A 70,719-nucleotide genomic window follows, 5' to 3' on the forward strand; every position below is an offset into this window, starting at 1 on the left:
TGGGCCCCAGGAGCAGCCCACAGCTTCTTCCTACCCTCCAGGGCAAGGCGGTCACTCCTCCCCCGGCCTGGCTTGGTCACATGCATCCCCTGCCATGTGTCACTTCCTGAAGGGACTGGCCACCATCTCAGCCCCCACTCTGCTCCAGCGTGGCCACCCGCCTCACCCGGACTGAGAGAGACCATGCCAAACACAGGCCACCACCAACCAGACACAGCTTTGTCTGTGGACAGTGATTCCTAGGGATCTGCATAGCACAGGGATACATGGAAACAGCTTAGCACAAACATACCCAAATCTCACAGCTGCCCCTCACAGAGAGGCGCAGACACACATGGAGACAGGCACATGTATGTGCCACGCAAAGGCACACCTCCCCGCCCCAACACCCAGGGTAGGTCACAAGCACGGCCAAAACACATTAATCTTCGCATGGATGGTAGGCACTCAGCGCATTGGTACAACCACGGACACCCACCAATACCCCTGCCAGGGGCCAGATCCTGGCCTCGCCCTCGCCTCGCGGCCCAGGTTGACGTGGTTGATGGCGTCCTGGTCCTGGTCAGGTCTTCCTCCCCCGTCACTCGTCTCTCCTGCCTGACACCTCCTCCCCAGGACCCCTCAAGGCTAGAGCTTCCAGGGTTTTCTCTTCTCACCCCCTCCACGGTGTTCAGTCCATCTTGGGTGTCAAGCTCGCAAGCACATTTCCAGCCCAGACATAGGGCTTCACCTCCCTGCCTCCCCCGGCATCTACTGGGCACGTCAAATCTATCTGAAAAGAAACTCAGATGGCCCCAAAGCTGCTCCCGCCTAGACTCCCCTCAGGTGTGTGGGCCCAGTACCAAGCAGCTGTCCCGTGTTCCTCTCGCCTTGGCGTCCACCTCCCAGGCAGGACGTCCTGTGGACACTCCCTTCAAAACGCCACCTGAATGGATCCTGTCTCCCTCCTCCCCAGCCCGGTCCGGTCCAAGCCCGCACCCACGCTGAGCCCCCACAGGGATCTCCCCAAACCCTGACACTCTCCTGACTCCAGGGGCTCCGTGACACGCACACCTACTCCTCCACAGGGTGCAGGGACCCTAAGAGAGTCTACTTTAGGGCCCTCGCCCTCCTTCCTGCCCCACACCCCGCCCAGATCCTGCATGGCTGCCCCCGCAGGATCTAGCTCTCACCTCAGATGCCGCCTGGAGAGCCGCCCGCCTGGAGAGCTGCCCAGGAGTTCCCCATCACATGGCCCTGTGCCAGCCTCCTCCGAGCACTCGGCCGCACCGGCCGCTCTCCTTCACGTTCGTCTGTCTGTCCGCCTCAGGGTCAGCTCCATCAGACAAAGATTGGTGTGTGTCTGTGCACCGCTGACCCCCCATTGCTAGGAGATGCTAACAGGGCGCTCAGTTGGCCTCTGTTGACTAGAGGCTGTACGGGTTTCTACACAGACATGCCCACCCCCACAAAAACGCTCACGCAGACACAACATTGAAAATAGACGCCCCAATATACACATACGGGCAGAAATAGTGCCGCATGCTCACAAAACAGACTACACCGTCGCAGAGACACCCAGGGGTCCCTCTCCCACCCCCAGGGGAGCCAGTCCTAGTCCTTTCTCCACTTGATCTGCCCTCTGCATGAACCCAGGCTCAGGACTTGGAGTGGGGGGTCTTCAGCCTGGAGGGAGAGGGGGGGTCACTGGCCCACAGGCCTCAGGCAGCGCCTTCAGCTATGTCTGCAATTTCCTCTCCCCCCTTCCTTCCCTCCTCCTCTCTGAGGCTCCCGCCAAGAAGGCCTCCCCCTCACCCCAGCCCCAGCACAGGAAGGGGGGCCCCGGAGGGGGGGCTGGGAGTCTGGGCAGGAAGAAGACCTGGGCCCACACACTGATCACACCACACACTGCATGCACAGGCCCTGAGCCCGTGTGGAAACGCATGTGCACAGGCAGGCGTTGCCAGAAGGAAAAGGCATTTTCGCCACACACTCCGGTGCGGGCCACAGGGCCCTCGGAGGCCCCAGGCTGGGTTCTGCAAGGCTGGCCTTGCAGCCTGGCTCGCAGCCTGAGTCCAGCACTCATTAACCCTGCTGACCGGCGCTCAGCCAGCCGGACACCCTCACCGCTGGGCCCTGGGAAAGGGGAAGGGAGTCCCTGCCCTCGCTGTGGCTTAAGGGTCTGGGGGAGCTGACAAAGCAGGCGGTCCTGCCTGGGTGAGGCAACCTCCTGGGAGGAAGAGCTGGGCAGAGGGACAGGGTCAGGAGCCCAGCCAGGCTCTAGGTCAGAGAACAGCGGGTTCAAATCCTGCCCGTTTGGTAGTTTTTCAATCCGTGACTCAGTTTACTTATCTGCCAAGTGGGGGTGACACGCAATACAGGATTATTAAGAAGGATTAAATAAAATAACTTTGAAAAGGTTTTATTTAGCTCATTGCCTGGCACCTAGTCAGAACTCCATCCTCCTCGATATTATTATTGTTGTTATTAGTAGCCTGGGGGCGGGCTCCTGGACCCCGCCTCCCCTGCGGTTTCCTGCGGGGGTGGGGGGACCAGGCGCCCCGCAGGCCTCGCTCCCCCTCCTCTCCCCTTCCTCTGCCGGCCGTTCCCTCCCCGCCTCCCCCGCCGCCCCGCCCCGTCCCTCCTCTTTCCTCGGAGGAAACTCTCCGCGGCTGGTCCATCGCCGTGTCCGGCCCGCGCTGCGCGGCCTGGGAGCCCGCGGACCGGACCGGACGGGGCGGGAGCGCCGGGCCGGTGTGGGCGCCGCGGGGCGCGGGGCCGGGCGCGGAGGGAGAGACGGCGCTCAGGGCCGGTGAGTGAGCCGGGCGGCGGCCCCGGGCGGGCGGGCGGGATGGGGAGGGAGTCGGCCTCCCCTCCGGGAGCTCGCCCTGGGAGGCGGAAGGCACCGCGCTCCTCCTCCATCTCGCTCTCGGGACAGCGAACTCGGGCCCCTTTTGGGGGGTGGGGGGGGGCACCTCCCGCGGCCCCCTCCCGGACCCCGGGTCGGCGGGGTGTCGGGGCGCGGGGAGAGGGGGGAGGATCCCCGGACCCGGCCCAAGTCTGCGAGGAAGTCGGGACGCCGCGCTCTCCGGGGTGGAACCCAGAGCCGCTCCTCCCGGGAGAGGACAGAGCGGGGTCAGGGGCGGCTGGCGGCTGGGCAGCAGGATCTGATCGAACTCACTCGCAGGCTGGCAGGGGAGCAGCCCCCGGAGCAGCATGGATGCCCCCCGAAGAGACATGGAATTGCTCAGCAATAGCCTGGCGGCCTACGCTCACATCCGCGGTGAGCGCGCACCTCTCCCTGCCCCTGAGGCCCACTGCACCCCTTCCCCCCTTTCCTCATACTCACCCCGCCCCCCCATAGTTAGCCCCTCACTACCAATTGCCCCACCTCGCTGTCCCATTGCCCGATGGCCTAATGTCCTTCCAGCAGGAGGCACTGTCCTCGCCCCCAAACTTTAAACCCGGAGCCTTTTCCAGAGGAGTGACTCCCATCCGCGAGGCCCCTCCGTGACTTCTGCCCTCTGCCCCCAGCCAACCCGGAGAGCTTCGGCCTCTACTTCGTGCTGGGCGTCTGCTTCGGGCTGCTGCTCACGCTGTGCCTGCTGGTCCTCACCATCTCCTGCGCGCCCCGCCCGCGGCCGCGGCCCCCCGCGCGGCGGCGGGACCCGCGGGGCGCCCCGGAGGAGGACGACGACGAGGAGGACGAGGAGGAGGACACGGTGACGCGGCTGGGCCCCGACGACACCCTGCCCGGCCCGGAGCTGTGCGCCGAGCCCGACGGCACCGTGAGCGTGAACGTGTTCACGTCGGCGGAGGAGCTGGAGCGCGCGCAGCGGCTGGAGGAGCGGGAGCGCATCCTGCGGGAGATCTGGCGCACCGGGCAGCCCGACCTGCTGGGCGCCGGCACGCTGGGGCCCGGGCCCGCCGCCACGGGCACGCTGGGCCGCGTGCACTACTACTGAGCCGCCCGGCCCGGCCACGGGCGCTCCGGTGCTGGACGTGTACCCGGGACCTGCCGGCGGCCCTGCCCGCGGCGCTGCCCGCCCGCCCCCCGGCTCCCACGGTGCTACTGGGCGTGAACCCCCACCTCCGGGAGGCGCCCTTCCCGTCCTGCCTGGAGACCCTGGGGGGAGGGCAGGACACGGGGTCCCCACCCTCGCTCTAGGGGACGGTAGAGCGGTGAAGTGACCAATGAAAGCTGCATTCTGTTACTCCAGAGTCTCCCTCTGTTAGTTACTCCAGCGGCCCATCCTGCAGAGGGCCCAGGGCTGAGGGCCGTCCCGCCACTCCGTCCTCAGCACACTTGACTGACGGCAAAAACACTCTCTACCACGGCACCGGGCTCACCCAGAACAAGCATCACTCGACTTCCTTACTCACAAATGCACGCCTTACGCGCATGCTCCCGGGCACACGTCACCCCTGTCCCTCCACAAACCCAGGCTCCACGCATCGCTGCGGCCACACAAACACCAGGCCCGGGCGCCAGGCCGTGACGCGAAGGTGCCCCCGTGCAGCCACGCGTGCCCGCGCTGGGCCGTGGAGTCCGTGTGGGAGCGGAGGGAGGTGCGTGTCTGTGAGTCCTTCGGGACGGCCAGCGGGGCCAGCGGGGAGGAGTCGGGTTGGAGAGCAGGGCTGCTGGCGCACAGCTGGATTCCGGAATCCGGCCGCAGGCAAAGCCTGACCCCGCCTGGGCCCGGGCCTGGGCCCCTCCTGCTCGCTGGCGTCCGAAGGAGACGCCCCCCCAACCCCCGCCTCCGCCTCCCCCCGCCCCCCGCCATCCGGTGGGTAAAAATAGCCGCGCACAAGCCTTGGGAACAGTAATGAGAGCCACATGTTGGCCAGATGTGCCAGGAAGAGACGGCCCGGAATGCGGAGCGCCGGCCCCGCCGCGAGGGCCCGCCCCGCAAGGACCAGGCAGGCGGGGAGCGAACACAGCAAAGTTTACTTTCTCTCTAGGCTTTCCCAAAGTGGTGTGCCAGGACGTGGGTGCCCGGAGGCAGCCTTCCCTCCAGGCTCCACCTTACTGCGACTGCGAGGGGCTGGGGCTCGGGGTCAGGAATTCCGCGGCGGTCCTCTGGTTCACCTGAACCTGGTGGGGAGAACCTGCGTCAGGGGAGGGCCCGCCCCCAGCCCCCTTCCTGCCGGGATCCGGGGTTCGCACAGCACCCACCTCCAGCACCCGGCGCCTCTCCCTCTCGCTCTTCAGTTCCTCCCAGAGGTCCAGGAGCTTACTTCTGCAGAACAGAGAAGGAGGGGAAGGAGTGGGCCCGCCCTGCCCTTCTCCTTCCCACCCTCTCCGAATCCTCCCCCGACTTACTCCAGATGCTCCCCTATCCGCCCCAGGTCCTTCCTCAGGGACTCCACCTCCTCCTGTAGCCTCGTCACCTCCTCCTGTAGCCTCGTCACCTCCTCCTTGTCAGTTTTGCTGAGCCTGGGACTTAGTGAGAGCCGGGAAGGAAGGGTGGGAGTGCCTTGAGGGGCTGGAGCCAGCTTGGTGGGATGTGGATGCTTTTGAGCAGAGGCTACCTTTTTGGGGGAGGCCTCCTCTTTGGGGGTCGTCTCCTCCTTCGAAGGAATCTTCTCCTGGAGGGTGGGGGGCTCTTCCAAGGGTTGGGCCGGATTCTCAAGGGGCCCTGACCTAGCCTCCAACGGGAGCACTGAGCTGTCCTTCTTTTCAAGGAGGGATACCTCTGACTTATGGGCCACAGGCTTGGTCTTGGACTTGGACTTGGACGGGGATGCTTCCGGAGAGGGATGGATCTGAGTGTTGTCCCCAGAAGAGGTCTCTTCAAAGGTCAAAGCCTTTTCCACGGACGAAGCCTCTTCCCCAGAAGAAACCAGCTTTGAGTAAAGGGCTTCGTCCTCAGGTGAGACAACTAGAGCAGGGACCTCGTACGCAGGAAAGTCCCCTTCTGGGCTGGGGGCCTTGCGTGCAGGCAGGGTCTTCTTTGGGGCGAGTGTCTTGCCGGGCTTAGCAGTTTTATTCCCAGGGGGGGCCTTTGCTCGGCTTTTCCGCTCTTCCTCCTGTGGTGATGGGGATCAGGTCTCGGCTGAGGGCTCTCCTGGGCCTGGGATCCTTCTCCCGCACATGCCCGTTGCCCTGGGAAGCAGACCGCTCGGCCTCCCGCTCTGCCATGTTGCGGGCCTCTCACCTGAGTGTGTGCAGGTCGCTGCCGGGGAGCCTGGGTTCTGGATCGCTTTTTGCCAATTTGGGATGGAGCCCCACCCAAGTGGCTGCTACTGGTGGCTATGAGAGCAGAATGTCAGGGGTCCGGGCGTAGTAGGATGCCAAGTCTCTTCCCATCGTCACCCAGTCCTCACCCAACTGAGAGAGGCAGCCAGACTTACCCAAGTCTCGGGTGGGGCGCTTCTGACCATCTCCACCAGGGGGCCTGCAACACATCCCCGTCAGGCCCAGGGGTGCCACAGGCACAGCACTTCCTCTGCACCCTCATCCTTCCCCCAACCCCTCCCTGCTCCTTACTTGGCTTTGCTGGGCCCAGGCAGCTTCTTGACTGCAGGGAGGGCTGTTCTGGGCATCATCTTTCTTGATTCCTTAATAAGAGCTGGGAGGGAAGAGGTGAGTGCAGTATTTGTTCTCACTTATCCACCCACCTCGGCCCTGCCCTGTGATGTGCACAGGGGTCAGGGACAGGTGGTGAGTCATGTGACTCCGCCTCTTGGGAGCTCTGGGGAAGCTGACCACCTTCATGCCACAGGAGCATAGGGAACTGGGGAGCACCCCAAAGGCTTCGTGGGGGAGATGGCTCCAAATACTGGCAGCTTCTCAATCCGTGCTTTTCTAAGACCTGTCCCTGCTTAGTGTCATGACTGGTTCAGACCCATGGCAAGACCTTCTAGTTCACCCTCCCTTCAACTTCTTCGTCTTTCCATCTCATTTACTCCCTAAGAAATCCCACCCAGCCCTAGCTGGTTTGGCTCGGTGGATAGCGTCAGCATGCGGACTTAAGGGTCCCAAGTTCAATTCCGGTCAGGGTCACATGCCCCGGTCGCAGGCTCAGTCCCCAGTGGGGGGGGGTGCAAGAGGCAGCCAATGAATTATTCTCTCTCATCATTGATGTTTCTATCTCTCTCCCTCTTCCTTCCTCTCTGAAATCAATAAGAATATATATTAAAAAAGAAAAAGAAAAAAGAAAGAAATCCCATCCAGTCTCACGGGCTTAATTATCAGCAATAACCCAAGGACTCCAACATTTCCATTTCTAGTTCCTTCCTCTTCCCGGAACTCCACACTCAGATCTGACTGTCCTCCCGTGATTTGCACTTGGGAGAGCTAACTGGCCTCACACACTTAACATGTTCAAACCCTATCTCTTGCTCCCCAAACTCCTGGTTCCCTGAATCTGCCCCTTTCCCAGTGTTCCTCATCTCACCCAATCGCCCACTGCTCATACAACCAAGTGAGGAGTGACCCTTGACCTCTTTTATAGCTTTATGCTGCACACATCCAGCTCTTCAGTAAGTCCTGTCTGCTCTATCTTTAAAGCATGTCCTCCACCCACTTCTTTTCACTCCTAATCAAGTCACCACCATCTTCACCTGGACTAGCCCAACGGCCTCCAACCTGGATTTTGGCTGTACTCACCCTGCCTCTGGCTTATTCTTTCCGCAGTAGCTTGAGTGAGCTCGTGTTCTAGTGGGGAAGCAGGCACAAACAGAGAAGGAAAACACGCAGCGTGTTAGAGAGTAGGACACGTTGTTGAGGAAGGATAAGAATCACTTTAAACGGGGTGGTCAGAAAAGGCCACACGGAGGCGACATCGGCGTGAACACCAGGAGGCCGTCACACACATGGACAGTCACATCCATAGGCACGCACGCAGCCACCTGAAATGTTACCCACGCACGCCTCATCACACAGACACACGCACAAATCCCCGGACAATGGGCAAGAGCATGGGTTCTATAACAGGACACCAGGCTTTGAATTCTTGTTCCATGTCTTGCCAGTTATGAGAAAACCTGGGTAGGTAAGTTAACCTGCGGCCCAATGTCCTCATCCATAAAACACGGATGAGCACAGGACACATCTTGTAGGGTTATTGTGAAGTCTGAGGGACTTAATCCATATGAAGTACTTTGGATTAGTAGAAGAGTGTTTGGCATATAGTCAAAGCTCATAAAAATGTGTTGATTTTTTAGCCCTCGCTGGTTTGGCTCAGTGGATAGAGCGTTGGCCTGCGGACTGAAGGGTTTGATTCCGATCAAAGGCACATGCCTGGGTTGCAGGCTCGATCCCCAGTAGGGGCCATGCAGGAGGCAGCCAATTGATGATTCTCTCTCTTCCTTCATCATGGTTGTTTCTCTCCCCCCCCCCTTCCTCTCTGAAATCAATAAAAATATATTAAAATATATATATTAAATATGTGAGTGTTTTTTTTAAATCAGGGTGACATTGGTTAATAAAATTATATAGGTTTCAGGTGTCCAATGCTATAATACATCATCTGTATATCACCCGGTGTGCTCACCATCCCAAGTCAAGTCTCCTTCCATTAAAATGGTAACTTTGAAAAATAAATAAATAATATAATAAAATAAAGTAAAATGGAAACTTTGACTTCTGCTTCCTGTAGAATGACTAATGAGGTGCCCTGTGGGGCTCTTCCACTAGATATAATTGCTATTATACCCTGCTTAGGATACAATTTGGGGACACTGTTGGACTTAAAAGAGGTAGGAGAGGTGCAGAGAAAGGGAGAAACTGGGGCCAGACGTAGAAGGCAGTCCTCTCTGAAAGAAGTCTTCCCCAGCCACAGCGGGCAAGACGCCCACAGACTGAGAGCAAGTCACATGCCCCACACAACCATCATAACATATAAGACAGGCCAGTGAGAGCAGAGTCGGCAGACACAGCACACAACACGCCTGGAATTGTCAGGTGGAAAATACAGCACAACCCTCTGTAACATATTGAAAGAAATACAGGATGAGCCTGCAACAAAGGAGCCATCAGGAGTAAGCAGGCAGATAGAAGGAAAGGGGAACAAAAGAAAGTAGAAAGCTAAAGTACCAGAGGTGAAAACAGCACTCCTGAAATAAAATACAATGTATAAAATTAAACAGCAGATCAAACATAACCAAAAAGCTAGAGAGAGAATTACTAAACTAGAAGTACAGTGAGACAAGAAGTGAAAAACTTGAAAGCAATGTTTAAAAAAATGGGGATTGACTATGGCTGTTAGTGGACAAATCTGCACCCACACAGCTATAAAACTGGACAAAAATGACAAAGTAACCATTTCAGTGCTCTGGAAACTGACCGAAGGCTGAAATAATCTGAGAAGCATTCATGCTTGGTGGGTTCCTGCCCACTCCTCCCCTCCGCCACACTCCTCCCAGCCCACATTGACTTTTGAGTGCGGGGCAGGTTGAGGATCAGAAAGTTCACTGTCATGGATGAAGGGAACTCAATCAATCTGAGGTATAACATTGGACTTGGCATGGTTTCATAGATATGATACCAAAACCACAAGCAACCAAAGAAAAAAATAGATAAATGGGACTTCATCAAAATTAAAAATTTTTGTGCATTAAAGGATGCTATCGAAAAAGTAAAAAGTTACCCTGGCCGGTGGCTCAGTTGATTGGAACATCAGTCCATGTACCAAAAGGCTGCAGATTTGATTCCTGGTCAGGGCACATACCTAGGTTGCAGGGTCCATCACTGGTCAGAGCGCATACAGGAGGCAATAGATCAATATTAATGTTTCTCTTTCTCTCTCTCTCTCTCTCAAGTCAATTAAAATATAAGTAAATAAAAATGCTAAAGGGACTGCTGTAATGAGAAGAAGAAATAGAGAGAGAAACCTAGGCATACAGAATTAAAATAAGTACCTATCAATAATAACTCTAAAAAAAAATAATAACTCTAAATGAAAATGCATTAAATGTCCCAATCAAAAAGCATAGGGTAGCTAAATGGATACGAAAATATGACCCAACAATATGCTGTCTACAAGAGACCCACTTCAGAAGACACACACGGGATAAGAATGAAGGGATGGAAAAAATGTTTCATGCAAACGGAAAGAAAAAAAAAGCTGGAGTAGCAATACTCATATCTGACAAAATAATTTCAAAATGAAGGCCATTATAAGAGATAACAAAGGTCACTACATAATATTAAAGGGATCGATCCAACAGGAGGATATAACCCTGGTAAACATATATGTACCCAATATAGGAACACCTAAACATATATTTTTTAAAAACTTAAGAGGATTTTAACCGAGAGATCAACAACAATACAGTCACAGTAGGGGATTTGAACACCCCACTGACTTCACTGGACAGATCCTCCAGACCAAACCTTAACAAGGAAACAGTGACTCTAAAGGACACACTGGACCAAATGGGTGTAATTGACCTTTATAGGACATTTCACCCCAAAGCTGCAGAATATACATTCTTCTTAAGTGCACATGGATCATTCACAAAGATAGACCACATGTTAGGACACAAAACAAGTCTTACAAGTTCAAGAAGATTGAAATCATATCAAGCATCTTCTCAGATAACAGTGGAATGAAATTAGATACCAACTATACTTGTCCTAGCTGGTTTGTCTCAGTGGATAGAGCATCAGCATATGAACCTAAGGGACCTGGGTTTGACTGAGGTCAAGGCACATACCTTGGTTGCAGGCTCCTCCCCAGTCCAGGGTCTGGTCAGGGCTTGTGCAGGAGGCAACCAATCGATGTGTTTCTCTCACATCAATATTTCTCTCTATCTTTCCCTCTCTCTTCCACTCTCCCTAAAAAATCAATTGGGCTGAAACCGGTTTGGCTCAATGGATAGAGCGTTGGCTTGGGGACTGAAAGGTCCTGGATTCGATTCTGGTCGAGGGCATGTACCTTGGTTGCGGGCATATCCCCAGTAGGGGGTGTGCAAGAGGCAGCTGATCGATGACTCTCTCTCATCGATGTTTCTAACTCTCTAACTCTCTCCCTTCCTCTCTGTACGAAATCAATAAAATATATATTTTTTAAAAATAAAAAAAAAAAATCAATTGGGAGGTGGGGGTGAATATCCTTGGGCGAGGATTAACAAAACAAAACAAAAAGAAATCAGCTACAATAAAAACATCCAAAAACATACAAACACATGGAGGTTAAATAGCATTAAACACTGACAGCTGCATTCTCAAGACATACAGAGAACATGAACACAGAAACATAGACACATAGAAACATTGGTCTGCATACATTCCTATAGACACATAGAAACATTGGTCTGCATACATTCCTATAGACACATAGAAACATTGGTCTGCATACATTCCTATAGACACATAGAAACATTGGTCTGCATACATTCCTATCAGATCCTTAACTCGGGAGGATGGAGCTCCCAAGTGGGAGTACTAGACCACGGGGGCACTGTGGGCGTGTATGGACTGCTGGCCTCCCAGACAATCCCCCTCCAGTCCCCGGCCTCCAGGGCACCCACCTGAATCTTGCGATACCATTTTTCGTGGGAGCAGCTTCTTGATCTGTGCAAAAAAGAAGTATCAGAATCTGAAGAGAAGCCTCCACATTTCTAGGTCCACCCTCATTTAGGGGTGACCCTACAGCTGTATCCAATGAGCATCATGACCCCCAACTTTGTCCGGAGCAGCTTGCCTGCCCCCTGCCTCCCTCCACACACACACACACACACACACACACACACACACACACACACACCAGAGTGTCCAGCTCTGTACTCACTGGGGGGGGTGGGAGCACAAAGTTGTCTGGGAAAACTCCTCTTTTGCCTTGAGACTCTCCTTCCCACCAGCCCTCATCGTCTGTGACCTGGAGAGAAAAGATGCTGGGGAGAGGTGTGCCAGGTCCTCCAGCTCCTTCCTCCCCAGGCCCCACCCCTTCTCAGCAGGCCCTTCCCTACACCCTCCCCTGCCTGGGCCTCTCATACCTTCCTCAGCACCTTCACCTCGTCCCCCCTCCGCAGTGCCAACTCATCTGGGGCCTCCGGCTGGTAGTCAAACAGGGCCCTGTAGGTCTCAGGGTAGAAGACTGAGGGGGGGTCAGTCCTCTGAAGCCAAATCCCCGCCCCAAATCAAGTCTTCAGATCCCTCCTGCATCAGCCCAGCGGGACCCTCACTTCCGGAAGTGAAAGTGCTTTAGGAAGGGGCTTATCTGGCTGGGTGCTCACCTGACCGAAGGAAGTCTGGAGGGTTGTCACAGGTCAGGCTGTTCATCTAGTGAGAGCAGGGAGAGGGAGGAACAAGCTGAACCTCCAATCCCCCCTGCTAACCCTGGCCAGTGCCCCAAGAGGAACTCCCCACCTCTTTACCCACAATTTACCTTGGGCGGTTGCTGGGGATCAAGGAAGATTGAAGGCATGCCTGGGTTATCAAGGCCTGGTGAAGGAAAGGGAGGTTAGGGGGTGTGTGTGTTCATTCACAGGTTAGGTCACAGAAGAGGTCAAAGGGGTCACAAAGTCAAGATGTGTGGATCAGCCACTGGGAGGGTCCTGGGAGACTGCAGTCTGGTCACAGGGCTTCACGGGGTCATCGGGTCCAGGTCTCACCTGGGGGCCCACTGTCCTCCAGCAACTCCACGAAGTTGGATGGAAAGGCTCCCAGCTGCCCATTCTTCTTTCCCAGCCACCAGCCGTCCTCAATCTGGGGAGGGAGGACGCAGAGGTTTCTGGTTCTGCCCCAGGAATCTTTCTAGACATCGCTCTTGGTTCTGCCCTGATTCTGCCCGATGACCCCCTCCATCCTTGCTCCCTCACCATTCCCATCACTTCACCCACCTCCCCTCACCCGTGGGTGTGCTCCATCCTCTCTCTCCCTCAAGTCCTCTCATCACCTTATCCTCACCTCGTTAATCACTTCCACAATCTCCCCAGCTTGCAACTTCAGCTCGTCTGCCTGCTCCGGGCTGTAGCTGAAGTTCACTTTGCACCATTTTTGGGAGCTCCGAGATTTGGCGGGGCGACCTGGGGTGGGAAGTGAATAAGAACGCGGAGGCAGAGCGGAGCTGGGGGAAGTGCGTGCCTCCAGCCCCGCTCGGGGCGGGGCATTGTGCTTGAGAACCAATCACAGGCCGCAGAGCGGCCAGGCAGCCCCGCCCACAGAGACGCCCGCGGGGCCAGAGTGGGCCGCCGAGCAGCGATGGCTCCGCGCCCGGCCCGGCAGGCTCTTACCTCGGCTGCGCGCACGGCGTGGTCTCGGCGCCTCTCCCGCGCCGCGCAGCGCCTCCGGGATCTCCTGGAAATGAGGGCCCGGGAGAGGGGGCGCTCAGCTCCCCAGGCGGAGGGCTGGGACGCCCCGCCAAGTAGACCCCCCAGGGCTCACCTGCACCAGGCGCTCCGGGAAGAAGCCGCAGTGGCCCCCCAGCTCCCCGCGCAGCCAGCCCCGCGCGGGGCCCTGGCACACCTGCCGGACCACGTCCCCCGGCGCCAGGCTCAGCTCACCCTCCTTCTGCGCGCGGTACCCGGCCAGCACCAGCACCTCTGCGGGCGGAAGCGCGGCTCAGGAGGGCCCAGGCAAGGCCCCCCTGGCCCCGGCGCGAGTCCGGGCCCCGCGCTGGGGAGAGCGGGTGGCGGTGGAGGTTTTTGTTGCCATTTCCACACGGTTGTGTAGGGGACCCACCCCAAGCCTTCCGCACATACCCATCGCTTCCCGGACGCCCTCCGGACCCGGGCAGGGAGGACAGAGCGATCCCGCGGGCGGCAGAGTACTGGGCTGGGTTGGCTGGGACGAGCTGCGAGACTGAAGCAGAAGAGGCGGAGACACAGGCGGATAGGATAGGTCCCGCTCCAGGTGCTGCGAGTGGGTGTGGGAGAGGGGGCGGCCCGGCTCAGCAGGTTTGGCCCCCAACCCAGGGGTGAGGAAGCCAAGGTCTCCGGCCGGCGCTGAGGTTACAGCTCCCAGGTCACAGCTCCCCCATTTGCTCTTGCCTGCCCACGCGCCGAAACTTTCAGTCCAGCTTCCTCCGGTCCTCCTAACCTTAGCCCCGAGGCTCCCACCCACCTCTGGCAGAGCCTTCCTGGCCTGTCCTCTCCCTGCTGGCAAGCCTTTAGCTGCAGGGAAAAAGTGGGGAGAGGCACATACCTGGGCGGGGCCCCCCTGCAGGCAGGAGCCGCTCCTTGGCAGGAGCCGCGTGGAAGAGGTGGTTGTTCTAGTGCCCACAAAGCTACTGCTGGTACGCTCTGCTTTCCCTGGGAGGGAGGGCTCCCGGGTAGTGCAGAGGAGGAAGAGCGACTCTTCCTTTGGTTTCAGAAAACACCTCCAGATTCTTTCAGTGCTTCTGCTGGTTACAGCCAGCCCAGAGCTGGCCAGGGCTGAAAGGTAGGGCCCACCTAGTGCCCATCCCATGTGGGCTAGGTTCACTTTCACGTAATATTTTTTTTAAGTTAATATATCATGATTTTATTGTCATATAATAAAACAAAATACGACTGGATCACTTGACCCTTTCTCTTCTTATCTCCTCCCAGTTCAAAATGCTTGCATCTCTTAATAGCCAGCATTCTCTTAGATCTGCTGTTAGGCTCAACGCATTCAAGCCTCAGCACAATCTTCTTTGTAGTTTTAGCCTTTTTTCAGAAAATAGGCTTAGTCTGCCCACCATAGCCATTTTGCTTCCTGTCATAACGCCGCTTTCCCTGCGCATACAGAGAATCCTTGCCCTTCTTGTACTGTTACTTTGTGGGGTTGATGCTTGCCACACTTCTTACAGAAAGTTCGGCGGGTTTTAGGAACGTTCACCATGTTTGCGAGCGCTATCAGCAGTGAAAGAAAAGCTCACGTAATACTTTTAATGTATTTTTATTCATTTCAGAGAGGGAGAGGGATAAAAACCTCGATGATGGAATCATTGACTGCCTCCTGCATGCCGCCCCCCCCCCCCCCCTTACTGGGGATAGAGCCAGACCAGGCATGTGCTCTGTGCTCTGACCGGGATTCCCACTGTGACCACCTGGTTCATAGGTCGACACTCAACCAGAGCCACGCCAGCCAGGTGCTTTCAGGTAACCTTGCTGCTCAGAGGAAAACACACAAGGCCGCGTCTGTTATCCACACCCCTGGCCTCCGCCCCAGCACCTTGGAAGCCGAAGTCCTTGCTCATGCATGTCACACCACAGTGAAAAAATCTGGTTCTCCTGGGGTGTCCAAGACACAGAATAAAGTAAAACCACTGCGATGAGAATGCAGTCATAAGCTCCTCCCCAGGTTGAGAGTGAGACTGGTGAGGTTCGGGCTGGGCAAGTGTGAGTCCAGCCCCACAGACCTTCTCTCTTCCAGATTCCCTATAGGAGATGTCCGCCCCCACGAACGTGGGACGCACCCCGCCCCCATCTCCAGTAATCAGAGTCCATGTACACCTGCCACTTCATTTATTTATTTTTATTTGCAGGAGGAGTTGAAACAAATCTTTAAGGGGGGTTTCCCCTTAAACATGAATCAAGTAAAACCAACTTAACTATAGAAATGTAGCAAAGTAAGGGTAAAAGTAGCACAACCCAAGAGGCAAAGGTCGGGGGGGCGGGGAGAGGTGGGTGCAGTCCCCATATACCATATGCGAAAGTGCCATATGATTCACCTGCTCAGGACCGCCTCCCCGGAAGGCAAGCACAAGGACCCATTTTAAGAGGATGTTTCCCCCCAAACATCTGAGAATGCTTCAACTTAAAGCTTAAGGTTAAAAAGGAAAAGAAAAAAAAAGAACCCCACAAACCACCCAGCCATACCACCTTCCTTAATCAATCATAGGAGTTTCTTTTCATTTTATAAAAAGATTAATAAAAAATATTGAAAAAATTATTTTCTCATCTTATATTTGTAAAGACAATAGAATCCAGAGTTTCCTAGAAAACAGACCAGAAACCGTCACCCAGTGTCCACCACTGCTGCCGAGGTCAGCGGGGCTGGAACATCGGGACGCCGGAGCTGCTGGTGGAGAAGGGGAAGCCCGCCCAGAAGAAATCAGAAAATATTGGGGAGGGGCGCGTGGGGTGTGGTTAGGAGCAATACCATGTGATACATGGCTCCGCAGAAAAGGGGAACACAAGGTGGTCAGAAAGGCCTTGAACTCCTCCTCTACATACAAAACCAATTTTTACAAAGATCCAAGCAGTTGGTCCCAAACTGAGATGAACATTTCAATGTTTATTCACATGCTTTGTTTTCTCTTTTAAGAATCAGGATCAAAAGTTGTCCAAATTAAATCTTTCTGCTAATGTTACTATATGCCTTAAAAAAAAAAAAGAAAAAAAAAAAAGAGGGCTTTAAAAACCAGGAAAAGAAATTAAAAATTATCAAATTAGTCCTCTTAGCTCCAAATGAAATTAAGAACAAAACTGGTTTCTAATAGGAAACAAACCAAAATCCAAGTATCGCTCTCCCCTCCCTGCCCCAGTCCCCGCCCCACACACCAACAACAAATGAGAAACACAGCGAAAGCCCAATGTGCTGTGTTCTGCTCAAAAACTGGGCCTGACCAGGCTCCATGGCCAGCCGCCTCCGTCCAGTGGGACCTGCGCCAGGGGTGCTTTCAGCTACAGCAGCTTTCTGCATGGCTGGTGGGGGTTTCAGAATCTTCTCGGGGCTTCTGTTTAGTTCACCAGCCATTTCCTAGCGCCTGTCCCCCTGGGCAGGAGCTCTGATCACAGGCCCCTACTCAGTGGTGGGCTGTAAATTGTCCTTCTCTTCTCGGTTCTCTGTCCCACTCTCGTCGTCTTCTATCTCCCCTTCTTCCCCACTGAACTTGTCGTGGGCCCATTTGGGGCTGGTGCTGGATTTCCGGAACATGAACCGGCCCCGACCTCGGGGGAAGGCTCCTCGGCCGCGGCCCCGGCCCCCCCACTTCTCACTGCCTTCGCCTTCACGGTCGTCATGCTAAAAGGAAAGAAAACTGCCATCAATGCCAGAGTTAACAAGAAGCCAGAACCGTCCTCTGTACCTACCCCCAAATGTCTTTCTCAAACGATCCTATGCCCAGACCTCCCTTTGCTCCTTCTCCGTCCTCCTCCTCTCCCCACTCCAAAGACACTCCTGATTCAGATCCAACAAACATTCAGGTGGCACGCTGGGAATGCCAAGGCAGTAGCCTGGGCTTTATAATAATAATGATAATGATAGAATCTTCACCGAGCTTTCAGAAAGACCTGTACATACATTATCTCATTTAACCCTTACATCTACCCTATCATTATCACCCTCCACTATGCAAATGAGTAAACAGGCTTAGGAACTTTAACTCATTATTTACTTAGTACACCACCTCGCAAAGGATGAATTTGAGAATGCCAATCACACCAAAATATGAAACTGTGTCTGATCTAGGTTGTCAGGTAGCTCACAGAAGCAATCCTCAAATACACATAGCTCCGCTAGTTCTTCCCACCCAACCCCAGCCTCAGCCCAGAACAGACAGCAAAACCAAGAGTAAATTCGTTGCCCATGGTCTCAGACTTAGTGGCCAAGTCAGGACCAGAACCCAGTCTCCTGCCTTGTATCGTCCATCATCTTTAGTTTTATGTAAGGAGGAGGTGTGGCAGAGTAGGAAAAACACAACCTACATCTCTAACAACCCCACTCTGACCATTTCACCAGAGAGGAGGCAGCCAATGAAAAAATGAACGAGAATTTTGAAAAGTAGGAGTCATTGCTAAGTCATCAGCCCCATGGTTTCAACCACCCACCCATGCAATAGGGGAAGGCTCTTGGGGATCAGCCAGGAAAAGGGCCAGGAACAAGCTTCCTACCAGGGTTGCTTGTTTACCTGGCTAAATGCATCAGGTGGGTGATGCTCCCTTAGGTGGCAAGCAGGAGCAGGAAAAAGGGCTCCCCCTATAGCAATCCCACTCTAGGACTGATCCTGGACCCAGTCAACATTTCCCTAAATCCAGACTCAAGGGTTCTTGAGGAATCTCAAAGCAGCTCCCAGCAGCCCTAGAAAAGGGAAGGAGGCTGTGCAGAGCCAACAGCCTGTTTCCTAGTTATGCAAATGACACCTCAGACCCATGCCAGCCCTTCTGCTAGAGTCTAGCAGCTAGACGATGAAGACTCAGCTCCAGGTTTACCTTTATCACAACACTCAGAGGTACATCTCTCTGTTTGGATCTAAGCCTGCTATTGACATACCAAGGCCAAGAGACTGGACTCACTAGCAGGTAATTCAGCCTACAAGAGCCCTAACCTGAGGGAGGGGAGCGAGGTCCAGAGGTGCCTGGTACCTGACACTGACCAACAGCTTAGACGAGAGAAGCCCCAGTGGCATTTCATTTTGGAGACAGAGATCCTGAGCTATCTTCCCTGTCAATCTTGCATTGGCAAGTGACTGAGTGGAACTGTGGCTTAAGGTAAGGGTTATAGCTTTATTCCTCAGTAGAGACTGAAGGGAGGCCGAGATTGGGATGGGCGAGCAATAAAACAAGTCACAAACTAAAAAGGGAAAAGCAACCCTTCTTGTTTACCCTAGAATCCATGCATGTCTCAGGTGGTAAACCCTTGAGGCCAGGGCTGCCTCTCATCTTGCCAGCACTCTACTGCCCCCCAAGGACACATCCCGCCCAGTACAAGATGCCTCCACACGTAATGTACCTCAGTTCTGAACAGACCGAACATACCAACCAAAGCCTTGGTATCAGCTATTATGTATGCCAAAGGCCCTGGCCCTTCCTGGTTATCCCGACACATACCAGGTAATACTTCTTGCTCTTGGGCGTGTACTCAGGGTCCCACTCCTCTTCTCGGCTTCTCTTTTGAAAATCATTGTTGCTGTTATTGTTGTTGTTTCCAGAGTAGCTGCCTCTGCCCCAGCCTCTACCTCTGGCTCGAAATTGCTGTGGCATAAAGAGGGAAAGGGAACAAAGGACCATGTCAGGAACGGAGAAAATCAGTGCCCTGCATTCTGTTCAAGCACATTTCTGGCACGGAATACTGTTGTCCTGCAGTCAATATGCTGGTCCACTGGTTTCTAGCCAATTCCTTTCTGTTCACCTAAGGTCTACAGCCTAGAAAGAGGACAATACGGCACCAGGGCCTCTGGGCACAGTAGGAGTCAAGATAAGTTGGGAAGTTCTGAGACTAAAAGCCCTAAGAGGCTTTCTAGTGTCTAGCTCAGCAATTATGACCAGTAAAATACAAGTAGAAAGCCTGGGTAACGGGGAACCACATTCTGATGGTTCTGGAGACTGGATTCCTTATATTAAGGGCAACCAAACTGGTATTCTGATAAACACATAATTCGAATTGGTGGGAGCAGGTAGTGAGAGAGAAGGGGGGACAGCAGGGTCTTACAAAGGTCCCTCGAGCTCTGCCTCCTCTTTCATTTGGACCCACGAAGTCTTTGGTCCCCAGTCTTGATTTGTCAAAGCCAGTGGTGCTCTCCTCTCTCTCCTCAGTTTCTTCAGTGTACTCCTCCGCTTTGTAGGAGTGGGATGAGTGGGAGGAAGAGGATGATGATCTGGACCGGTCTCGTGTTCTCCGGTGCTTCCTATGAAAACAGAAGACCCAGGAAAAAGCAATAAACCTCTTGGCTAGGGCCTCCTGGCTAAGAAGCACAGGGCAATCAGGAATGTGTCTGTGATGAAGGCATTGAAAATGAGTAACCTAAAAACCTCAATTCATCCCACCTCACCCACTCGGGATACCTAGGGAGATCCTAATTCTGTCAGTCGTGTTCACTAACACATCCTCGCCTGAGCCTGTGATGAATACAGGACATATACATAAGAAACAAAACAATCCATGGCCTCTGGCAGTTCAGTTCAATGCATATGCATGAAATAGAAAAGCAGAAGAAAGCTTACCCTGTGCTGAGAGTCCCATGTACATGGTACTGGGACAGAGGCTTCATATATTAGCATCTAGCTGTGCTTTCTAGGACTTTATTTCTCAGAGGAAGAACACTACCTATATCTCTTGGGGTTGCTCTGAAGACCGAACACTTTACACTGACATAGCAAGCACAAAGTAAATGGCAACTCTGATTATTCAGTAGCATTCCATTTTCCAGGTGACAGAGCTGAGCAGAACCTGGATTCAAACCTACTTCTAATTATACTACTGCTCCACATGCCACCTCACTCTGAGCTCAAACAGGGTGTTATTAAGCACAAAATCTGGCAGAACCCTTCCCAGTGATTTCCCTACCTTCCCTTCATCTGGTGGAAATTACAGACTACAGCAAAGGAGACTACTGCGATGAGTCACTGTCTACGTACCAAAGGTCAGGGCCAGCCCTGCGCCTAGGGGAGGTTGCCTCTAAGGTGGCAGAAAGGCCAGGCTCCCAGGGGTGGAAAAGGAGTTACAGGGAGAAGCCACCCAAGTGTCAGTGGCCTATCACTGTCCTCCCTTCCCTCACCCTCCTCCATTAGGAAAAGCACATTGCCTGCTCCCACAATTTTTCTCTCTCTCTCTTACTCTCTGAAATCAATAAAGAAATATATTAAATTAAAAAAAAAATTTTTAAATAACTTCTCTGGTTTGGCTCAGTGGAGTGTCACCTGAGGACTGAAGGGTCCCAGCTTCGATATCCAGTAAGGGCGTGCAGAAGGCAGTGATTCTTTCTCATCATTGATGTTTCTATCTCTTTCTCTCCCTCTCCTTCCTCTCAGAAATCAATAAAAATATATTTTAAATAATAATAATAAAATAAAAGCTTATCATTTTCAAAAAAGAAAGGAAACAAATAATCTCTCTTGGAAACGTCTGCTAACTTAGTTTAAAAAGCACTAAGATCAACAATCTTGTCCTATCTAGTTCCACAGCTTGTTTGACCAGTGTTGTTACCTGATAATGGCTTTAAGCTAGGGGTGTCGAACTCAATCAGAGAAGGGGCCAAAATCTAAAATCCAGCCTAAATCGCGGGCCGAATGGTTTACTGAACAGTCATAAACTGACAATGTCATAAACTGACAGCGGAGTGCAGTGATGACAGCCCGGTGTGGGCCACATTGCAAGGCCTGGCGGGCTGGATTTGGCCCGCGGGCCTTGTGTTTGACACATGTGCTTTAAGCCATTTCTAAAACATAACCTCCCCATGAATATTTGTGATGAGAAAGAATATCTAAAACAGCTACAAAACGAATCCCCAAATGATTTCCCACACTCCCGTAGCCGAACTAGCTGGCCATCTCCCAGCAGCAGGCCTTCTTTGGAGAAGGTTCACACCCACTTTAATAGGTTTGGTGTAGAGCCTAAAGGGGGGCAGATGAGACTCCAGGAATCTGAATGAGGTGACAGGGGCTCACGTACTTCTGCTTCTTTGATCCTTTATGGGTTTTCTCTGTTTTCTCGGCTGATCTTTCCCTTGAGTGGCTTGAGTCTCGGGAATCCACTGATTCTCTTGATTTACCTCGTTTAAGATCTCTCTCCTTATGTTTTTTACGACGTTCAATATCAAGGCGGAGATCAACAGGATCATCTTTGTATTTCCCCTCAGCCTGGCAAAAGAAAATCAAAATGAAGGTTTCTGGGGTTCAGGGCTGCCAACTCAACCACCCCATAAACTGTGGTTACTACTCCGATGGAGTGGTGCAGAGGGAGAAATGGGAGTGTGAGGCACCTCACCCAAGCTTGGGAGGGATGCAGATGTCCCAAGAAGTCCCAAGAAGTCACTTCATAAGGATCCCTCCCTCAGATCCCAAATCAGTTCTCCACAGTAATAATGGTAGCCTTCTAAACATGCTTTATACTTGGGGGGATAAGGACATGTAAGTAATACCTTAATCAATAAAGAATCTTTAAAAAAAATAAATAAATCTAAATATGCTTTATATTGATTTTGCTTCATTTCCTCCACAGCCTCGTAATGACCTGGCTAGCCTACAAGTTGAGAAGGCCAAATCAGTTCTAGAAAGTGGTTGGCTAAGGCTGACTCCTGCTTACTCACCAGCAAAAGTAGAAAGGCATGTGTTACCTTTTCCTACCTACAATGTAGCAGTCACCCCACACTTATCCTAGACTTGGAATCATGTCTGAGTACTGAGTCCAAAGACAGACAATGGGAGCCTTAAACAGCCTGCCTAACTGGTTGATTATACTGAGAATTTCTCTAGAGAAGAAGTATCAATAATGTAGGGAGTACCGTAATTTCATAAAGTGGCAAAATCAGGTCAAAGTTTTTTGTTTTTGTTTTAAAAGGAAAAAGAAGAAAAAATCTTCTAGGAAGTGTAACCACCAGGCCAGGGGAGTTGCAGACAATATGACCAGCACTGCAGGGGTCCCACAGTTCTTGGGGAAACTTAGTGAGAGCAGAGATGCAAGGTGATTTCAAGAACATTATACACTAAGCCTTGTCTCCTGGGACTAACACCTCCCTAAAAGAGCAAGAACTGAGCAGTTCACTCTGTATTATAAATATTTCACTTATACTAAGCTTTTTGTTAAATAAAAGTTTAACAGGAGTGGTAGGTATTAAGTTTATTTTATTTCCATTGTTTTTGAGGGGGGATCTCTGCACCCTCCAAAGACTAAAGAAACACAAGACAAAAGCAGACGCTGCTCCCTCTGGCGGTGCACATATCATCTCTAATGAGCTGGCTTTGTGAGGCAGAGATGAGGTGTCTTCTGGGTTTCAAAACCTTGCTTTTCACATGTTAGTGTCAATCTGGTGGACACTTCAAGAAAAAGAAAAAGGGATGGGAGAGAAGAGAGATTGTGCAAGAGTGCCTCTTATCACATTAGACCAACAAGACAAATTTGTTTAGAAAACTTGAAAAGTAATTAAAATTTTTAGCAAGGTTTCAGCAGCATTGAAAGAGCCAACTTTGAATTTTAAATTTCAACTGCATATGTGAATGAAGGTCAATAAATACTAAGATTTTTTTAAAGCACCAAATCTAGTATTTCACATTAAAAAAGTGCATATAAGCTTTAATCTCTTAAGAGTTTTTACGTGCACATCATTGCAAATGTAGCTGGGCTATCAAAGTAATGTTTAGCTTCAAAGTAACAGTAACCAACAGATGATAGATATGGTACAATGTTAGAAAAAACTGGACTAGCTGTTCAAAACAGTCTAATAAGTTAAGATATGAATATTTCACTCTCCTCTGACATGCATGTCTTTTTTAAATCATGGTTGGAAATAGTGCATGTATATAGTTGATTTGATAATACTTACAAGCAGAAAAATATCACAAAAAGTTTCTTCTCTCATCATGGGCACTTGTTCCAAAACTCCTTTTTTTTTCTCAAGCTCACCTCAATAGACTTTGGGGTCATTTACCATATTCTAACCACTTCACAAAGGTTGTTGATACATTTAATAAAAATTAACCCTTTGTAGTTCATTTTTAGAATTATGCCCATCCTTAAAAGAAAAACACAAACTTAAGTAGAGAGTAATTTAAACAAACACATTTCTGTCAAGTTCATGCCCAACGCACTCATTTTGTGGGAATTACTGATCAAAGCAACAGTTCACCTTGTAGCCAGGTTCCCGGGGACTTTTCATTTCATCATGAGCCAATCCATGTTTCCTGAACGTACTGGGGGAAATGTCTATCCTCCTACAAGTGAAAACACAAAAAATTTTTAATATCCACAGTGTGACTATAATACAGGTAATATTTTAGTTTAGAAGTTGGTAATGGAGTCATAGGCATTCCCTTTTATGTTTCTTAACTTACATATTACTTATATTCTTTGCATTCTTACCCTCTCCCATAGGTGTGCACAAAGCACACAAAATCTAAAACTTCTCAAACTCAAACAGTAATGTTACATCCAGGAAGGCACACTCACAAACTTATGATTTCAAGTTCATGTCAAGATTATCTCTAGATCCTGGCCCGGAAGCTCAATTAGTTAGAGCCGTGGTCTGCAAACTGCGGCTCACGAGCCACATGCGGCTCTTTGGCCCCTCAAGTGTGGCTCTTCCACAAAATACAACGGCCTGGGCAAGTCTATTTTAAACAAGTGGCATTAGAAAAAGTTTAAGTTTAAAAAATTTGACTCTCAAAAGAAATTTCAATTGCTGACTAATGAGTTTGCCCATCACTGAATTAGCGCATCGTCCTGATAAGCCAAGGTTGTGAGTTTGATCCCCGGTCAGGGCATATACAACCAACTTAATGCATAAATAAGTGAAAAAAACAAATCAATGTTTCTCCCTACGCACTCACTGCCTTTCCTCTCTAAAACCAATCAATCAATCAATCAATAAGTTGGGTGGTTTTTTTTTAAGGACTATCTATATGTTCTATTAACGAGTTTCACGTTGGAAATTAGAATGTAATGGCCCATTATTCACCAATGAGATAGGTCTAGAGGAGAAACATTTGCCCAGCATGACCCTAAATCCAAGACTACTGTACAAACGTGGTCCTACCAACTATAGGTAGCTCCATTCACAACTACAAACATCCACTTCTTTCCTAGAATCTACAGGGTGTTACCTTAAATTCTACTGCTAATGTGGCAAAGATAGTTTAATATCTGATGATCAGTCTTTTTTTAAAATATATTTTATTGATTTTTTACAGAGAGGAAGGGAGAGAGAGAGAGAGCTAGAAACATTGATGAGAGAGAAACATCGATCAGCTGCCTCCTGCACACCCCCCACTGGCGATGTGCCCCCCAACCAAGGTACATGCCCTTGACTGAAATCGAACCTGGGACCTTTCAGTCCGCAGGCCGACGCTCTATCCACTGAGCCAAACCGGTTTTGGCTTGATGATCAGTCTTTTACGACCACCTCCAATGTAGGGTTGAGGGCCTCACCTGTGTATCTCTGGGCTTTTCTTGTTCTTAGCTGCCTCTTGCTCAGTTCCTCTCTTTAGGTACTTAGTAAAGCGTTCATGCAATGTCATTCCTGAGGACCCAAAGTGATGTTCTGTGGGGATTCAAAGACAAACACATTATGCCATCAAAGGCAGACATAAGATTCATAATACTCAACTCTTTTATATGAACCTGCAGCTACAGAGATGTGACTAAAATTTTCAAATCTACATAACAAACATACTGAAAAGAGAAAGGAAAAAAGGATGGTTTACACAATCCAATGTTGGACACTAGAATACCACTGTAGCTCCCTTATCTTAAGACATGGATACAAAGAAAACTGGAGCTTACTATCATTTGAATCACACCACCAACTCCTGCTTAAGTTTAAATTTCAGATGGAACCTATAACTGGCACAACCGAGCTTCTATATCATCTCTCTGTCATTCCCCAACCCGCCCACCTCTATTTGCGCCCTTATGGTGGAGGAAAAAATTCACACACAGCATAAAGACAACAAGAGGCTTCTTCTTAGTGGACAAGAGAAGACAGAGGTTTGGGTAAAACCACTTTTCATACTTGCTTTTACAAGCATTTTAAGCCTTCATGTGGAAGATTTTACCTATTCTTATCAAAGAAGACAACTAACAATTCAAAATGTTCAGCTCTGTAATTAAAAAATGGAAGCTCCTTGCTGAAATGGATTTCTTACAGTCAGTCCCTTACTTCAAAGGCCCTTTAATAAGATAAAGGGCCTGATAAAGCTCCCTTATTCACCCACTCATCCTTCTGCTTGCAATAGAGGAAGCTAAGCTGTGGAAAGGGATCCTGAGCAGACTGGGGTTGGGACTTACCTTTAACGTGGTGAACAATGGTCACAATGTGCTGGGCAAACAGTTCTGAGGGGCTCCGCTGAGACTGAGCTGACTGTATGTGCTGGAAAATGGAACGGAATTCTTGTTCCTTTTTGTTGCTATGAACTAGATCCCGAGAAAGCTTGCGCTCCTGAGCCAGTAATCCACTGGGTCTGTGGGGGGGAAAAAACACAAGGGGGTTCCATTTAACAAGATATACAGAAAGTCAATGAATATGTATACAATGCCTTTGTTCAAAGCGTTTTAATTTTATCCACAAAGTTCTTTTTTAAATTCAAAGTAATCTCAATGCACAGCTATGGAAAAAGGCATCCAAAATCCATCACTTCCCTTTTTTTCACTGGTACTTTTTAATAGAAAGGGTTAAACCTCAGTGATTCTGTTTTTGGCATCACTGCTGGCTTTACCATACACAGCAAATGAGAATGTATTTAAAAGATCGACTAGCTTGGCCAGCCAGAGCTATTCAGTGAGTCAACACAATGAAGCAGGAGTGAAATGTGGCTCCTGCTGACTTCCAACAGGCTGCAGAGTTTTTACATTACCCCAAGTTAAAAATAGCCTGGCCTCACCCTAGCTGGTTTTGCTCAGTGGGTAGAGCATCGGCCTGCGAACTGAAAGATCCTAGGTTCAATTCTGGTCAAGGGCACATACCCGGGTTGTGAGCTCAATCCCCAGTGGGGGATTTGCAGGAGGCAGCTGGTCCATGATTCTCTCTCATCATGGAAGTTTCTCTTCTCTCCCACCCTTCCTTCCTCTCTGAAAAGAAAAAAGAAAAAAGAAAAAAAAAGCCTGGCCTCTTCCTCCTCCAGAATGCAGCCAGAGGTAACCTCTGAAAATGGTTGCTATTCACTTGACCCAGAAACCACTACAAAAATCATTCAAATCATGAGGTTCAAATCTTTGTGTTCACTTTAAGAACACTTGTGAAACTGCCAGGTCATCAATAGTACACATGTCCAAAAAACCACCAAGGATCTGAAGGATGTCACTTTCCAGAAGCAATGTGTCTCATCCCGTCGTTACCCTGTGGAGCTGGTAGGTGTGCCCAGGTGAAACAGTGGGGCTGGACACAGGGTCGGTGGCCCAAAGAGTGCTGAATGATTGCTGCACGTGCTAAACAACACAGAAAGCCTCTAATGCTGAGTTTAAGGGTTTAGGATGTAGAGTCACTGAGCACATCCAGGTGCTCAAGATGTGTTGTGGAACATACAGAGCTCATGGGCATATTAACCCATACATGAGCTCCCCTTGCCTCATTGAGAGGATCCTTAGGGAAAACATGCAGATTGTTTCTAAACCACAAAAGGTGGTTGCACAGAAGAAAAAGATATCCCAGAAGAAACCAAAGAAACAAGACTCATGGCCCGGGAGTAAGTTCAACATAAATATTAATAAAAATAAACAACAAAACCAGTCTTGCCATCAACACACTAAAAAAACTAACACAAATTAAAAAAATTTTTTAGAAATTCCTAAAGTACTCCTCTTACTCACAGCCCCAACTCTAAAAACTGTCACATTATTTCTTGGTGAAGGCCTATAATAATAGGCTCTAGGAGCCTATTAAAAATGGAAAAATAGATCCTGGGTGGCTGTACAGGCCCAAAGGCACCTTAAGCAAATTCATGGGGGGGGGGGGGAGGTTTTAAAACAAAACAAACAAAAACAGAATGAAGGCTGGGAAGGCGAGGAGGGGCTAGGGGCTGGATAGAGGGCCGGAAAACAGCAGAGGAGACCCAACACCAAAACCAGTCACTGAAGAAACACCCTTCACCATCCCTGTGACACACACTCCCCACTGAGAGGTGTGGACCCAAGGGTATCTATCAGCTGTGAAACTTGCGACAGTGGGAAAATACAAGAGGGGCCTGTCTTGGTTCCAGAATGTCCTCAGGAACAGAGGATAGGAGGCACCATTTAGGCCACTGATCAAGAACTAAACCTCACCTTGCAAGGTCCTCATCAAAGGAGTCCATCCGGACATTGACCTGGGCCTCTCGAGTAATAGAAAAGGAAGACTTCCCTGTGGAAAAGTCTCCTTTGGCTCCTAGTTTCTCCCGGCTCTCAGAGGTCTTCCTTGGGGGAGGTGATGAGCTTTTCTCCTGGACCGCTTTGTAAGCAGTCACTCGGAAATTCTTTTCAGGCACAAACCCCCTGTGCCCACTTTCGGTTCTCTTGACTCCTCCCCGATCCTCCTTTTTGGATCTCTCTGAGAAAGAATCTTCCTCCAGCTCCTCTGTTTTCCTTTGCTTTTCCTTCCCTGAAGGTGCATACACTTCCCATTTGCCTGACTTCTCATCCTCCTGGTTTTTGTTTGCACCGGCTATGACTTTCGACATAAATTTGGGTTCATCATCAAACTCAGATTCCTTCCTTCCTTTGGCTTTGTCCTTATCTTGGTCATCCATGTCTTCCTTGTGGAAATCAGCCATCTTCTTCTCAAAGTCATCTCGGAGCTTGTATCTTTTAGGGGACTGGCTACCCCGAAAAGGCTTCTCAGAATCAGTTTTGGGAGCAAACATATCAGATTTTATTTTCGAATCACTCAAGCCTGTGTCAGAGAAGCTCCCTTTCTCTTTCATTTTCTCTTTATCAGTATTTGTTTGTTTCTGTTCCTTATCTTTTCCATTCTCTGTCTTCTGCTCATCTAGATACCTGGTTATAAAAACAAAAGGGCGACACACAAGAGGTTTCTTAAGCAACCTGATCTAAAACAGCACCACTGGTCTTGGGTTTTTGAATCTCTAAATAAACATGTCTCGTGGATTCTAAAGGACTTTCTCCTTGGCTACTTTCTAGTAATTTAAGAGAAAAATACATAGTCCATGGAGTTGTGTCTTACAAAAGCAACCAAAAAGAAAATAACAAAGGTAATTTTTAGGATACTAAAAAACAAAAACCTACTTACCTGTATGTAGTCTAGGAAAAAAAAATAAAATAAGGTCTTATCCAACCTTCATTCAGTCACTTATAATCTGCTTTCAGCAAAATTAACATAGAATGTTCAACCTTGGATTGTTTTGCTTTTATATAACTCACATTTGGAAATACAAGTCTCAAAAGAGACTTCAAATTTGCTTCAAGTCACCTAGAAGATCTAAATATGAAATATACTGCAAACACAAATAAAAACAAAATATGTGTTAATTGAGAGCAGGGGGGGGATCATCCTACTCTTTCTTATGGAAAGGCAGAGCTCATACCCAAGTCTTCTAAAGACATTCACAGTTCTGGCAAGGAACCAAACTTACATTTTAAAGTAGACTTACTTAAGGCTGGAAAGTAGATTCTCAACATCTCATTTGTACCATTAATGGATAATATGGTAAAACAGAATCAAAGGACAGCAGGATATCAAAGAATAATGGGAGAAAAGAAAAAGGGAAAAATACCCCTTGCTCGGTAAATCCCTCTTGACAACTGGTTCCAAGCCAACGTCCTTGTTATGTCTCTGCTGTCCCAATCCATACAATCACACAAAGATTCAGGTTCCAACTCACCATGTCCCCCAGGGTATAAAGATGAAAGCATTGTCCCATCCTCTCCTAACATGCAGCCCAGTTGGCTTCTCCTGGGAATACACCCACCTTGTGATTTTAAAACAAGGCCTTCCCGGACTAAGCCTTGGATTTTCCCATTCTGCACAGTCTCCTCAACTGGAGGGTGTGAGGGTGCAGCTCTTCACCACGAGGGGCTGATGCAGATCAATCACAGATGGTGGTTCTTAGCGGGTCTAACAGCTCCAATGGCCATTCATTTTGGCAAAGATCATATTTTTTGATAGCTGACCCACAAATCTCTACTGTTCTCTGGCTTACATTGGTAGAATCCAAGGCAAATTTTTAAATGTGAAAACATCATTTCAGAGTAGTTTAAAGAAACTTTATGCTGCAATACAAATTCAGGAAGGTAGGAAAGCTAGAGTTAAGCTTAAGATGTCCTTAGGTGATGCTTTTCAATTTTGCTAATGAAAAGTTTAGGAATGGGGATTAACTTTTTACCATTAATCACAGCTCTAATTTAGATTACATTACAATCAAACTGCCAGCTGGTGAAATAAAAACATAACTAGGACAGGCAAACAAGATACTTGCCTCTTTGTATAGGCTGCTCCTCCTGAAGCAGCCTCCTCCTTCTGAGACGAGCCATATGTGGAGCCAGTGGCTGGTGGACTCTTACCCACAGGGCTCTTCTTGGATGGACTCAAGGACCCAGAGCCATGGTCAAACTGACCTTGGTGTGTCCCAGCTTGGTACCCAGAACCACTCTGCAGACCTGATCCCATTTGGGATGTGCTGGAAAGTGGAGGGCTAGGCTTTGGCACAGGGCTGGGACGGGGAGACCGCCGCCTCACTACCACAGATTGGAGGGGGCTTTTAAGAGCAGGGCTCCGCTCCCGGGGACTCAGCTCAGAAACCGATGCCCGTGATGCAGAACCAGCACTGTATGTGCTGCCATCTGCCCATGGCTTTGAGCTCTCAGATGCTTTTGTATCTTGAGAGGTGCCTCCAGAGAAACTCTGCTCCTTGGCCTCTTCTCCTTGGTTATCTCCAGCAGACTGAGATGGACGGCTATCCTTGGAAGAGGACTTTTTCTCCTTTGCAGACTTGCGCTTGGAAGATTCAACTCGGCTGTGATTGGAGGAAGAACGAGAGGATGATGAGCGCCTTGACCTGTCAGAGGAAGACTTATCGGAGTTTCTAGAATGGCTCCTGGATCTTGGTGAAGGAGACCTTCTCTTCGGGGACCGGGATCGGGACCGGCCCCGTCGAGGACTGTATGCCTGCCGATAATTCTGCCAATTTGAGCGGTAGTTTCCATAGCCTCCTCGGTTATACTGGCCCCATGGATAAAAGCCTCTGTTGCGCCCACGGAAATAATAGGGCCTTCTATAGCCTCTGTTGTGACCTCGGAAATCCCGATTCTGATAGACTCTTGGGTGATTCCTCTCTCTGTTATGAGCTGGAGAATATGATCTGGAACGAGACCTAGAACTGAAAAGGGGATGAAGGGAGAGGAAATGTTAGAATTTTGACATACACATATTTATTCTTGAAAAACCTGTCAAGAAAAAGTAATGTTTTGAAATTCCTGCTCATAGGGAGCACACTTAAATATTTAATCCCACTGCTTATGAATCATATTAAGTAAAAAATAAATAAATACATAAAAAAGACAAATAAGAATCATTTTAACAAATGAGCTGCCAAGAATGCTTATTATTGAACATTTTATTTTTATGTCTTTATTATTGAATGTATTACATATGTCCCCTTTTTTCTTTCTTTTTTTTTCTTAAAATATATTTTATTGACTTTTTACGGAGAAGAAGAGAGGGATAGAGAGTTAGAAACATCAATGAGAAAGAAGCATCGATCAGCTGCCTCTTGCATACTCCCCACCGGGGATGTGCCCGCAACGAAGGTACATGCCCTTGATGGGATTGGAACCTGGAACCCTTCAGTCCGCAGGCTGACGCTCTATCCACTGAGCCAAACCTGTTTCAGCTGTCCCCTTTTTCCTTCCATTGACCCCTCATAGTCTGCCCCTGTCCCTCACTCCAGGTATAACACATTTAAGTAAGTAAAGCTATATTTCTGCAGTGAAAGAATAGCAAAATGTCCTTAATGCAGTAAACTAAACAAAGGCTATATAGTGTACTAATTGCTTAGGGTTTTACACCACAGGGGATTTTACAAGAGCCTACATCATTGGAAGCAAGGAAGAACTACAAGCTATGACATCCAGTTAACTGTTCAGGTCCTTTGGCCCCAATACTGTTATAACACTCTACTGCCCATCCTATTCATCTCTATCTGTGCAGGGCCAATTTCTTAGATTCCACTAATGCCAGGTCTAAATTAAAGCCACTTAACTAGGGACTTAGAAAAGCTTTGAACACAAAGTTTAAAAGATTTTTACTGAAATCATATCAGCAAGACATAGAAGTATTAGTTTTTTACTGGGGACCTGGAAATGGTCTCACTATTTAGGTCAGTAACTGTGGCTGAACTACAGGAGATTAACTGTGTGCCACAAGAGGGCACTACTGACTGTAAGACACACAAGGGCACCGGAGATTAGCAGAGAAACTATAAAACCACCCTTCCTTACCATGTACATCTTTCAAGTCAACCTAAAGCCTAAGATGTGTTCTTTATTGTTTAAAAATATAGAACTCTAGCCGAGGCCGGTTTGGCTCAGTGGTGGAGCGCTGGTCTGCGAACTGGGGGGGTCCCAGGTTCGATTCCAGTCAAGGGCATGTACCTTGGTTGCAGGCACATCCCAGGTGGAGGGTGTGCAGGAGGCAGCTGGTCAATGTTTCTCTCTCATCGACGTTTCTAGCTCTCTATCTCTCTCCCTCTCTGTAAGAATCAATAAAATATATTTTTTAATATATATATCTATCTCTAACTTGGCAAAGGTACATTTCCAGAATCACAAGTATTCAATATTAACCTAGCTTTGTAAAAAATTTATGTCCATGAATACCAGGCTTATCAATGACAGGGAGCTTCATTGATCAAAAAGCTAAAAACTGTATTTGTTGGCATAAAAATCCACTGGGCTTTTTAGATAACACCTGTCTTGTTAACTAAAATACAGATCATTAACCACTACTCATAAGTAGTTAGTAGAAATATGTAAAATTGCTACAAAATGCTTTCCAAAAATATTTCTTTTTAAAAGAAATATATATTTTATTCATTTTTTACAGAGAGGAAGGGAGAGAGATAGAGAGCTAGAAACGTCGATGAGAGAGAAACATCGACCAGTTGCCTCTTGCACACCCCCTACCGGGGATGTACCCGCAACCAAGGTACATGCCCTTGCCGGAATCGAACCTGGGACCTTTCAGTACGCAGACCGACGCTCTACCACTGAGCCAAACCGGTTTAGGCCCAAAAATATTTCTTAACATAAAGAATAAAAACCCTTCAGCAGGCCTCACAGCAGGTCTGACTGCAAACCGGTTGTTTTATAAATAACTCCATTTAGCAAATGTGACAGGATTTAACAAAATGACATTTAAAAAAAGAAATTTACACTATTTTAATTAATCCAAAGACAAAGTGGGCTTGATTTTCTATTACTTACTACCTGCTGTGCTCAGGTTCTTTATCTATCCCAAGAACAAGAGCAACTGGCAAGATGCATAACACTGGTCGTTAATGGTTGCTATTTAAGTCCAATTAAAAAACAAAACAAAAAACTTACCTTCCACACTTTTCATTCGAAAATAGCACAATATTAAGAAAAGAAGAAGGAAGAGGCAGATGCAGGCTATGCAACTGAATGTGACCGGATTAAGTGGCTACACTTGAGGGAGGTGCTGTACCACCAAACTAAGGAGGGTTTAATTCATGTTGCCATCCTCAGAGGCTACTGTTGCTTCTGTCACCAATTACTAGTGAGGGCCCTGTGGCATAGTGCATCCAAAACCCGCAGTCACTGCACAGATGCAGGGACATGATTCTCTGCAGATTGCAAATGAAATTATTTACAAAAAGTCACTTTAAAGGATACAGTCTGTGAAATATAAGGAAACAAGCAATTTTCTCCATGAAACAGATAAGCCAGAACTGAATATTCATGGCAAATTTATCTGTTTCTAAAAGAGAAGTCACACTAGAATAAAGTCTAAAAATATGTTTTCTAGTGGAGAAATTCCTCCAAAACAGTAATTTTCTAGGTATAAGGTAACAATAAAGGGGCTCTAGACCTACTCCAGCACATACTGCCTGCCTATATTTTTTTCCTCATTTGCCAAGATGATGACCATGCCAATGATTTGTAGAATAAGCAGAAGAGATCTGTCCAGACAGATCCTCCCAGTTATATTTATCACAAATACCTCAGAGGTAGTTAACATTTTTCAATTTGGCTTGTGTCAGTTCTATTTTGTCTTTGAGTTTTGGTTGTATAGCCTCTTATTTTTTAACCAATTACTTAGTTTCCATTTACTAAAGTTCTAAATTAAAATATTACCTTTCAGAACCAAATAGGCTAAAACAGATTTAATCAGCCCAAATAAAGAACTCTGGGTGCTAGGTAGGAGTTACTAAGTCTTTTGCACAGTCCTAAGGCCTTGATGGTAACTTCCCAAGGTAGATAAATTTACTTAGTGGGTTTTCCCTCTTCTTTTTCGGAGGGGTTGAGAAGGTGGGATAGAATTTTATTCATATTAGACTGACATGATTGGGCAACAGACAGACACTATTTAGTCTAGGGCTGGAGGGGGTGGGGTGGAGGGGGGTATGAATGCATGCCCAAAAAACATGAGAGGGAGAAAAGCTAAGAGTTGTTACCTTCAAGGTGTAATGTTATCTTTAAAAAGAAGGGAAAAAATCTAGTATTTATTTTGTTTGAGGGAAAAACTACAGATTTATAACTTCCTGTTCTATATTGTATTGAAGTCATCAATACTTATGCACACTTACTTTTTGTTCATCCTCTGATCTAGAACTAATTTTTAGGTAGGCTTCTCACAGATTCCATTTAAGAAATTAACTTGTTCTTTGGGGGGGAGAGGTATCCCACCAACCATTTATTTAAGACTCTTTTAGAAGTACTATGAAACCATCAAAAAATAAAGCTTTTAATAGCACTTTTTCCTGAGGTTTATTTTAAATTTCATAATCAATTCATTTAAAAGAAAAGGATTATAAAGACTTATCAGAAATGACAGCAAGAGTCCCAAGTGGAAAAACTGATAAATTATCTCCTTGCCTAATGTAATTCTGAAAAAAATGTAATTGTGCAAAAATCCTCCTTTTGGTTTAAATACATCAGTATTTTCCTAATGCACATACAGAAACTTGTATCTACTGAAACTTGTATCTATTCACAAAAGAAAACTAAAACCGTTTTAAAGTCTGAAAAACCCAATTCACAACACATTAAGCGGAAAAGATGCCGGAAGTTTAGCATCCCATTTCAGGATATAACTGAAATAGGGAAATCCCACTCAAAGGTGTGAAAACTGAATGAACTAAAGAATATTGGTAATAAATTTGAAAGAATTACTTGCACATTTAGTAAGATCAGGTGATGTCTACATAGTTATTTTTAGATTAGGTTTAAGATGTATTTACTAAAAAGATACAGTTTATTAGTAATTGGCACATCAGTGTATACAAATGACTCCTGATCCGTTTTTTAAGGTCTATTTAGTGAGTTAAGGCTTCTTTTCCTTGCATGTTGATCATACTATTAATCATCTTAGCTATCTTTTCTTTCACGATGAAAATAAACTTTGTTCCAAGACTCCAAAATCAGTTCAATGAAAAATCATCAGATGTAGAGATTTAAAGTAAGCAGCTCAAATAAATATAAAATGCTCTTTCTTCCAAAGTAGATGAGAAATAGTATGTGTTCTGGCAGAGGAGAAAAGGAATTAGGCAAACAATATGGCAAGAGGAGCTGATTTAGATTTGTAGCATTTAAAGAAACCTGAAATTACTTACAGCTCAACTTCCCTTCACTCAAGCAAACCCTGCCCCCTCCCCACCCCACCACCACCATCTGACATTCACAGAAAGAATCTAACAAAAGATCTTCAAAAACCCATCTGGCCTGATACAATGATTATCTCAAAAGACAATCACACTCGTTTACCTCAGCCTTCGCTTCCTGGAACGAGAGACTGATCGACTTCGGGATCGAGACTTCGAAAATGACCGAGAACGAGATCTTGATGCAGATCTTGAGCGAGAAGAACGAGATCCAGACTTGGATTTGTTTGTTTTTGACATCTTTGAAGAAGGATCAGTCACTTTTCAATGACACCTAATGTAACAAAAGAGATTCAAATAAATGAGTGCCTTTGCAAACCTGAACTTCTCTTAGGAACAGGTTTGTTTGTTTTTTAATGCAGATGAAATAACTGGTGTGTTCGTTCTCCTTCTCTCTCTCTCTCTCTCTCTCTCTCTCTCTCTCTCTCTCTCTCTCTCTCTCTCTCTCCACTTTCCTCAAGAATTTGTGGTTTAAGCAGTAAAATCCAAACAGACCCAAGCCACAACAGCAGATGGAAAACCTGACATATATTATATTTATCTACAAGGAAAAGGTTTTAAAAGTTCAAATATTTTAATACCACAACATGTAAGTACTGTATCTTATAAAAATACAGGATATTAATCCATATACATGGGACTAAAGTAATTTATAAAGCGAAGATCCATTATTTTCTTCTAGCTAGTTAGTAGCACCTTTTTTTATGGTTGTTTTCTCTCATTAAAACACACACACACACACACACCCCAAAATTATCTTTTTCCTTTTCTTTCTCCTCTACAGGAATGAATAGAGAACTTCAAAGTTGCCCTGACTACTGGGTTTGGTCAGTAAAGTGCACTGTCAAGCTAACTCACTTATTCTCTTTATATCCTACTAGAACTTTGGGCATCTTCCAAGTAGCATAACATTGCAGTGCTAAAGCATGTGTCTACCAAAGACCAGGAAGAATAAGGGATCTGTCAAAGATCACAAAGCTAGTAAAGAGCCAAACCAGGCCAAAATGCCAGGGCTTTTTCCATCACACCTTGCCACCTCAATGCTTAGCAAAAGCTTCTAAGTGATGCTACTCCCAGCTTCTAAGGGAAAAATAATAATAAATATTTCACCCTCCCCTACTCACATATTTTGTTATTCAGATCTCAGCTCAAAAGCTATCTGCTCAGAGGTTTTGCCCTGGCCACCCAATCAAAAGTTGCCACCAGTCATTCTATAGGATCTAATCCCATATTCCTTGGTTGTTTTTTTTTCCTTCTGAGAACTCAATTCAGTATTTGAAAAATATCTTGCTTACTTTTTTGTTTTCTATCTTTACCCAACGAGAAGGTAAGCTTTCCACCAGCAGAAATCTCATCTTTCTTATATACTTCATGCCCAGAAGTGTTAAAATAAAAAACAAAGGGGAGACCAGCTTTGAAATTTCTCTAAGCAGACAAAACCAGTTCAGTCAAACAAATAAAGCTTAATATAGCTTATTTTGCAAGTCTATCTTGACAGGTGCATTTCTTGCTTATGCCTCTGGAAAATCACAAACAAAAACCAAACTGTTTCCCAAGGTTAATAGGAAGTATCACTGAACATTCTATTATTATAGTCAAACACTGCGAATCATAGTCACTGCTTTCTCACTATATAATAAGCTGTTTTATAATAACATAGACCTGAGCCTCCCTCCATGTTTCGGTTTGAGTTCTCCCAGCTTACGAACTGTGTTTTTGGTGTGTGTTCAATAAACTTTTACTAATAACTGCTTTGGTAATTCACTGGTTTTATTTCTGCTATTTATGAACTTCTAGAGGCCCAATGCACAAAATTCATGCAAGCATAGGCCCTTACAGCCCTGGCTTTGTCCGGAAGGTCGTTCTGCCATTCGGTCTAATTAGCGTATTAGCTCTTTATTATATTTGTTAACAAATTAGAGGATATTTTCCCCATTGATTTTATTGTTGTTTTTTTTAATTTATTTTATTGATTTTTCACAGAGAGGAAGAGAGGGGGATAGAGAGTTAGAAACATCGATGAGATGTTTGCTGCCTCTTGCACACCCCCTACTGGGGATGTGCCCGCAACCAAAGTACATGCCCTTGCCCGGAATCGAACCCGGGACCTTTCAGTCCGCAGGCCGACGCTCTATCCACTAAGCCAAACCGGTCCCGGCTGATTTTATTACTTATTTATGTATTTATTTATTATATTGTTATTGATTTCAGAGAGGAAGAAAGAGGGAGAGATAGAAACATCAATGATGAAAGTCATGGATAAGCTGTCTCCTGCACGCCCTCACTGGGGATCAAGCCTGTAATCCAGGCATGTGCCCTTCACCAGAATTGAACCCAGGACTCTTCAGTCAACAGGCTGATGCTCTATCCACTAAACCAAACCAGCTAGGGCCCATTGATTTTTAGAGAGTAGAAGGGAAGGAGAGAAGAGGAGGGAGGGAGAGTGAGAGAGAAAAACATCAGTGTGAGAGACACACATTGTCTAGTTGCATCCCTGCAAACCACGTGCCCTTGACAGGGAATTGAACCTGAGAATATTTTGGTTCATGGGCCGGCACTCTAACCATTGAGCAATACCAGCCAAGGCACAAAGAGGGCATTATGATGTCCCATTTTACAGATTTAAATCCAGCCAACCAGGCTTCAAACCAGTACTGGTTTTTTGTTTTTGTTTTAAAGCCAGTGTTTTCATCCACTATTATTCCATCTCTGTAGAGCAATGTCTGGCACACAAAAGTCATTCATAGATCTAAGTCTTTTCTCTGCTCTTACCAAGTTTAGGATCTGGTAAAGGGGCAAGAGTTAGGCAAACTGAAAGATCATATTTGGTTCTAATTACTACATTCATAATTTTAGTAACTTCTGGAAAGGCAAAAGTCCAGGAAGCTACTATAACTCCAGTTCATAGGAAATAATCATAATCTCACAGTCATAATTTAGAGGTCTGACAAAGTGCCAGAAAGCCAGAGACAAAGGGTGATGAGTAAGAGATTGCATAAAGAGGACACCAAAGACCTACAGTCTAGATCCTGCCAAAGGATCAAACTGTTATGTACTCTACCAAGGTCAAAGATACTTCAATTTGGAACTGACTTTTGGCAACAGTATCGTTATACAAAGCCAGGGTAGAGGAATAAGTTACTTGGGGATAGGAAGTAGAGATGCACACGAACAATTTATAGAAACTGAATATTGAAAATACATTTTGTTTTGCTAGTTGGCCTTCAGCATATTTTGGGATTTTCTCTCTGGGTTCACTCTTACTGAATGGCTTTCTTCTGTTACAAGTTTAGGGATAGTCTTGCCTAGCAACATCTCTGCCCAACCTTCAATTTTAGCTTGGGCCAGAAATAAAAATCCTTTTAGATCATTTACACAACAGGTGGACAATATCAGACTTTAGAAGAAAAAGAACAGGCAACAGTTAGTTAAAAAGAAAACACTCATTACAACCACCAGAAATTAGAAAATTAAGCAGCTCATTCTCATTCAGAGAAAAAGTTGCCAATTAAAAACATACAGAGCCAAAGTTAACACATCTACATATATTAAACTTACTAGAATTGACAAATATACTGAAGAGTGGCAATACTGTGATACCATCCCCAATCCTACTCCTGGAACTTCTTTCATGTGAATTGAAACTAACAGTAAAAACATCACTATACCTTGAGTATTCGTGGAATAACTTTGGATGAAACAACTCTCAATTCTATTTTGAAGACCTACAAACTTCATATACATACAGCTTTTTCTATTTCTAACATTTCTTCATTGTTGGTGCTCTAAAAATATAATGGGAAGTGAGGTAAACAAATACTACCTTGGAAATCAATTTAGTACCTCTTATATGTTACAAGTACGTGTTATTTAGTTTCCGTTCGAACTATCATTTCCCCTAAAAGTTTTTGCTTCTTCAACAATGATGTTTGCTTCTTCCTGGCTGACCATGCTGTTTCATTTAGAATATTATGAAAAAGTGCAGTCCCTACAGAACTATGGCATATGACAGCTCATGGCTATATGTGCTTGGGGTAAAAACATGTCTCCTCAAACACTATTTTGGACAAAAAGATTCTCACACTTAAAATAAGATAGCTATGTTCCTACATCAGGATTATGAAAGAATCCACCAAGTAACCAATACTATCTATTTGATAGGAATGATCTATAATTAATATCCATTGATAATAATATCAATACTTACTATTTATTATGTTAGGATGCAGAAATATAATAAGAACTAGTTCCTGAACTCACCATTAAGGGCCTGTTATTATCCAAATATCCTCAACTTTCCAACATTCTTCAGATGTAATGGTTTCATCTCTCACATTATTACCCTCTTCTCCATGGAATCAATTTGTTTGTTCTCTTTCATTAGGATACACTTAATGTGATTCTCAAAATGTGACCTAATATAGAACTACTAGAGGCCCAATGCATGAAAATTCATGTAGGAGTGTGTGTAGGGGGTGTCCCTCAGCCTGGCCTGCCCCCACTCACAGTCTGGGAGCCCTCAGGGGTGGAAGGTGACCCCAGCGATCAGAGGAAGGCAACACCCCCATCACACCTCTGCTGCCGCCACTGCCAACAGAGCAAAGCCTCAGCTGGCGGCCCTGGGCAGCTGGGGGGCTGAGGGCAGGTCCGGCTGCACAGTACACCTCCCCTCCCCCCACTCCCCTCCACATTCATGATTGGCTGCCTCATGAATGCATGCCACAGAGGATTGGGGCTGAAAGGACTGGGGGACTCTCGTGGGGCTGAGGGAACTGTGAACCACCATCTTGTGGCTATGGGTGCTGCCATCTTTGTGACAGAGTGATGGTCAATTTGCATATGTCCTCTTAAATACCGTAAACTTTAGATTTTTCTTTCTGGCAGCCACACTACATGTTGACTCAAAGTGAGCTCTAAGTCACTAAACCCTGAAGTCCTTTTTCATAAACCCTTCTTCAGCTGCAAGATGTCCTTCTCCTCCATCTTATATTTATACAACTGTTGTTTTATCCCTCACCTTTTTTATTTAAAACCCAAGTGTAGCATATTGAAATCATTTCAGATTCAATTTAGTCACTTGGAGCAAGGGCTCGTTTTCAAACTATTCTGCAGAGCCACCTGAGAGGAGTTTCCCAACCCATCACCTTTCAAAGACCAGCCCTCTCCACCTAAACCACTTGTCTAATTACTAAGCACATCAAGGGTCCTTGAAAGAACATAGCTCTTGGGAGAACAGATGCATTTTACTTACAACAAAACACAACAGAGGTACTACGATATATAATTACTTGGCTTTAATATCACTAAAAACACAGATATTATTTTTCAACAAGTAAAAGGAATATTGGCAGAGAAAGTCAAAGAAGTTTCTCTAAATCAAAACCCTCAAATATAAGAATTAAATTACTCCTCTCCCCTCTCACTCCAGATTAAGTTTCTTCTTAGTGTCCCTAGTGTTATGCCAGCATTGTGCTTGGCACATGGTAGATGTCTGCTGAATTCACCAGAACAAACATTTTAGGAGTATTTACTACAGTTTGCCCCATGTTTGGAACCCTGTGGGTTATACTGGTAGGACACTGGGTTCCTAAAACTAAGTTAATGCCAAATAAAACCTCTGAATTGACCACCCAGGAGTTCCAACTGTAGCAGCCTAACTGGCTAGGTTATAGAAACTACACAAGTATCCTTCAATACCTAAATATTAGGCTCATATTCTAAAAGTTCTCAGAAAATACCTAACTGCAATTTAAAAAAAAAAAGTTTTTATTGACTCTAGAGTAAGGAAGGGAGGATAGAAACATAAACATCAAGGAGAGAAAAACATTGATTGGCTGCCTCATGAATGCATGCCACAGAGGATTGAGCCCACACCCAGGCATGTACCCTGACCAGGAATCAAACCAGTGACCTTTTGGTTCCTGAGTCGATGTTTAACCACTGACCACACCCAGCTGGGCTACCTATTTATTTTTATAGAAAGACTACCAGGGGTCCTCAAACTTTTTAAAGTGGGGGCCAGATCACGGTCCCTCAGAGAGCTGGAGGGCCGGACTATATGAACTACTAATTCCTACTGTAACACCTCGGCTGCGCTCACTGCCCAAAAAACCTGGCGGGCCGGATGAGACTCCTCTGCGGGCCACATGTGGCCCGCGGGCCGTAGTTTGAAGACCCCTGGACTAGACCTTGGGTGGGGCCTGGATGAGGCTGGTTGACCTATTTGGAAATGTCTTGTGTGTGAAATGTATCATTGGGCATGTGGAGGTATTATTGATATGAGAAAATGCTAAGTAACTGATCTACTATCTGAAAAGGGATTTACTATCGGGGAAAGGGAGGGAGGAAGAGACTGAACATAAACTGCACCTCTGGATGAGGACAATGGGGATGGGGAGGGGGGAAACCTGGTGGAAGGGGGAAGAAATGAGGAACCTTTGTAATAATATGAACAATAAAGATTGATTAAAAAAAAAAAAAAAAAAAAAAAAAGACTAGAGGCCCGATGTATGAAATTCATGCAAAAGTAGGCCCTTCTTCCTCCCGGCTGCTGGCACTGGCTTCCCTCTGGCACTTGGGACCTGGACTTCCTTCACAGTCCCGGCATCACCTGGAAAGTCGTCTGGGTGACTTTGAATTTTCATTGGAAATTGATTCCCTGACACTTGGTCAATAATAATTCTAACATTAAGATGTGACAGACAAGGAGCTACATATCATCAGCATTATATCATTTATATACACAAACTTCATTAAGTACTATGTTCTGTACCTGTTCTACAAAAGAGGAAATGGGATTGAGAGTTGTTAACTTGCCTCAAAGTTCTACAGCTGGTTAAGTTCAGAATTCATACATAGACATTATGGCAGAGAAGCCATTACCTTATGGGCTACCCCTATGGTATACCCCACCCATCAGTCTCTTGTGAATTTTATCAGTTAAAAATAAAAATCAGCCCTAACCAGTTTGGCTCAATGGGTAGAGTGTCGGTCTGCGGACTCAAGGGACCCAGGTTCGATTCTGGTCAAGGGCATGTACCTTGGTTGCGGGCACATCCCCAGTAGGGGGTGTGCAGGAGGCAGCTGATTGATGTTTCTAACTTTCTATCCCTCTCCCTTCCTCTCTGTAAAAAAATCAATAAAATATATTTTTTTTTAAATAAAAATAAATAAAAATCAATCTCAGAAGCATAACTATCTTGAACCAGGAGAGTTCAGATGCTAACTAAAGCAGCCAATATCTCTCTTCCCTAACCCCTAACTTGTAACTCATAACATGCGCAAAAATTGAAAACAGGCTCTGCCTGAAATGTTTGAGAACTTTAAGTGCAAAACACATCCCTTGCCAAAGATAGAAGGGATGTTTCTGCTAGAGAAGAAATTTTAGAGCCTAAACTAAGTATGCTACAGCCAATTGTAGAGAACAAAGAGCATTGTGTAACAAGAGACTAATAACAAGAAACATGAACATAACCACAAGGGTAATAAAATGGTTCTTGCTTGCCTATGATACCAGGCTTTTCAGTGCTGCATTGCTCTCAAGATAAATCAGAAAAGAGCAGAAAAATAGTGTGAAAAATTAAAATAGTAAACCTGGTTTCCATGCACACCATCCTCCCCCAGTGCTAGGCAACCATGTCTTTACGTATTTGCCTATGCCTGATACCTCGGGGGTTTTGTGACTGGCCTCTTTCACTTAGCATGTTCTCAAGATTCATCCATGTTGTAGCATGTTATCAGAACATTCCTTTTTCATACCACAATATAACCCACTTTATTCATTTATCAGCTGATGGGCATTGGGATTGTTGCCATTTTTTTTTGCTATTATGCATAATGCTGCTATAAACATTCATGTACATGTTTTTGTGCAGAGATGTTTTTCCCTCTTGGGTACATACCTGGGTGTGGTACTGCTCACTCATATGGTAACTCTACGCCTAACTTTGTGAGGAACTGCCAGACTATTATTCCCATGCAGCTATACAAGGTTCCTAATTCTCTACATCCCCCAACACTTGTCAGCTTTTTTTTTTTTTTTTAAATCAGAAAGTGTGGGTTCTCCAACTTCCTCCTTTTTCAAGACAGTTTTGGCTATCTTAGTTCCCTTAGAAATCTTGTAGTGAAGACACAAATGACTAAAATAAAGAAAAATTAGGTGCACAAATTAACCAAGAAAGAAATTCACTATTCATAAAGGATTATAGACAAAGCAGTGGGCCCAATTTGTGCTCTGTAAGCATCTAGGTAGCTGGGGAGGAGGGGCAAGGGAGGAGAGCTCAGGTGAAATATTAAACATGTTTATTGTTTCATGCCTTTCTCAGATTACCCTCTCCTGTGTAAAAGGAAAACAGAATCAACAACTATATATCTCTAGCACTAAAAAAATTATGCGGCTTAGTACTAAAATACTCAAACTTTAAAAACTGAATTAGCCCTAGCCAGGTAGTTCAGTTTGCTAGTGTCATCCCGATATGCCAAGGTAGCAGGTTTGATCCCTAGTAAGGGCACATACAAATATCAACAAATGAATGCATAAATAAGTGGGACAACAAATCAATGTTTCTCTCTTCCTCTCTAAAATAAAATTTTAAACAACAAATAATTAGATATTGAATTATATGGAATTTGGTAGAACTTGATTTAAATATGTAACATAGGGATATATATGAATGATTCAGTTTTGTTCCTTTTAAAAAATATATGCATATAAGTTACCTTAGGAAATAGACACTTCCCTAGAGATATTGGAGAGAAGGGTCTGGAGTGCACATAGATTTATTTATTTTTTTTGTAAGTTTTTTTTTTTTAAGTTCACATACTTGCTATTGGATTTGAATTGATGACTTCGCGTTTCTATTTTTTTAAAACAGATTTCTGTTGATTTCAGAGAGGGACAGTGAAAGAGACAAACATTAATAATGAGAGCAAATAATGATTGTCTTGGAGTGCACATAGATTTAAACTGCTGACTCTGCTATGCAGTTCATTTTATTTCTCCAATGATGTGAGTTTAATTGCATAGATCCTGAGCAAAGCAGACCTCCATTGAGCAAATTCTCAGAGGATACAAGTTACTTGCACTGGGGATATTGTGATGAATGTCTTCCAACTGAATGGCCCCTCAGGTTGCTGTTGATTATCTTGTGGGCCTATTTCTTTCCTAGCATCTAGGAAAATCTGAAAGTATCTTCCCTGCCTCCCCAAACTAGAAAGCAAGTTTCTAAGAACAGAGGTACTGTCTCACTCAGAGAACAAGCATAGTAACAAGTGCTCAAGTATCTACTAATTGAATCAAAAAACAAAAGCAGCTTGAAAGACAAACCTTAAGTGGTTAAAACCCAGTATTATATTTAACCTTAAGTGGTTAAAACCCAGTATTATATTAACTTATTTCCTATGTAATGGTCTTCCTAATCTTTATTTTTAAACTAGAGGCCCGATGCAAGAAATTCATGCACGGGCTGAGGGGGGATGTCCCTCAGCCCAGCCTGCACCCTCTCCAATCTGGGACATCCCTCTCATAATGCAGGACTGCGGACTCCCAACTGCTCGCCTTCCTGCCTTCCTGAGTGCCCCTAACCACTTCTGCCTGCCAGCCTGCTCACCCCCTAACCAGTCCCATGCCAGCCTGATTGATGTCTAACTGCTCCCTTGCCAGCCTGTGTGCAACCCTAACTGCCCTCCCCTGCAGGGTTGATCACCTCCAACTGCCCTCCCTTGCAGACCTGGTCTCTGCCAACTGCCCTCCCCTGCTGGCCATCTTGTGTCCACATAGGGGCAGGATCTTTGACCACACAGAGATTCTCTCTCATCACTGATGTTTCTATCTCTCTCCCTTTCTCTCTGAAATCAATAAAAATATATTTTAAAAAATAATAATAAATTAATTAATAAAAGTGGCCGCCAGGTGGCTCCTGACAACTGGAGCAATGTCAGCAGGATGGATCCAGATCCAGATCCCGGGCCAGCAAGGGCATCCTAGCAGCCCCCCACATCCCTTTCAGGACCCAACCCATGCATAAATTCACACACCAAGCCTCTAGTTATTAATAACGAACTACAACATTTGTTAATGACTGATTACTATAGTCATGTTGCGTTCATTTCCCTTGAGCACAGGCATACCATGTCTCTCCACTAATATCACCAGTGAATATTTTAGCAGCCAATTTCCACGTCATTAGTCTTGAACTGACTTGTTTGGTGTGGGCAACAGGAAATATTTTGCTTTCAGAGAACAAGAAAAATAAGTTTATTTGTGTTATGCATATTAATTTGTGTAGTTATTCAGTGTCCAGTAAGTAATTGTTCAAGAAAAAATATTACCAATTGCTTTGGTTTGGCTCAGTGGATAGAGCATGAGCCTGCGAACTGAAGGGTCCCAGGTTCAATTCCGGTCAAGGGCATGTACCTTGGTTTTGTGCACATCTCCAGTAGGAGATGTGCAGGAGGCGGCTGATCAATGTTTCTCTGACATTGATGTTTCTAACTCTCTATCCCTCTCCCTTCCTCTCTGTAAAAAACATTAAAAAAAATATTTTTAAAAAGAATATTAGTTTTTATTAAAATGTTCTATTATTTTATGTTAATAATTACTCTTTTATTTCAGACCTTTGTATTCAGCATCTCTCTACTGAAATAAACCTACATTTCTTTTTCTTTTTTTTAAAATATATTTTATTGACTTTTCACAGAGAGGAAGAGAGAGGGATAGAGAGTCAGAAACATCGATGAGAGAGAGTCATCGATCAGCTGCCTCTTGCACACCCCCTACTGGGGATATGCCCGCAACCAATGTACATGCCCTTGACCGGAATCGAACCTGGAACCCTTCAGTCCGCAGACGGCCGCTCTACCATGAGACAAACCGGTTTCGGCTAAGCCTACATTTCTATGAAAATTGAAGCTTTTGTTTTGCAGCCCACATGAACTTAAATCTTATTTGGCCTGGGTTTGCCTTTGAGTTTGACATGCTTGCTCAAAACTATAAACCTTTGCCGAAACCTGTTTGGCTCAGTGGATAGAGCGTCGGTCTGCAGACTGAAGGGTACCGGGTTCAATTCCGGTCAAGGGCATGTACATTGGTTGCGGGCACATCCCCAAGTAGGGGGTGTGCAAGAGGCAGCTGATTGATGATTCTCTCATTGGCATTTCTAACTCTCTATCCCTCTCCCTTCCTCTCTGTAAAAAAATCAATAAAATATATTAAAAAAAAAAAACAACTATAAACCTTCTTTTGCCTTCCCTGTATACATGAATTTATTTATATCCACCACATAGTTATCTAAAACAGGGGAAAATGATAGAGAAGCTTAAATATCTACCAAAAAGAACTAGTTAAAATTATACAGCACATCAATGATGAAATGCCATCAGTCACTTAAACATGAAAACTTGGCCCTGGCCAGGTTGCTTGTGCAGCTGGAGCATCATCCTATACACAAAAAAGGTTGCAGGTTCAATTCCCGGACAGTGCAATCCCAATCTTGATTAAACACACACATATCCAAGTACCATATGCATGAAAAGAGGATGCACCAAAACATTAACCATAATTACATACATCAAGTTTATAGATGACCTTTCTTCAATATTTCCAAATGAATAAATGCATAAAGAACTGAAAAGTTAAAATTAAAAAGTAACTGCATGGGCTAGGAGAGGCCAAGGGGGGGAGACATATGTATTCCTTTCAAAAATAAAGAATTAAAAAAAAAAAAAAAAAGTAAGTAACTACTGTTCAGTCAGGGCACATACTGGGGTTGCAGGCTAGATCCCCATTATGGGGCATGCAGGAGGAAGCCAGTGGATGATTCTCTCTCATCACTGATATTTCTCTCTCTCTCCTTTCCTCTCTGAAATCAATAAAATATATATGTATATTAAAAAAAAAAAAGTAATTGCTAAGCTGTTGGTTGAGCGTCCTCCCATGCACTGAAAGGTCAATATTCAATTCCCTTATCAGGGCACATGCTGATTCTACAATTTAGAAAGGAATCAAAGTAGCTAGACAACTAGCTACTTTACCACCTTATTTCAGTTGGTTAAACTGGCAAACACTGCTTAATAAAGTCCTATTAAGGACTCTTACGAATATACAACTCTTAAATGATATAAGACTGGCTTTAGAAGTCAGTGAAGTTACTAGTTCCTTTTACCACCATGCATTTACCTTATATGAACAATAATTCGACTTGCAATGGAATTCCAGACAGACACTTCCTCAAACAAACACGGCAATGCTGCTGGCTTCTCCAATGTACAAAGTCAGGATATGATTCTGGAATGAGAGGAAATAAGCAGTGATAAAATAGCTACATAATCCTTGCAGATTGCATCTTGAAATCTATAAGCAAAAATTCTATTGTAGCCCTGAATTTCATTCCAAGTGAACAATGGCTTCACTCTAAGTATACTGACTAGCCCGAGAGTCTCTGTCTGCCTGTCTCCCTCTCATACAGGTTTTAACCCATTCAACATCTTCCACTAAGGATACAGTACAGAAAGCCAAAACCTTCCTCCTATAACTTGATATTTTCATTGGCAACATTTCAGGTGTTACAATTTGCATTATGCAAGACTAATTAATTCACACACTCCATAATTCAACCTGGAAAATTACTTCAGAATAGATATTTGAAACAAAAATACTTAACTGAGGTGTGCTAAATTTAATAAATACATTTCAAATTAAAATAACTCCCTATCTTCATCCCTCAAACACACAAAAAAGACCTTTCTGATCCAGTTGTTTATTCCCAGATCTAAACATTACAAACATGGACATACGTCAAAGCTATATAGGGAGTTATCTAAAACAAGAAATCCAAGATCAACAAGCTCATGTATGTAGTTAATGTCCTCACTCCTAGCTTATTAAAGCTTTATCATTCATTCACGTTACTATAAAGTAGGAAGGCACCGCAATTCAAAACATCTAAAGATGCAGGCTTGATGGGCATGTACATTAGTTTTTTTTTCACTTAGTATTCACTCAAAGATACCCAACTTAGCTTTTTCTGAAACCTGTAGCTTACATATAGCTGAACCCTTGCCTATTTAGCCAGGAAGAATGTGATGTGTTTTCTTATAAAGAATGGTCTCTTGGTATATGTGGAACCCTCAGCTTAGAAAGCCTCTTCCAAACCCATTCATATGAGGGTCTCCTCCCCCAGCCAGCTGTCCCTGGCTTACCCAGGCTGGGTTAGGTACTGCTTCCCTGTGTTATCCTAGACATGTCTCTCCTTACACTCATCTCATTCTATCAGTTAATATGCCTATTTTCCTAAAAGTGATACACCTGCTGATAACCCAAGCAATAAACTCTTGACCTATACCAAAGGTAACCAGGTCATTTACATTACAAAGAGGCAACAAAAACCTATCTTAAAACAGGATAAAACTGTTCTATACAGATGAAATTATTACTCAGTCAGCCTGTTACCAAATTAGTGATAATGTTGATGTATATTTTACTTACTTGGTAAACAGTAAAAATACAGTACTTTCAAAAACTTATTCAAAATACTTTAGCATATATATTTTTTTCTTTTGCATATATTCTTGCAGCTTATTCGTAGAATTCATCCTAGGTTACAGTATCCAAAACCTCTTTCCTTATTTCTAACTGCAGAGGCACAGGGATTCACATCAGTTTGAGGGAAATCCTGATGACAGTTATAGGACTGAGAACTGCTTACTCTACAACTCACTGAATTAAGGAACTATTCCAATTCACCCATCCTTAAAATTCTAACCACACACACAGTCCATTTTAGTATCCCATCATGTTTCTTTCTTATTAACCTCTTCTTGGATATTGACAAGAACGTTATCATCCCAACAAGTCTTCAATTTCCCACTGTCCCAATGGATAGAGATACTAATGAGGCTCTGGCCCTTCTGTAAAAGGAGACACCTGAAGCCCTGAGTCATCTCTGCCACCGCAGTGTTGATGCACCACCACCCCAACCTGTCCTGCCTGTGTCATTTGGATAGTCATAAGTATACTTCTCGGCCTCTATCTGCTGTTAACAGGGGAAATGCACACGTGGTATACATATACTATTTTCGGATTATCTGAAACTGTTCCAAAATTAGGCATTTGTTTAAAAAGAAAAAAAGACAAATGATTTTGAGTGGTGTTCTCTGACTCTTCTTGATGATTAGAAAGATATTTTTTATACTGCTCAGTTGTTCTATTGGAGACCTGAGTTTTAGGTGACAAGAATTAGCCTCCATGAAGAGTCTGTGTGGAACAACAGGCAAGAATTTTTCCAAAGTTGAGAGCCCTAGCCAGATTTGCTAAGTGGAAGAGCATCAGCCTGTGGACTGAAAGGTCCTGGGTTTGATTCCGGTCAATGGCATATGCCCGGGTTGTGGGATCGATCCCCAGTAAGGGCTGTGCAGGAGGCAGATTCTCACTACTGATCTCTCTCTCTCTCTCCCTTCCTCTCTGAAATCAATAATATACATATACTAAAAAAATAAATAAATAGAGAGAATACTAATGCAATACAACTTGAACTGAAATCTGCTAAAATGTGTCAGAAATGATGATGATAAAAATGTGTGGAGAGGGCTTAGACAAATTTACAAAGCTTGTTAAAATGCACAGTATTTAAAGCATATGGTTATTCTGTACTATTTCTGTTAGCAGGTACTCTGCAAAAAAAATTTTAAGCTATCCTATATTGAGCCAGTTTTGTCAAGAGTGACTCATTCTCTCTCAATTCAATTTTGTAGACTTTACCATCATCAATCAATAAGAGTAAGTCCTAAGCTGCTCTACCAAAGAGCAGTTCGATTGGCTCAACAGCAGTAAAATTTTGTGATTTTTTTTTTAGCTCTGGGCTAAATCTAAAATTTGTCTGAACAAAAAAAGGCCCTTAAACACTATTATTGAATATTGAATGACTATGGAAATTAGCTTAAGCTGCAGATTTGATGTCTGTAAATTCATTCAATTGAAAATTACGAAGCAAGCCCTAGCTGGTTTAGCTCAGTGGATAGAGCGTGTGGGCCTGAGGACTGAAGAGTCCCAGGTTCAATTCCGGTCAAGGGTACATACCCATGTTGCAGGTTCAATCCCCAGTGTGAAACATGCAGGAGGCAGCCAATCAATGATTCTTTATCATTGATGTTTTTATCTCTCTCGCTCTCCCATCCCTCTCTGAAATCAATTTTTTTTAAACATATTTTTAAAAAAGAAAATTAGCCGAAACCGGTTTGGCTCAATGGATAGAGCGTCGGCTTGAGGACTGAAAGGTCCCGGGTTTGATTCCGGTCAAGGGCATGTACCTTGGTTGCGGGCATATCCCCAGTAGGGGGTGTGCAAGAGGCAGCTGATCGATGACTCTCTCTCATCAATGTTTCTCTCTATCTCTCTCCCTTCCTTTCCGTACAAAATCAATAAAATATATTAATTTAAAAAAAAGAAAATTACAAGGCAAAATAGCACTTCTTTGGAAAATACATATTGCAGCAAATAAATTTAACACTGTTTAAACACCCTTTTAAAATCACAAGTAATATCAAGTTACTTTATTCACTCCTGTGCTATCAAATGTTAAAACAAGCAATGAGATCTCCATTACCACACAAATTTGAAGCAAACATATTTTTAGTTCAAACTACAGTTCCAGAATATTTCCAACTTCAATGCAAATATAAAGGAAATCTTTGTATTTCAAAATCCATCTAACTGTGCAACTTTAATCTTCGATTGGAAATGGCCAGCTTGCAGTATGACATGCTAAAAGGCAAATATCAAGAATCTAACAGAATTCTATAGATGAATATACTATACTAAAATCATACTCAAAAAATCATATGCTCATGAATTAATATTAATTTTTGGCAATGCCTCTCTTTGTAAGAAGACATTTTCATAGATGTGTAAACTGTTGGTATAGACTTCAGCATTCACATGAGTACAGTCAAACCTCTCAAACTTCTCCCATCTTGACCAAGTTGTTCACGGAAAGAATGTCTCTGTTGTGAAACAAAACTTCAGTTCTCGACCCAACAACACTTTCATGCTGATACAGTGAAATCTTGGTTCTCAAACTTAATTCACTTTGGAAGGCTATTCAAGAAGCAATTGTTCAAAAACTGAGTCATTTTTTCCCATTAGAAATAATGTAAAATGAAATAATCCATTGCAGACTCCCAAATGACTCCTTTCTCAATTGCCTAAGATCCTTGTTTCCTGAGTATTTTCACACCCTTATAGCAACTTCAGCACTCTTGACAGCCCCTTCATTTAAGTTTTTAAATCGTGCTAATCGTCACCCTAGCTGGTGGCTTGGCACAGTGGATACATCAGCCCATGGACTGAAGGGTTCCAAGTTCAATCCCAGGCCCAGAGCAGGCCCTTGTGGAAGGAAAGCAATCAATGTGTCTCTCTCAGAACGATGTTTCTCTCTATATATCCCTTCCACTCTCTCTAATACTCAATTTAAAAATATCCTCAGGCCCTAACCAGTTTGGCTCAGTGGCCTGAGGGCTGGGGAGTCCCAGGTTCGATTCTGGTCAAGGGCATGTGCCTTGGTTGCCGGCACATTCCCGGTGGGAGGTGTGCAAGAGGCAGCTGATCAGTGTTTCTCTCTCATCGGATGTTTCTAACTCTCTATCCCTCTCCCTTTCTCTCTGTAAAAAATCAATAAAAAATATATTTAAAAAGAAAAAGATGGGAAAGATTTGAGAACCCAGGTTTGAACTACTTAATTAAATCTCACTATCTCGCTGAAACCGGTTTGGCTCAGAGGTAGAGCGTCGGTCTGCGGACTGAAAGGTCCCGGGTTCGATTCTGGTCAAGGGCATGTACCTTGGTTGCGGGCACATCCCCGGTAGGGGGCGTGCAAGAGGCAGCCGGTCGATGATTCTCTCTCATCGATGTTTCTAGCTCTCTATCCCTCTCTCTTCCTCTCTGTGAAAAATCAATAAAATATATATTAAAAAAAAAAAAAAAAAAAAGAAAGGTCCCGGTTCGATTCTGGTTAGGGGCATGTACATTGGTTGCGGGCACATCCCCAGTGGGGGGTGTGCAGGAGGCAGCTGGTCGATCTATCTCTCTCATTGATGTTTCTAACTCTGTCCCTCTCTCTTCCTCTCTGTAAAAAAAAATCAATAAAATATATTTTAAAAAATAAATAAATATATAAATCTCACTATCTGTTTCCTCTTATGTAAAACTGGTTCCTACTACACAGGATTGCTATGAAAATTGAATAAATTAACATGTATGTAATGTTCTTGAAAACGAGCTTAGCACATTAAGTATTTCATAAACATTATAGTATCAATCAGGCAATGTCAAAATGAGTTAAAAGACAAAGACTTCACCCAGCTGTGCTTGAGCATAGACCTATGAACCAGGTCACAGATCGATTCCCAGTCAAGGCACATGCCCTGGTTGCGGGCTCCATCCCCAGTGGAGGCCTTGCAGTTGGAAGCAGTGATTCTCTCTCATCATTTATGTTTCTCTCTCTCCCTTTCCCTTCCACTCTGAAATCAATTAAAAAAAAAAAAAAAAAAAAAAAAGGACAAAGACTTTAACCAGCTGGTAGGGGTAGCCAGTCGTATGGTCACTTAAACAATTACCTTCTTTCTCTTTGACAATTCAGAATTTGGTTTTATGACAGAATCAGAATATATGATGCTTACTACATCTTCAAAACCTCTTAAGCAATATACTCTGGTAATAAACACAAGTCTATATTTGGCTGCGGGCTAAATGAGTCTGCCTCCTAAAAGATACCATTATTCTGTGCCACAGGTTCTCAGTTTACATGAGAAGGATCAACATGCCATCTGTGCATATGACACAGTTTCTACTTAGGCTGATGATTTTTTTAAATATATTTTATTGATTTTTTACAGAGAGGAAGGGAGAGAGATAGAGAGCTAGAAACATCGATGAAAGAGAAACATCGACCAGTTGCCTCTTGCACACCCCCTACCGGGGATGTGCCCGGATCCAAGGTACATGCCCTTGACTGGAATCGAACCCGGGACCTTTCAGTCCGCAGACTGACGCTCTACCACTGAGCCAAACCGGTTTCGGCTAGACTGATTTTTTAAATCATGCTCTCACACAATGCGGAGACACTCAGTACCAAATAACAACTCATTTGAGTCCTAGTCACCCACCAGAGGAAAAGACTATCTTATCTAAAACCCTAACACAGCTATCTTCCCAGAATTTATCATCTTTTTAATCACATTACAAAACTTTTATAAGCTACCACCATTTGCCTACAACTTAAGCCTCTACTTCCTAGAAAACTATTGGTCCTGAAATATTACTATGCTAATATTGGTAGTAATTATCACATCAAATTCCTTTTTGTATTCCCAGCGTCTAGATACATGTTCGTTGAATGACAAATGAATTATGGTTTCTTTTTTACTATCATCATGTATACCTAACACAAAATTTACCAGTTTAAACATATTTTTAACCCTCTCTCGAGGACATGTTTAAGAGGGGAAGGGAGAAAGAAACATCAATTGGATGCCTCCCATGTGCCCCAACTGGGGACTGAACCTGAAATTTAGGCATATGCCCTGACCAGGAAACCTTCTGGCGCCTGGGACCATGCTTCAACCAACTGAGCCACACCGGCCAGGGCCATTTAGCCATTTTTAAGTGAATAGTTTAGTTCAGTGGCATGAAGTATATTCACATTTACACAACCATTACCATCATCTATCTCCAGAATACTTTCATATTCCCAAACAGAAACTACATACCCACTGAACAGTAATCACCCACAACCACCATTCTACTGTTAATGTCTTATGAAATCAGTGATAAACATTCCCAAATAATCTATTATTTGACTAAAATGTGCTCTACTGCAAGCTACAGGGAATGCTAAATAAGAATAAATCTGTCCTGGCCCAGTGGCTCAGTTGGTTGGAGTATCCTCTTGTACACCAAAATAGGGGTGGGTTCCTTCTGGGTCAAAGCACATACCCAGGTTTCTGGTTCCATCCTCCCGTTGGGGTGCGTGTGGGAGGCAACTGATAAATGTTTCTCTTTTCCTTCCTCTCTAAAATACATTTTTTAAAAGAAACCTGTGAATACAATGTTGTTTTTTATTTATTTATTTGAGAAACATCAATGAGATGAACATCAATTGGCTGCCTTCTGCACGCCTCCTACTGGGGATCCAGTTGCCACCTGGGCACATACCCTGACCAGGAATCAAACCAGATGCCTCTTGGTTTATGGGTTGATGGTCAAACACTGAGCAAGATGGCTGGGGTAAAATAAAGTTTTAAAAATTGGGCTGTAGACCTATCTGGTTGGCTCAGTGGATAAAGTGTCAGCTTGCGAACCGAAGAATCCCAGGCTTGATTCCAGTCAAGGGCACATGTCTGGGTTGCAGGCTTGCTCCCCAATAGGGGATGGGCAGAAGGCAGCCAATGATTCTCATCATTGATGTTTCTCTTTCCCTCTCCCTTCCTCTCTGAAACCATAAAGATATATATATGGTGTTTTTTTAAATGTACTGTAGCCCCACCCGTGTGGCTCAGTGGTTGAGTGTCCATCTATGAACCAGGAGGTGATAGGTATGATTCCTCCTCAGGGCACATGCCCAGGTTTCAGGCTGGATACCCAGTGGGGGATGTGTAGGAGGCAGCCAATCAATGATTCCCTCTCAACACTGATGTTTGTTTCTCTCCCTCTCCTTCCCTCCCTAAAATCAACAGAAATATATATTTTTTAAATTGGACTGTAGCCGAGACCGGTTTGACTCAGTGAATAGAGCGTCAGCCTACGGACTAGCGCTGGGGCCCCGAAGTTGGAAGCCATCAGTGCGAGTACGGCGTTGACGGGAGGTGGTTAGTGGGATTGGAAGAAAAGCCTCTGAGAGTGTGGGGAGCCTGGCGGGAGAGAGCCCGTGAAGGAAGCTTCTTGTGTTTGTGTCGGCATTAACAGAAATAGCTTAGTTCAGCGTGCCTGCGTTCAAGCCTAAATAGCTGCCGAAAATGTTTGTGATATTGTCACAGTGAGTATACTAGGTCACGAAACACGTTTCCCAGTGAAGGACAAAGCCCAATTTTACTCCGCAAGTTGTTCAAGGCAGCAGCCGTTTTTTAATCCTTATAAGGCTGTCTAGAATCTAGATAACAGGACTGACTGCTACAAACAGTATTTTTACTACAGACAGTATTTTTACAAACAATGAGAGGACCACCTGAAAGGCAAGGAAAATGATGGCGTGATACATGCCTTTCCACTCTGGTCCCACAATCTAGAAACCCTATAAATGATGGTGACAATAATAATAGTGTTTAATACATATCAGGTAATGGGTTAAGCGGTTTTCAATTTAATCTATTTAACCTTCATAATAATCCTATAAAGTGGCCACCGTTACTCACAAGCTATTTTGCAGATAAGGAAACTGGGGCCCCCCTGACCTAAAATTAAAAGCTTAACAGGGCCAAATTTTGAACACAGGCACGCTGAACTAATCTATTTCCGTTAATGCCGCCAAAGAAGCTTCCTTCACGGGCTCTCCCCCGCCAGGCTCCCCACACTCTCGGAGGCTTTCCTTCCAATCCCGTTAACCACCTCCCGGTCAACGCCGTACTCCCACTGATGGCTTCCAACTTCGGGGCGCCGGCGCTCCTCGCCAGCTCCTGCCGCCATGCTCCTCCCCTAAGATTCACAAAGGCAAATACAATACAACAGCTGATAAAAGTTGTTTAGATGCTAAGGCAGGCAAAAAAAAAATTTTTTTTTGCCTCACGTAAGCAGAACACACGCAGATTATCGCTGGAATGCAAGTCAAGCCGGCCTCACCTCCAGCTGAAGAGATTGAACTAAACGTGGGCGTACAAACGTCCCCGAGGCAGATACATTTGGACCGGGCCTCCTCCTCTGGCCACGCGGCAAAAAGGACGGAAGAGGTACTAACATTCACTGAGCCAGCCACATGCGCCCTAGGGGGAGGCAGAACCAGGCCAATGGAGGCTATGGGGGGAGGGGGGAGAGAAGGGCACTCCAGAGTTCCGGGAAAAGAAACCCAAATAATCTGGTTCATGCGACTGGGGGGAGGGGGGAAAAGGGGGAGGCCGCTCCCAGACGGCTTGTAACCAGGAGAAAGAAGGGTAGATAGCTGCTCCGGAGGAAAGGCAGCCCTGAGCGTCGGGAACTAGGCCGGAGCGCAGGGGAGCCCAGTAGGCGGGGAGGGGGAGGAGCCGGAGGACGAGGGCCCGCTCGGAGGCCGGGGCTAGGCGCGGGGGAGCCGCTCCGCGCTAGGCGAGCCTTGGGACACTGACCTCAGTGAAAATATAAAAGATTAAACGACTGGAGCCGGTGAGACGGCCCTACACCCCACCCGGGACCCTCACTCACCTGGGCCCACCGCAGCGATCGCAGCCGCAGCCTCGCAACGGCACAACCGGCCCAAACCTCGCCCCCGCCCGACAGCGCGCCAGCGTACCCGCTCTCGACGACGGCAGCGGCAGCGTCGCCTCGCTCCCTCCTGGGAAATGTAGTCGTAGACCCGCCTTGCCTCGCACACTTGACGGTGCGCTGAACTACGTTTCCCACAAGGCAGATCAAGCGTTGGGCCCGCCGTTTGCGTCACGCGCCGGGTCGCCGTCGGTCACGTGGGTTGCCCCGTTCCATTCCCCTCCCCCCGCCTGGGTGGCCTGGGGAAGAAGGGCGGAGGTGGACGGAAGGGGCGGGGGTGTTGCTGACGCCTCAGCCCGCACCATTTTGGAACCAGCTTGGAGGGAGGGCCGGGCCCCACCCACCCGCGGCCTGCTTTCGCTGTTGAAAGTCACAGAGCTGAGAATCCGGTCTCCTAGCTTTCATCCCATACGGGCTCTTTATCGCTTTGTGACCTTGAGCAAATCGTATACCCTCCCACGAGCCTCGGATCCCTCCCCAGGAAACGAGACTCGTCATTTCGGCCTCACAGACTGCCTGTGAGGCTCTCACAGTAAGGCACGTGAGAGCAGTCTAGTACCCTGAAAGCGCGATTCAAAATGGAGTTGTTTTTATTATGATGGTGACCTTCCGAGATCCAGGAGCTGAGATCTCCCGCCACCGCGCCTCCCCCACCCCCGCCTTCAATAACAATGAGAGCCCTAAAAGAGGTTTTCCGATAAATTGGGGGTCCTGGGAAGCTTCTCAAAATGGGTGCCGGAAGTTTCCCGGGAAGTGTGGCCTTGGGATCTACATTATAAAGAGACTTCTCCGGAAATAACTGGGTTTTGCGCAGGCTGATTTGCGCTGGAATTCCTGGCCTAGTGAACTGGAACTGTTAAAGCCTGAGCTCCGATGTCACCTCTGCTGTGAAGCCTTAGAAGTTTACGAGCTCCTTCCAGTCTCTATACTCCTGCAGTACCTTTGCCCTGCTCTGGTCCTATATTATTCTATATTATCCCCTGTGTTTGTCTTCCCCACCAGAGATGAGCTCTTTGAGAGCAGAGATCAGTTTTAATAGATTTCTGCATCCCCAAGGCAGAGTAAACAAAGTAAATATGAATAAATATCGAAGGAACCTACTGTTCTTTTGCGAGGAAAGCTCACCAGTCTCAAGTCTCAGACCCTGCCACATCTTCCCTTGCCCTTCTGGCCTCAGCAACTTTTCCTTCCACACTGCTTACTCTTCCTTCTTTGAGCACTTCCCATGGACTGCTTTCTGTGGTGCTTCTTGAAAGGTTCTGATTGAATTTACTTTTAAATTCACAGATTTTCCTGAGTGTCTAGTATATGCCATTCCCAATACAAAATACTAGGAACAACAGAGGTAAACCGATAGATACAAAAATACATAGTCTTTCCACTTGGTTTCTAAAATACTCTGTGCTTCATGAAAGCATGTTTTCATCCAATCCCAGAGGTCCCCTCCCTTTTGCTTTCTCCTGCCTCCCTAAGTCACTAATTATCTGAGAGATGCAAATCAAAACAACAATGCGGTACCATCTCACACCTGTCAGAATGGCCAACATCAACAAATCAACAAACGACAAGTGTTGGCGAGGTTGCGGAGAAAAAGGAACCCTCGTGCACTGCTGGTGGGAATGCAGACTGGTGCAACCACTGTGGAGAACAGTGTGGAGTTTCCTCAAAAAACTGAAAATGGAACTCCCATTTGACCCAGTAATCCCACTTCTAGGAATATATCCCAAGAAACTAGAAACACCAATCAGAAAGGATATAGTATGCACCCCTATGTTCATAGCAGCACAATCTACAATAGCCAGAATTTGGAAACAGCCTAGGTGCCCGTCAGCAGATGATTGGATCAAAAAACAATGGTACATCTACACAATGGAATACTATGCTGCCATAAAAAAGAAGGAATTCTCATCATTTGCCGCAACCTGGATGGAATTGAAGAACATCATGCTGAGTGAAATAAGCCAATCAATGAAAGAGAACCACCACATGACCTCACTCATTTATGGATAATAAAGAACATTATAAACTGATGAACCAAAAGATAGATACAGAGACAGTAAAGCAACAAGCAGACTGTCAAATTACAGCAGGTAGGGTAGGGAGATCTGGGGGAAATAATAGATCAACCGAAGGACTTGTATACATGCATATAAGTACAACCAATGGACATAAAACTCTGGGGAGGGCGGGTATGTATGGGAGGGGGGGCAATGTTAAAATATGTACACGGATAATAATTTAATAAAAAAATAATAAATAAATAAAAGTTAAAAAATAAAAATAAATAAATAAATAAAATACTCTGTGCTTGATCTTTTCTTACCTCTGTGGATGACAAGCTCAGGGAAAGCCAGGCAGAACCCCTGAAAGCACAACCACATCGGAGCAGGAGACCACAAATCCCCTCATTGTTACTGTTATCGTGTAATTGTTAACTATCCTGTACTCAGCAATGGAAAAGAAGTCTGGGTCTGTTAATTTTTCTTTTCATCCAATCCCAGAGGTCCCTTTTGCTTTCTCCTGCCTCCCTAATCTATCATCAGTGGATTTCATGTAAACCCCTTAGGCCTCCTCTTTTTACTGTAATGTATAAAATAAGATGTATAACTATCATTCTCCAGAGCATTTTCTCAAACCCTTGAGATTTTGCTTCCCAGCAATTGTCATCAGTTTGGCTCAAGTAAAATTTTAAAAATCTTACAGGTTTGGATGTTGAAATCTCCCACCTCTGCCCCTTCCCTGGCCCAGAAACTTACCCAAAGTTCCAGCTTCCTACCTCTCCTCTCCTCATTCAGCCTTCCTCCCTGTCCTCTCCTCATTCAGCCTTCCTCCCTGAGTTACATAGCATACACAGATGGGTAGCTTTTACATCTGTCCTATGCATTTTACTCCCTCTCTACATCTCAGCTTCCACTCAGTTCCAGGTGTTTGGGAATCATGAGTTCCCACTGGTATCTCAAAACTAAACCTGCCCAAAACTCTTCTTCCTCCAATACAGCATTACCTAGTTCATTGTAGAGTTGTTTACATGTCTGTCTTCACTAACCTTTGAGCTCCGCTCAAGGAAAAGAACTCCTTGTCCTTCATTCACTTATTGAGCACCTACTATGGGGAAGGCCCTGTATTGGAAGCTTGGAAGAGAACAGTAAACAAGACAAATGTGGTCCCTGCACCGAGCGTACTTCCAACTGGAGAGGCAACATTAAGAAGTCTAGCATATGCTTAACTAATTACGATTGTGATAGGTGCAACACAGGAAAGTATATTGTGTATTCACTATTGTTACCGTTGTAAGTAGTTATTAATAACAGGAAAGGAACAAAAGTAAGCATGGCCATCTGAGCTGCTTCACCAGAAAGCTGCAATTTCATAATCCCCAGGGAAATCACTAGGTAAAGGGACTGGACAAATGGGAGATAGATAATGGATCCATGTGCAGTGAAGTTAGGGTGTCATGGATTGGCTAGAGGGGGTGGAGCCAATGCAAACGCTCGAAAATTTGAGAATACATAATCCCCCAGACAAAGGAGCTCCTCAAGCTCTTGGCTCTCTTGTTCCTCTGGCTTTGCTCTTGTCCATGTTCCCTCCATAGCCTGATAGACTGGACTATGCTCCAACATGGAATGGAAATTCTGAGCAACGCTTTAATCTTAGCCCTGCTAAAGGCGCAGCTGGCTTTCTTCCTTGGTGGGATGAAGGGAAATGGTACCTTGGAAACTCAGGGATACAATTTCACACAAATAAAAAACACTTGTTCGCCCTGGCTGGTTTGGCTTAGTGGGTAGAGCGTTGGCCTGCGGACTGAAGGGTCCCAGGTTTAATTCCAGTCAAGGGCACATGTCCGGGTTGGAGGCTGGATCCCCAATGGGGGGTGTGCTGGAGGCAGTCGATTAATGATTCTCTCTCACCATTGATGTTTCTCTCTCTCTCTCTCTCTCTCTCTCTCTCTCTCTCTCTCTCCCTCCCTCCCTCCCTCCCCTTCCTCTCTGAAACCAATAAAAATATATATATTTTTAAATCACTGGTTCTCCCATGCCAGTCTCAGAAAACCTTTTCGTGTGACATTACAAGAAGCCATTTCCACTAGCAACAGATAGGACAAGGAGCACCCCCCACCCATAACACTATGACAACTGACAGCATAGAGCAGGGATAGCAAACTTCAGCATATGGACCGATTCCAACCCACCTCCTATGTTTCCCAGTGTTTCCCAAAGTGTGGTACGCGTACCCCCAGGGGTACAGGAAGAGTTTGGTGGGGGTACGTGTTGCAGCGGAGTTTGGTGGGGATATGCACTGCACCGTGCTTAGCTGCACCTAATTCTACGTTCTCATGAGTACGAGGGGTACTCAGCGTTAAGAAAATTATAGAAGGGGTACACATATGTCAAAAGTTTGGGAAACACTGCGGCATAGCCAAAAGCTAGGAATTGCCTTTACTATACATATATTTTAGAGGAGGGAAGAGGGAGAGATAGAAATATCAATGATGAGAGAGAATCATTGATCGGCTGCCTCCTGCACACCCCCCCACTGGAGATTGAGCCCTGACTGGGAATGGAATCTTGACCTCCTGATTCATAGGTTGATGCTCGACCACGAAGCCACATGGACCAGGCCAGATTTCCTTTCTAAAGGATTATTCTGGCACAGTGTGAGAATGGATTAGGGCAAATCAGAGTGAAAGTGAGAGATCAATTAGGAAATTATATTACAGTAATTCAAATGAGAAGACTCAGTGGCTTGATCTAATGTGTCTTCAATGGGGATGAAGAAAAGTTGGCAGATTCAAAATATGCTCAAAAGATATTTAGGAGCCCTAACCAGTTTGGCTCAGTGGATAGAGCGTCGGCCTGGGGACTGAAGGGTCCCAGGTTCGATTCCTGTCAAAGGCATGTACCTTGGTTGGGACACATCCCCAGTGGGGGGAGGGGGGGAGAATGGGAAGCCATTGAAAAGTTTATAAGCAGGAGAGGGATTCAGATTTCCTTTATTTATTTATTTTTTTTTAGAAACACCGATGAGAGAGAAAAATCAATAAAATATATATTTTTTAAAAAATCTAGTGGCCTTGGAGAGTTAGAAACACTGATGAGAGAGAAAAATCAATAAAATATAAATATATTTAAAAATCTAGTGGCCTTGGTGATTGACAGGGTGAAAGAGTGGGGGAGAAGTCAAGGTTGACCCCCAGGTTTTTAGCTTGAGCTGCCATGTGGATGGAGGTACATTTACTGCCTCCCTCCGCTCTGTGCTTGTACAAATCTGCGCACATATCATCCATTATATTCCTTTGTCTCCCACAGAAAGCCATTTCTCAGATGGGAACAACTAACTTGTTTTTTTTTGTTTGTTTGTGTTTTTTTTTTTTTTTTTTGTGTGTGTGTGTGTGTGTGTGTGTGTGTCATTATTGGTTTGTATTTTTGTTTGTTTTTTATATATTTTACTGATTTTTTTACAGAGAGGAAGGGAGAAGGACAGAGAGTTAGAAACAGCGATGAGAAAGAAATATCGATCAGCCGCCTTCTGCACACCCCCTACTGGGGATGTGCCTGCAACCAAGGTATTATACATGCCCTTGACCGGAATTGAACCTGGGACCTTTCAGTCTGCAGAGTGACACTCTATCCACTGAGCCAAACTCATCAGAGTATTCTTGACGGTACTCTGGGCTTCCTGCCTCCTCCTGACAGCTCATACCCTTCCTCCCAGTTGCCCCACCTATCAAAGGCTTATCTCATCAGTTCAGGGTCCCCCTCTCTCAGACGTACCCCAACTTCTCTTCTTTTTTTGTTAATCTTCACCCAGGATATTTTTTCATTGATTTTTAGAGCAAGTGAAAGGGAGAGGGAGAGACAGAGGAAGAGAAAAACATCGATGGGAGAGAGACACATCCATTGGTTGTCTCCCACACATGCCCAACAAGGTCAGGGATCCAGCCTGCAAACCAGGTACATGCCCTTCAGTCTGTGGGTGGATGTTCTCTCCACTGAGCCAAACGGGCTAGGACATCAACCTCTCCTCTGTGTTTGTCAGATTCTCCCATACATTGTTGTGGCTTCTGCACATCAATTCCTCCTCTAACCTAAGAACAAACAGAGTGGCCATCTATTGCTGTGCCTGCTCAGCATCCTTCCATTCCTCCTCCTCTGGTAGCAGCACTCTGACAATCCTTCAGAAAGCCTTCCAGCCCCCACCCTGGCTCCAGAGTGATCAGGTGACTCTGGCTGATGAGCACATTTCATTACTTTGACTTCATTGATCGGCAGGTGACTCAAACCAGGCAAGCAGAGGGAATGAGCATCAGCCTGAGACCTGTGCTGGAACACTATGTTCCTTCCGGGATGGTTACTGGTCACCTTTGCCACTCTTGGAGAGAGCCTTTCTGAGAATGAAGCCTAACACAGTTGGAAAGCAGAGCCATGAGCTGAGAAAGACATATTCCTGATAATACCATAGAGCCCTTGGATTAAGGCATGCCAGAAGTCAACGGCACCTCTGGACTATTCCATGCATGAGCCAATAAGTGAATTCATTTGAGTTGGGTTTCTGTCACTTCTAAGCTCAAGCCGTGACTAGCAGAGAGAAGCGGTTGGAGCAATCTATGGTGCACAAGAGGCTTTCAGGGCAGCAAGGCAGATGGGAAGGGGAATCAGAACAGCCCCAGACCAGCACCATGTGTGACCCTCTAAACTTGAAGGAAAGGACCCCGTGGGAAAGAGGAGCAGTGACTACTGCTATTGCTCAGACCACCCGAAGTACCTTTCCCTCCCTCACTGCTTTGCAGAAGAACCACACCCAACATTCTGGTCGGGGGAACCGTTGGTCTGAACTCAGGAGAGGGTGGGGAAGGAGTGAGAGGTTAAGTATCACTCTCGAATCCTAATACCAGCATTTGTACCAGCTTCTGTTCATGGGTTCTTCTCACAGCACTGGACTGTGTATCGCGTTCTGTGTCCTCTGTATTCCCTTGGCACAGAGACTGCCAGTTCTCAACACAAATCATATCAGTGACTCAGATCTTGATTGAATTCCTGCCCCATTCCTGAGACAGGAAGGGATACCACATATACAGGTGAGATGCAGTACAATTTCTGTTCTCAGGGGTCTCCAGTGACCAACAGCCTCACAGGAGCCGGGAAAGCCTCCCAGAGAGGAAGCATTCCAGCTGGTTTTTGGAGGATGGGAGGGGTGTTGCCAGAAAGGGCAAAGGAGTGGCGTTATGACAGGTTCACTCAAGAGGATGTTGTGCTGAAACCGGTTTGACTCAGTGTATAGAGCATCCGCCGGCGGACTGAAAGATCCCGGGTTCGATTCCAGTCAAGGGCATGTACGTTGGTTGCGGGCATATCCCCAGTAGGAGGTGTGCAGGAGGCAGCTGATCGATGATTCTCTCTCATTGATGTTTCTAACTCTCTATTCTGTATTCCTCTCTGTAAAAAAATCAATAAAAATATATTTTTAAAAAAAGACTGTTCTGTATGACACCCCACACACACATACACACACAAACATCCCTTGAGTGAACCAGAGACAAAGGTTTTACTTCAAGTCTCTTCAATCCGCTCATGTGGGCAGAAGAATGGAGACTGAGCACTCAATGCCAGACCCTTCCAGAAGGAAAGGGGGCTCATGGAATAAGTCCTTCCTGTGGAAAAGCAGGATGTAACACCAACCACCAGTCACTACTCTTGCCCACCTTTGACTCTGTTAGCAAGTTCCTCTTGCAGTTGGGGCGTCCCCCTTTGGGGTAGCTGTAAGTGTAACATCAATGACCCCTCTTGGACTCAGCAACCCGGAGAGGAGGTTGGGGGAAAATGAGGAGGTGCTACTGACATCTGGTGGTCAGAGGCAAGGGATGCTGCTAAACATCCTACTGCATGGGGTGGCCCTGGCTGGTTTGGCTCAGTGGATAGAGCATCGGCCTGCAGACTGAAGGGTCACAGGTTCAACTCTGGCCAAGGGCACATGCCCGGATTGTGGGCTCGATCCCCAATAGGGGGAGTGCAGGAGGCAGCCGATCAATGATTCTCTCTCATCAGTGATGTTTCTTTTTTTCTTTTTTCTTTTTTAAATATATTTTATTGATTTTTCACAGAGAGGAACAGAGAGGGATAGAGAGTTAGAAACATCGATGAGGGAGAATCATCGATCAGCTGCCTCTTGCACACCCCCTACTGGGGATGTGCCCGCAACCAAGGTACATGCCCTTGACCGGAATCGAACCCAGGACCTTTCAGTCTGCAGGCTGACGCTCTATCCACTGAGCCAAACCAGTCCCGGCTCATCAGTGATGTTTCTATCTCTTTCTCCCTCTCCCTTCCTCTCTGAAATAAAGAAACATATTTAAAGAAAACAAAAAACAAACAAACAAACAAACAAACAAAAAATACACTACATAGGGTGGCTCCCACAGCAAAAAATAATCCAGCCCCAAACAGCAATAAGAGCCAAGGGTCAGAAACCCTTTATCTTGCTTAGAGAGAAAAAATTCAGTAACACTGAGCTTTAAAAGATCCCTAATGTCTGACCAGCAATAACCAGCACAAGGTTGTTTTTTACAAACGATCAATAAATTCGTACTTGCTCTCTTTTCCCCAGCTCCTGTGTGGGGAGATGGGGGGGGGGGGTGCTACAGAAGTAGATTAGGGTTGGGTGGAGATGAGAGATGGGAGTCACCTAGGGAGGACACAAGCTTTAGAGTCACATCTGAGTCACATTCCAGCCTTGACTACTTCTGTAGCTGTGTGCTTTCAGGCAAGGGACGCTTTCTGAGCCCGTTTTCTCGTCTGTCAGAGAGAACCACTCCCACTTCCCGAGGTCCAGGCACTCGCTAGTAACATGACTTCATCCTGAGGCTGTGAGGGAGCCATTAGGGACAGAAGATGTGAAGTGTGTCAGGTTTGAGTGGTTGCTGGGGCAGCCTGGAAGGGGGACTACTTACCCTCACGGTGTCTGTTTAATTCCCTCCAGACGGGCCCCAAAGTCCTTCTTGAAGTCTAGCTGGAGCTCTCCTTTTCCTTTGGTTTAGCTCAGTGCCTCAGCTGGTTGTTGCCGCCACAATGGTCTGACTATGCTGCTGAGAAACATATTGAGGTTATAATGTGTATTTTGGTCTCCTGGCTGTGGGTAGGTTTCCTCCTTTTTTGCCTGGGGTGAGGACTGAGGCTCTTCCAGGCGTTGGGGTTGCCAGGCCAAAAGCAGAGGTTGCCAGGCACCGAAAGCCATCCCTCAGCAAGGGCTTTTGTTTACCGAGGCCAGGCTCTAGGGGACATGGAGCAGGGTTATTCCAGAGCACAGGGCTCCCAGGCCTGGGAGGGGCGGAAGTGGGCCCGTCAAAGGAGGCTTGAAGAGTTTTCCCAAGGCTGAAAAAGTGGTGTCTTCGCTGCTGCTGTTGTCTTAACTTGAGTAATAGCAACTTTTCACCACTCCCACACGGGGCTCCCAGGACCTTGGATGGGGCTGCATAGCTGCTGTTGGGAGGAAGGAATGGATGTGTGAGTGCTGGGAGTGGTGGTTTGAGAGTCACAGCAAAAGAGCACTGTGGCCAAGCCAGACATGAGAATAGCTCAAAGTTGCCATGATCAGAGTCCTCTCCTGGATGTTCCAGCCTGGAGAAACCCTCAGGGGTTTCAGAGAGGTGGGGCATTATAAAATATCAAATTATGGCCCAGCCAGCGTGGCTCAGTGCTTGAGTGTCAGCCTATGAACCAAGAGGTCACAGTTCGATTCCCAGTCAGGGCACATGCCTGGGTTTCAGGCTCAATCCCCAGTGTGGGGAATGCAGGAGGCAGCAGATCAATGATTCTCTCTCCTCATTGATGTTTCTCTCTCTCTCTCCCTCTCTGAAATCGATAAAAATATATATTTAAACATTAAATTATGTAAATGTAAAGCTAAATAAAGTATATTCAGAGGTAATAGCATTCAAAGTGCATTACTTCCTAATTGTTTTGCTATAATCTGTGCTCTTGGGGTTTTTCACATCTGTATGGTAAAAATATTACACGATGGTGCACTGCTGCCTACCTCTTCCAGCAATACTGTCAGTGAAATCGTATTGACAGTTTGAGATTGGCCTTGGGAGTATTTACACCATAGAAATTGGCAAATGCTACAAATCAAGTTTCTTCCTAACATCTCCCCTTCCCCAAGCTGTTTGTAAACATTCATACCTCTGGGTAGAGAATTACAAAAATATGATTGTGATTGAATTTGGGGTGAGAGGAGGAGGGTTGGAGCAGATTATGTGATTTAGAAAAATAAGTAAATGAGTCAGGTCTTACAGGTGGATATTGTGGGTAAAATGCATACTTACTACAAATACCTAGTCCAGAAATACTTGGGGGTTCATCTCTTCCTCCTCCGTTGGAGACAAGAGTGCACACCACTCACAAAGCGCCCCTAAATACGCCTGTGGCGCCTTCTGGATGGAACAAGACCAGAAACGTCATGAGGGCAGGGGCTCTGGTCCCGTGGCTTTAGCAGCCCTCGGACCCCTTCTCAGTCTCAGCATCTTCCCCAGTTTCTCTGGCTTCCGAGGCCATGCGAGGGCAAGGCGATGCACAAAGGCTGATGGGAGAACCAGGAGCTGCTTCTTCTCAGCACATGGATCTACTCGGGAGCCAGGAAGGCTGTCAGTTGGGGCCATTCCTCCCCAGCGAACATTTGGCAATGTCTGCAGACATTTTCGTTTGTCACAACTGGAGGGAGAGGGTGCTACTGGCATCTGATGGGCAGAAGCTGCTAAGCATCCTACAATGCCCAGAACAGCCCCCACCCGCAAACCCCTTTACATCAAAGAATTATCGTGCCCCAAACATCAATAGTGCGGAGGTTGAGAAACCTTGGGTTAGGAGACACAGTCGGGAGAAGTCCCCAGGTCCTAGGAGAACCAAGTGGGGGTGGGGGTGGGGTCCAGAAAGAGATAAGGAGAAGGCCTGCCTGCCTGGTAGCTGCTGATCCCTTCCTCCCCCATGACACCATTTCTCTGTGTGGTCATTCCTTCCGTCTCTCATTCCGAGCCTCGCCCGGCTTCTCCAATCTGCCTCTGGTGTTGTCCCAGTTTATCTCGTGTTTATCTCTTGGTCTCTTTTTCTCACTCTCAGTCGTGCCACCGACTCTGGCTGGCTGGGTCCTTGTGTTCTGAGACATGAGACAAGCCTTTGGCATCCGTCCTCCCTCGGCCCACACTAATCACTCCAGCTGCCTTGGTCTGGGAACGGGGCCAGGAGGCTGGTGAAGGGGGAGAGGACCTAAAGGTTCCCATTCTCCCACCGCCCATCCTGCCTTTGACTCTGGGGAGCTACTGCCTGCCTCCCAGAGGCTAGAGCTCCAGCCAGCTCTCTCTCTATTTATTTATTTTTTTGCCTCCAGAGCCTGGGTCCAACGTCAGCCTGCCTAAGTGGCCTTGCCCTGCCCACAGACCCCTCCCTCCCCACCCAGCTTCTTAAATTCCTCCTCTGGCCTCGTCCAGCAGCTGTTACAAAACAACTGGGGGCTGGGCAGCTCCTTTCCGCAGTCCTGCCCTGGGCGGTAAGAGACACCAGGCTCATGACTGATTTTGAGCCCAGAACCCTCTGCCTAGTGACTAGTGGCCTCTGCCCTGACCCTAGTCCAGCACTCAGAGCCGGGACATGGTCCTCTGTGCTTGGAACCCAGTGCTCAGCATCCAGGCTCAATTACCAATGCCCAGCACCAGGACCAGGACCCAGCCCTCAGTGCCTGCTGCCAGACCTGCCACCCTGCCCCTTTCCTCACCTCACCGCAGTCTCCCCGGGGGCCTGGGCTGCCGTGTGCTGGGCCAGCAGCACCCACAAATGGGCATGGTGTGAGGCCAGGGACCCTATAGAAAAGCCTGGTGGAGAATTTTATTATTTATTTATTTATTTATTAAATATTTATTATTTATTTATTAAATATATATTTTTAAATATATATTTATTGATTTCAGAGAGGAAAGAAGAGGAGAGAGAGATAGAAACATCAGTGATGAGAGAGAATCATTAGTAGGCTGCCTCTTGCATGCTGGGGATCAAACTCAACGCTGGCACGTGCCCTGACCAGTGACCTCCTGTCACTCAACCACGCCAGTAGGGCCTGGTGGAAAATTTTAAAACAAACGTGAGTGACTTTTAAAGTAAAAATCATTCAAATGAGGATTTAAAATAAAAATTGGGGAAAGGGAAAAAGGGAGCTGGATTTCAGGTAACAACTAAGATAATTTATTTTGGTTTTAATTTTATTTTTTTAATATATTTTATTGATTTTTTACAGAGAGGAAGGGGAAGGGATAGAGAGCTAGAAACATCGATGAGAGAGAAACATCGACCAGCTGCCTCCTGCACACCCCCCACTGGGGATGTGCCTGCAACCAATGTACATGCCCTTGACCGGAATCGAACCTGGGACCTTTCAGTCTGCAGACCGACACTCTATCCACTGAGCCAAACCGGTTTTGGCTGTTTTTAATTTTATTTATTTATTTTTTTTTGAGAGAGAGAGAACCATTGATTTGCTGTACCACTTATTTATGCATTCATTGGTTGCTTCTTGTATGTGCCCTGACCAGGGATGGAAACTGCAGCCTTGGCACCAACTGAGCTACCAGGACAATAATTTTTTAAAAAATATGTTTTATTGATTTTAGAGAGGAAGGGAGAGGGAGAGAGAGATAGAAACGTCAGTGATGAGAATCATTGATTGGCTGCCTCCTGCACGCCTCCTCCTGGGGTTCAAGCCCACAATCCAGGCATTTTTAAATATATTTTATTGATTTTTCACAGAGAGAGTGAGAGAGAGAGAGAGAGAGAGAGAGAGAGAGAGAGAGAGAGAGAGAGAGAGGGAGCCAGAAAGAGAAACATCCATCAGCTGCCTCCTGCACACCCCCCACTGGGGATGTGCCTGCAACCAAGGCACATGCCCTTGACTAGAATCGAACCCGGGACCTTTCAGTCCGCAGGCTGATGCTCTTTCCACTGAGTCAAACCAGTTTCAGCTCTTCTAGTACATTTAGGTGAGTAAACAGTATTTCTAACACAGCTCACTTTCGGGTAGAAGGAAATTCAGGGGATTCTGCTTTGATTTTGATTATTTCTACTTTTATGTAACTTCTCATTTTCTTTAAGGAGTCAGCATTCGTGTACCATTAAAAATCAAGTAATATAGAATTTATGTCTTGCCTAGATTTTGCAACACACCCCTTGGTCCACTCTTGAAGATGATGTTTTGACTAAGTAATATGGTCACATGATTCAAAATTCCGTGGGTATAAGTGAGCATGCAATGAAATGCCCCTCCTGCCCCCGTTCCTCCGACACCCAGCTCCCTTCCCCACTTCTGTCTCCTCCTAGAGACATTTTGTGGCCACAGCCTTAAAACTGTCTCCAGCCTTCAGCCTTGCCCACCTGCCTCTGGCTAGGGTTCTATTTCCAATCATGTTACCTCCTGACTTAGAACCCTTCTCTACCCGGCCGGTGCGGCCCAGTGGATTGAGCGTCATCTCTTGTACCAAGAAGTCACCGGTTCCATTCCTGGTAGGGCATAGGCCCTGATTGGGGGCTTGATCCCCAGTGTGGGGCGTGCAGGAGACAGCCAATAGATGTTCCCATCTATTCCTCTCCCTTCCTCTCTCACTAAAACCAATAGAAACGTATTTTAAAAAAATAAATTAATTAAAACCCTTCTGTGGTTTTCCATGCTGTTGGAGAAAGAACAAACTTCCCAGCTAGCCAGGACAGACGGCGCTCAGGGCCTAATTCCTGTCCAGCTTCTGGGACACTTGGCAACCCCCGAGCCCGTCTCACATGGCGCCACAGAAACATGACCTGCCTATTAGTCTCCCTCACTCCCCCACCTGTTCTGGCGTCCATGCTCTTGCTCATGTTTCTCCCTGTCAGACATGTACTGCACGCAGACAGCATCCACTGAGTGCCAGGCGTGGGGGCTAGGCCGGACACAGCGAGCAGACTGAGTGGTCATGCTTTTGTGATTCCGGTTCTGGCAGAGGAGCATGTAAGGGACAAATAGTTACAATGAAGCCCTTTGTTGTGTTAGTGCAGGTACAGAGCTTTGGGTCAAAAAAGGCCTCCGGGAAGAGGCGATATTTAAGAGTTGAACAGTCATCACCCAGCCAGCCACTGGTTGGGGGTGGGGCAGGCAGGGGAGAGTGTCCAAGCGGAGGACACAGT

General features: G+C 45.9%; 3 protein-coding genes and 1 pseudogene across 5 annotated transcripts; 1 reads left to right on the top strand and 3 right to left on the bottom strand.

Moving 5' to 3' along the window:
• Positions 1–2,629: 2,629 nt before the first annotated feature.
• On the top strand, positions 2,630–4,190 carry EVA1B (eva-1 homolog B). Its single transcript, XM_084876119.1, has 3 exons — positions 2,630–2,791; positions 3,167–3,262; positions 3,514–4,190. The coding sequence occupies exons 2-3, from the start codon at positions 3,196–3,198 to the stop codon at positions 3,942–3,944; spliced, it is 498 nt and encodes a 165-aa protein (XP_084732245.1). The 5' UTR covers positions 2,630–2,791; positions 3,167–3,195; the 3' UTR covers positions 3,945–4,190.
• Positions 4,191–4,908: 718 nt separating this feature from the next.
• On the bottom strand, positions 4,909–13,919 carry SH3D21 (SH3 domain containing 21). Of its 2 annotated transcripts, XM_084876117.1 has the most exons (17): positions 13,630–13,748; positions 13,313–13,470; positions 13,162–13,225; positions 12,836–12,954; positions 12,541–12,634; positions 12,315–12,370; positions 12,163–12,208; positions 11,923–12,023; positions 11,718–11,804; positions 11,458–11,500; positions 7,592–7,639; positions 6,470–6,551; positions 6,334–6,377; positions 6,138–6,232; positions 5,303–6,009; positions 5,156–5,219; positions 4,909–5,074 (listed from the first exon to the last, which is right to left on the bottom strand). In XM_084876117.1, exons 1-17 carry the CDS (start codon positions 13,631–13,633, stop codon positions 5,006–5,008), a joined length of 1,881 nt encoding a protein of 626 aa, XP_084732243.1. In that variant the 5' UTR covers positions 13,634–13,748; the 3' UTR covers positions 4,909–5,005. The 2 variants fall into 2 exon arrangements, with proteins under 2 accessions (XP_084732243.1, XP_084732244.1); XM_084876118.1 differs by having other exon boundaries at positions 4,909–5,219; positions 13,630–13,919.
• Positions 13,920–14,373: 454 nt separating this feature from the next.
• LOC311615946 (large ribosomal subunit protein eL42-like) lies at positions 14,374–14,752 on the bottom strand (annotated as a pseudogene). The gene has a single exon. The product of its transcript is annotated as a large ribosomal subunit protein eL42-like (transcript).
• A 588-nt stretch (positions 14,753–15,340) lies between these two features.
• Positions 15,341–56,591, bottom strand: THRAP3 (thyroid hormone receptor associated protein 3). Its single transcript, XM_084871936.1, has 12 exons — positions 56,471–56,591; positions 47,267–47,374; positions 35,195–35,365; positions 29,671–30,570; positions 27,524–28,231; positions 25,553–25,725; positions 24,695–24,806; positions 23,397–23,481; positions 21,224–21,411; positions 19,265–19,460; positions 18,664–18,807; positions 15,341–16,858 (listed from the first exon to the last, which is right to left on the bottom strand). Exons 3-12 carry the CDS (start codon positions 35,329–35,331, stop codon positions 16,637–16,639), a joined length of 2,865 nt encoding a protein of 954 aa, XP_084728062.1. The 5' UTR covers positions 35,332–35,365; positions 47,267–47,374; positions 56,471–56,591; the 3' UTR covers positions 15,341–16,636.
• Between the last annotated feature and the right edge of the window lie 14,128 nt (positions 56,592–70,719).

Source organism: Pipistrellus hanaki (genome assembly GCF_964339955.1).
Source record: "Pipistrellus hanaki genome assembly, chromosome: 2".
In the NCBI taxonomy this organism is placed as follows: Eukaryota; Metazoa; Chordata; class Mammalia; order Chiroptera; family Vespertilionidae; genus Pipistrellus; species Pipistrellus hanaki.

Coding starts and splice junctions, on each gene's coding strand:
- THRAP3 (XM_084871936.1), bottom strand. CDS start 35,331: ATGTCAAAAACAAACAAATCCAAGTCTGGATCTCGTTCTTCTCGCTCA. Junction 30,571..35,194: donor TCCAGGAAGCGAAGGCTGAG/GTAAACGAGTGT, acceptor TCCCCTTTTCAG/TTCTAGGTCTCGTTCCAGAT. Junction 23,482..24,694: donor AAAAGCCCAGAGATACACAG/GTGAGGCCCTCA, acceptor TTTCACTTGTAG/GAGGATAGACATTTCCCCCA.
- SH3D21 (XM_084876118.1), bottom strand. Junction 13,226..13,312: donor TCCCGGAGCGCCTGGTGCAG/GTGAGCCCTGGG, acceptor CCTCATTTCCAG/GAGATCCCGGAGGCGCTGCG. Junction 6,010..6,137: donor AGCGACCTGCACACACTCAG/GTGAGAGGCCCG, acceptor CCATCACCACAG/GAGGAAGAGCGGAAAAGCCG.
- EVA1B (XM_084876119.1), top strand. CDS start 3,196: ATGGATGCCCCCCGAAGAGACATGGAATTGCTCAGCAATAGCCTGGCG. Junction 3,263..3,513: donor GGCCTACGCTCACATCCGCG/GTGAGCGCGCAC, acceptor CTCTGCCCCCAG/CCAACCCGGAGAGCTTCGGC.